This window comes from Glycine max, chromosome 14 (genome assembly GCF_000004515.6).
Source record: "Glycine max cultivar Williams 82 chromosome 14, Glycine_max_v4.0, whole genome shotgun sequence".
Lineage (NCBI taxonomy): Eukaryota > Viridiplantae > Streptophyta > Magnoliopsida > Fabales > Fabaceae > Glycine > Glycine max.
Window position 1 is genome coordinate 1,354,092 of NC_038250.2, and position 72,089 is coordinate 1,426,180.

Consider the following 72,089-nt stretch of genomic DNA (forward strand, 5'->3'; position numbering starts at 1 on the left):
TTGAATGACTCATTTTGATTCCGAGTCATAATAAAGAGTTGTCTAATTCGTTCTATCATCACAAAATATCAATTTAGTTTGATCTAGCTAGTGTCATAAAAAATTAAGTCTTATTAGATTTTTTTATAGTTAAAATGGATTGATTCGTCCATTCCATGCAATTGAGAACAATCTCAAGAGACTCCTTCCAAACATTAAAATTTGTACATGTAATTTTAGGATTTGATTAATTTGAGTAGTGAAATTAAGAGTAGTAACAACAACTAAAAAAATAATAATAAACATAAAATGCACATTTAATCTTTAATTATGATAAATTCAAAAACCTAAATAAAATATTTAGCACACAATTAATTTCCAATCTTTGAATTTAAAACACTAACTGGAAGTGATATTTTTAATCCATAAATATTGATAATTAGTATATTATGTTAGTGATAATTTGAAATCATGAAACTATTACCTCCTTATTACTCTAATCCCTATGCCCCTCCTGGGAACCATGGGATCATCTTATACAAGTAGTACTCTTAACACACTTCAAACATGTATTGTAATTTGAACATTCTATTGTTTACATAAAAAAAATTAATCGATCTTAATAATTATCACACATTTACTATTGCATGTATCAAATTATCTAATCAAATTACATCTATTTAAATTACAAGTTTACTTTGATATATATATATATATATATATATATATATATATATATATATATATATATATATATATATCATCACTTAACTTACATTAACTTACATGACCGCCTAACAGTCTTTGGATGAGAGAAATATTGTTTTTAACATCAACCCTCAAATCTTTACGTACATACATGTTGATTACAAAATATAATTTCAATCTTATATATCAATAATGTCCTAATGAGCCGTATAATCAAGAAAACAAATAACGTTGATTACAATCACAAATCTGTCATATTCTAATTCGTAAATACTTTGATGCACCGTATATTAGCTTCAATAAAAAAAAAAAAAAAAAAAAAACGTTAAACGTGTACTGCATGTTTTGAAAATTATCGACGATTGTGCGATCAACCATTGTCTGAATCATAAATATCCCTGAAAACTTTCATTTCTCAACGACAACGATGCCTAATAGTAATATATAAATTTCTCGCTACGCCATTTTCAACGATGCATGGCTATCATTTACCTTTCATAGACAAATTAGTAATCTACGTACTACCATTTAACCTTTAGATAGTGAATTCCAATTAGGCATAAAGCCTTCACTGCTCCTTATAACATATATATAGCCTATGTTAGCCGGCCAATACTCCATAGCTATGGTGAATATTATGAACATAAATGCAATACTAAGATGAAGAAGACGGTTATGGAAGAAAAATATCAAAATAAAATTGTGGGTTTCATTTATTTATTTAAAATATTAGTGCTTTTTTTTTATTTTACAGGTTGAAATTATTTGTTTTTATTTTATTAATTGTATGTTTATAATTGGTTGTGTGTAAGGGTATGAGATGTAATTGGGTTTGTGTCCAAGAATACATGAGGTGAATATGATCAATTTAACATTAAAAAATCCTACCTTTTATAATTATTTCCGGTGGATGAAAAAGAAGACGGGAGAATAAATGAAACAAAAACTACGGCAAGTTAACCTTTACAAAAATAAAGGCAATGAATATATTCCCTTGGTTACTAATTAATTATAATTATAAGACTATTCCAACTAAATCATATTTATTAGGAAAAGTAATTAATTATAATAATTTGTATCATCATTTTAATTTTTTTATCTTTTATCTATTTAATTGTTTTTTATTAATGTTTTGAGAGAAAATAATTGAATAAAAAGTATGTAAGAAAAAATAATTAATATATCTTGAAATTAGAAAAGAATTTTATGAAAATAGACAAATAAATTTATGAAAAATATTTTACAAGTAGGAACGAAAGGAGTAATCTTCCAGAATCTGGGATAAGGTGGTCAGAAAAGAGAATTTTGCATAAACAATTTACCTCTTTGGTAGTTATTTAATTTATTTTCGGTTTTATATATTTAATATCTATTGGTGCTGATAGAAATTAGGGTGAAGGGTTGTATGAGCTTAGTCTCGGTATGCAAATTGCAAAGTACTAGAGATATTTGATTTATACATGAAAAATGTTCTTTTAATAAATAACTTGAAAAGCATTTACTATATAACATGAATAGCTCCTTAAAACAAATATTTCGTTAAGATCAATATTTTAAAATACTCCATACATTAACATTCTCCGAGTAATTATCCGAATTATTAAATAGAATTGTGTTAAATATTGAATTTATTTTTCATATAATAATTTTTCAAAGAAAATCAAATATAATGGGATGATATATATATCACTGCTGCTGAATTAACATTGAAGTCGGTGTCATAGATAAACCAGTGAAATATATTTATTTATCATAAACAGAAAAAGAAAAACACAATATGTAGGACGCAATGACGCATGCAGGCCATGTTTGGCTTATTTAGTTATTTATGGATCCCGAGGTAAGGGAAGTTGTATGCATACGTCTTCAATGCTGACGTTCACACCTGAGTAGAAGCAGGGGGAGCACGGTAACCTGAAATAAAAAGTATTTATTATAGAAGTCATATATATATATATAGGAGAAGATAAAAAGATGAAAAATATTTTTCTTGAATTCCTTAACTAACACCCTAATCACACTAGCATTTTTGAAGAAAAGAGAGACCTCCGCAGGTGGTTCCGGGAGGAACATCTTTTCCACACTGCCTGAGGGTATAGACAACTTTTCCCCCGCTGAAGTATGACTGAAAATTGTTAGCAAGTCGGCACATGCAGGGCACATCAACATTTCTCAGAGCGTTGCAGCATTCTGTAGATGGCGGAATAGTTGGCCCTCCGGGTTTATAGTACTCCTCGCATTCCTCTTGAATAGTACCCAAATTACCATTGCATACTTGACCCGAGATGCGTGGCACTGCTACAATGCCAGCAACCACCAACATTATTGTAAACCCTAATTTAATTCCCTGCATCCTCACCCTCCCTCTAACCACTTCAATGTATGCTTACAATTGTGGAGTTGATGGGATCACACACTCATTTATAGAAGAAACAAAAGGCAGTTATTAACTTGTGATTAATTCAATATTTGACTTTCTCTTAACCCAAAGCTGAATGGATACGTTTCCTCACCTTTTTAATTTGTCACCTAATTTCACACAGGAAAAAAGCTAATTAATGTGATATTTAAAATCTAATGGGAAAAAGATTATCATACATTTATCGCATTTTTACACCCGATTTTCATCTAATGCGCCTATCTTGTTTGTGTGGGTGTGTGAATTTGTAAAATGATCATTACATTATAAAAAGAAAAACAATATCGTACATATAAAATTTATCTAATAAACCAACTAATCAAAAATCAACATTGCATTTATATTATATTTAAAATAATTATTATAACCTTTTCATAAAATATACCTATATTATAATTATTATAACGTGATAAAATAACGGTATAAATATCCCTTATCATTATAGGTAAATATATTGTTTACTCATAAAATATACCTATATTATATTTTAGGCTAAATTGGAATAAAGGTACCCCAGAATCCAAATTCTTCTATCTTCTTATGTTATCAATGTATAGGAGTCAAATATATATATTTTCTTCTCAGGACATTTTATTTTTTTTCACCAATTCTTGTTTATCTACTTTTATCGATCGATGTGGGATGAGAAAAAACGTTCATATTCAGCTACAAAGTTTATTTTATATCCTGAGGGAAGTTCTACTTTTCTTTATTATTGAGAAATTTGGGTATGAGTTTATATATCTTTGATGATCCAATATTGAATTTAGAATCACTAACTAATCAATCATATGCCTTGGTGCAGGAAATAATATTTTACATCGGATTTCTTATTGTTTTTGCTGTCCAATTACCAATTATTTTGATTTGGTATAATTTAAATCTATAATTTTAGTTTTTTTATTTTTAAATTAAGATATTCAATTTTTTATTTATTAGAATAAGTAATTTTGATTCTTGTGACAAGTTTATCATTAATTAATCATAACTTATGACCTTTTATTTTCAATATAGGGTATTAAATTATTAACTCATTTGCTTTGTTTAGTTAATTTTATAAATACTATTTTTTATATATCACTAGTCAAGAGTTGTTAATTTTTCGAATTATCAAAATTTATAAATTAAAAAATATTTAACATAGAAATATTTTTAATTTTATTTTACATCATTTTATATTAATTTATTTTGAACAGTTTAAATAATTTTAATTTAATTTTACCAAATTATAATTAAAAGTCATAAATTAATATATAAATTATTTTTGTAAATTTATTTTAATACAGGTATTTTTACTCCAATTATAAAAATTAATATAATTACATCAATTAATATGTACATTTATTTTAATATGTAAATTACTTTTATTCTAATTATAAATTATTAAAATTTTAGTATTTAATTATTTTAGGAAACTTACATGTTAATATTTTAATTTTAACTACAAAAAATTATTCAGGAAATAATTTTTTTAATACCAATTATATAAATAAATAAAATTACATAAATTAATAATTAAATTATTTTATCTAATTTATAAAAATTATTAAATTTCTTTTTATATATAAGTAATACAAATTTTTATTTTAACTGTAAAAGTAATAAATTTTTAATTTTAATTTTTATTTGAAATTTACACAATTTGTATAAATTACATAAAATAAATTTTTAAATAATCTATATATTAGTTTGTGTAATTCTTAAAAAAATATAATAAAATAAGAACAAATTTTTATATATAATAATTTTAAATTTATGTTAAAATAAAATTTTATTATAAATATAAATACATATGAAATTAAATTCTGAATGTATTTAAATATGAAATATTTTAATTTATTTTAAAAAATTATAATTAAAAAAATAACAATTCTTGACTAATGATACATGTAAAATAATATTTATAAAATTAACTAAAAAAAATAAGTGATTTAAAGGTTTGTTGTTTGATATTTAAATGAGCGCCAAAAGATAGAAAGATCAAAATGATGAATTTTAACTACTTTTATTTTATTAAACTCGCATTTTAATTAAGACACCCATATTTGCATTTAAATTCCTTGCATGGGCACGGCATTTGGATTAAAGTTCTTTAATTGAGCTTACGGGTTCAAAATATTTCTATATTATTTTATAATTTATATAAAAAATGCTAGTTGACGTCTATTTAAAGATTTATCAAAATATATATAAACAATCATGAATGTTGATATATATTCAAATAATTATATATTTACATATATATATATATATATATATATATATATATATATATATATATATATATATATATATATATATATATATATATTATAATTTTACTTCATTTAAATGTGTGTATGCAAGAAATATAATATTAGTTTTATGAATATAGTTAGCTCAAGAATCTACTCATTATTGTCCTTGGATATACAAACTAATTAATTGTATAACAAACAAAAGTAAAGAGTTTATCCTCCTTCACAGGCTAGTTGGTGTATTTGGGGCCATCCTTCTTCATATGCCAACCTTTTTAATGATGTAGTAAATATATAAATTCATTATCTTACTCTTTTATATTTTTTTCGAATAAAAAAACCTTTCAAAATATCTTCAATTGTCTTACTTCTTTTATTTTTTGAATGACCTAGCTAGTATGATTTAGAGTGTCTTAAGAAAGAATGACATGATTTGATTATAATATTAAGAAAAAAAATGACATGACTTGATATAGCATCATGAAAAATAAAATTTTATTTGAATTTTTCATAGTTAGAATGAGTCGATTTGTTTAATTTCATGTAATTGAGAACAATCTCAATTTATTCCTTCCAAACTTTATAGTTTGTACATAATTTTCACAAGTAACCTTACATACACATTAACACAAGAATCTACCCATTATTGTCCTTGGGTATACAAACTAATTAAGTTCATAACAAGCAAAAGCAAAAGAATTTAACCTTCTTCACACCCAAGTTGGTGTACTTGGGGCAACCCTTCTTCACATGTTAATCTGTTGACAGGTACACAATTAAATTTTTCATCTTGCTCTTTTATATTTTTTTTGAACAAGAACACCCTTTCACAATATCCTTAAGTGTCTTGTTTCTTTTATTTTTTGAATGACCTGATTTAATTTAAAATGTCCTAAGAAAGAATAACTTAATTTTATATAGTGTCATGAAAAATAAAGTTCTATTTGAAATTTTTATTGTCAGAATGGGTCATTTTGTCTAATTCCATGAGATTGAGAGCAACTCAACTAATTCCTTCCAAACTTTATGACTTGTACATGTAATGTTGGAATTTGAGTCTCGCTTCTTTTATTTTGTGAATGACTCATTTTGATTTAGAGTCATAATAAAAAGTAGTCTAATTTGTTCTATCATCACAAAATATTAACTTAGTTTGATCTAGCTAGCCTCATAAAAAATAAAGTCTTATTAGATTTTTTTTAGTTAAAATGGATTTGATTCGTTCAATTTCATGTAATTGAAAACAATCTCAAAAGACTCCTTCCAAACATTAAAATTTGTACATGTAATTTTAGGATTTTATTAATTTGAATAGTAAAATTAAGAGTAGTAACAACAACTAAAAAGAGAATAGTAAATATAGAATGCACATTTAATCTTTAATTATGATAAATTCAAAAAGCCAAATAAGATACTTAAGGCACAATTAATTTCCAATCTTTGAATTTAAAGTACTAACACTGCAAGTGATATTTTTAATCGATAAATATTAATAATTAATATATTATGTTAGGGGATGATTTGAAATCATGAAACTAGGACCTCCTTATTACTCTAATCCCTATGTCCCTCCTCCCAGCCATGGGATCATCTTATACAAATAATACTCTTAACATAGTTATAGTGATAAATCTTGTCAAATATTTATTTTAATTTGAACATTCTATTGTTTACATAAAAAACTTAATCCTAATAATTATCACATATTTACTATTGCATGCATCAAATTATCTAATCAAATTACATCTATTTTTGAACTAATTATAATTTGTATGAATAATAATTTTAAGTCAAATTTACATAAATTTAATCAAATTAACACGCGTTAAAAGTTTACTTTTATATATATATATATATTCAATTATTCGAAAAAAATACTAAATACCTTAAACTATGAGGTCTTAATACACACAAGTTTATCGTTTATATATGTGCAAACCCAAAAAAAATTATGTATATATCATCACTTAACTTACGGAAATGAATCTCGAACCCCATACCAAAATTTCAAAATAGTCCAACGGTTAACAAGTCCGGCATCATAGTTTTATCGAGACAGCCATGAGTTTCTTCGGGAAAGGAAAAGTTACAATGCGAATGGTATTTCTCTATACTCCGACATGTTTTCGTAATTCCCAACGGTGAGAATGTTCGGAAATGATTTCTGAACTTGGTTATCAAATTTCATGACTATCCAACGGTGAATAAATATGAAATCGTCGTTCTTCTAAGACAAGTTTGATGGTATGCGGGAAAAAGAAATGATTTTGGGAAGAGGATAGGAAAAATCGAATTTGAGAGGAAGAAGAGACGTAGAAGCTATCGTCAGTATGACCTAACATGTCGCTATTTATAGCTAGGGTACTCACAACCTATCATTTACTTTATTTATTTATTTTTATTATTTTATAAAAATAAACTCTATTTTATTCTCTATAAAGTGAATAAATAAAATACATTTTTTATTTTCTCTCAAACCATTATTTTAATCAATAAAATTATTTTTACTTATTTATTTAATTATAAAAACCTCATCATTTTTCTAAAATTCTATTTATTTATATTTTTTACTAAAAAATATTTTTAATTTATTTACGAAAAATGAAATATTACAATTCCAGCCCCTTAAAAGAAGTTTCGTCCCTGAAACTTTGCCAAAAGACCGATGAGAGAGAGATTACACATCTAGTTCTCAATACCAAGTATTGGTTTTTATCACAAGACTCATATGTTCTTAGCAACTAAATCCGGCAATCCTCGTTTACTCATTGACAGTATTTCATAAGTTGTGTTTTTGTATGAGAGTGATATCTCAACAACAATAGAATGTGAATGATATACTATTTGGAGTAGGGTAATATCGTAGGAGACATTGATGACAATTTGAAACAAACAGACATACACAAGAAAACATGATTGACTACATGGTCAACTCTTTTTCAAACATGAGACGGTTCAAGAAAAAAAAAATGAGTTTCATGATTCTCACACTCTATCAATCCTGATCCACAAATGACTATCGAGAATACATGATTTTCCTACCCTCGGGTCTAAGCCTCTTCCTTCAACGCAATCTTTCTCACTTTGGTATATTTGACTCATAACGCTCACTTAATTAGGTTCAAGAATTAAGGTTCCTTACTTAATACTAACTAGGGGCTAATTGAATAAGCAAAACAGATCACTTCTCACTTTTGTAAACTTGTTCAAGCTTAAGGTTTAGTGGTTTACTCCTTATAGGAATTTCATCAAAAAGCTTAAACTTACTCGAGTCATCTATAACAAGAGTTAATGTTAATTCAATAAATCCTAAAATAACTTTGATTCGACTACTAGTAAAGGGTGTCTCATCTTATAATCTTAAGTTTCTCCTCATCTCAAAATAATTTTTTATCCAAAAAGGATTTAAAGTCATCTCTTACCTAGACGTAGCATATTCTAAGAATCATCATCATCTAACTAAAATACATAACAAAACTCTTAACACGAAACGTGTTATGATTATTAAATATTCGAATTGTTGTAAAACTACTGACAAGTATATGATTTTTTTAACACATTAAAAAACAAAAACAAATTAATAACATTCGCATAGTAATTTTGATGTTGTTTTTTTTCTTTGTTAAGGGTATCCTCTTGTTGCTAAGACATTTATTTAATTACTTCATTACTACCTTAATTTACATTGTTTTGTGCACCAGTTTTTACTTCCACCTTAATAATGGATATTAAAAAAAATATAGAGGTATTATATATTTATTAATTACTGTAGATTTTGAGTATAAGTAATTAAGTTGATAACATAAGTGTTATTTCAGGGTTCCATAATCTTATCATTCTAAGAATTATACCAAAATATAATTATAACTTGTAAGTAATTGGTAAAGTTATGATGATAACTTGCTAAAAATATATAAAATAAAATGAATTATTTAAGGAGATTCAAAAAATATTTTAAGAATATTTCCTTGCATATTATAAATATTTTAAGTTAATGGTTAATATTTAATTTTTTTTCTTTGATAACCCGGATAGTGAATTTTAAGAGCTCTTATGGTAAATTAAAAATAGGGAAATCAATTTAGTAAAATAAGATAAATGAGAGTTTTTTTTTTACGATCAAGCCTTAATATTATAAAAAAGATAAATATATCGGTGTAATTAAAACAAAAAAATAGATATTTTAATGATTTAAGCCAAATCAAAGGATTTTAAAATTAATTATTTTGATCCTCTAATCTTAAAAATTTAATGATTATAATATAATGAGAGTGGAATGTTAGCAACAAGACTGTATAAGAGAGACTTATTTTATACCCCCCACCACTGCAATCTGGAACCAAGTGCCTTTTGATTAAAACTCCCTACCACAAAATGAATTCTTTAGCATTGTGTTCCCTTTGCCTGTTTCTCATTGCTCAGTCTCCTTGGTTAACAAATGCTACAGTGTTTGGTGATGGTTCCGACCTAATTGGAATGCACGAATATTCTAAGAGCAGATCCTACAGTCCTGGGTGCAAAAAATCTTCTTCAACTTTCGGAGGCAATCTTGAACTTGGCCGTGAATAAGACAGAAAAAGCTGAAGATTTTCTAAAGGGATTGGCGAACACAACAGATGTTCCGGCCATTGCAAATTGTGCACTTTATTATGAAAATGCGGTTGAACGCTTTATGAGTTCTTTGCAAGTGTTGAAACACCAAGATCTTGAAGTGGCTAACTATTTGGCCGCCATTGCTGGTGATGAACCATCGTCATGTGAGACAGAATTGAGTGCTGCACATATTGTTAACCATGCAATTTCTGCTGTTAACCACCAAACAAGTTTGCTTAGCTATATTGCATTCGTAGCCACAGGGAAACTGTCTTAGTGCTCTAGCATCTTCTTTGCGGGAGAGTGATTAATAAAAATTAAATTCCAAGTTTTCTGCTATTTGTTTAATTACCATTATCTTTTCTTGTTTCGTCGTGCTTTTTATAATACTCAATTTTATCTGCTTAATAAGAAATAAATATAAAAAATGAAATAAAAGGATGAATACGTAAGAAAGGTTTAAATAGTCATAATGAGTTTATGATCATCATATATTTTGATGAAAATATTCATAAATAAAATATTTCATTTCAATTTTATGATTTAAAAAAATCACATGTTTTTGTCTTATTTACCTTTTATCAATTATATTATTTGTAACACAACACCAAAGAATAATGGAGTTGGTGTTGTTCCTAATATGCCTTCAGTTTCTGCTGAGATGCCACCAAGCACCAACATTGCTAACACTGAGCTCCCTCTAACTCCCATCGTCACACTTAATTAATTTCAACTTCTTTCTAATAATCCAAAATCAACTTTGCTCACAAATAGGATTCAGGACGGATTATTATGCTAATAACCCTACAATTGACATCACGTATTTATAGAAACAAAAGGAAGCCAATTTTTTAATAAAAAAAATAACTTGTGGCGTTAACCATCCAACTGCAAGTGAATTTCCTCATAGTTATTAAAATGTGATTAATTAAATAGATGACTTTCTTTATAACTTTACCTGAACCCATACGTTTCAATTTGGCATTCTTTTTCCTCCCTTCCTTTCTCACCTTTTCGGCGGCCAATTTTATGAAGAAAAAAGGGTAACGTGATAAAATAATGGTATAAATATCCCTTATATCATTATAGGTAAATATCTTGTTTACTCATAACATATACCTATATTTTATTTTAGGCTAAATTGGAATAAAGGTACGTGCCCCATAATCCGAATTCTTCTATCTCCTGATGTTAACAATGTATATATAGCAGTCAAGTACAAATATTTTCTTCTCAAGACATTTAACTTTTTTTTCATCACATGAGAATTAAAATTAATTTTTGTTTATCTACTTTTATCGATATGGGATGAGAAAAAAACGTTCGTATCCAGCTACAAAGTTTATTTTATATCCTGGGGGAAGTTCTATTTTTCTTTATTACTGACAAATTTGGATGAGTTTATATATCTTTGATGAACCAATATTGAATTTAGAATCATTAACTAATCAATCATATGCTTTGATGCTCAAAATAATATTCTATATGGGATTTCTTATTGCTTTTGCGGTTCAATCACCAATTATTTTGATTTGGTATAATTCTAAATTCATAATTTTGGCTTTTATTTTATTTTTAAATCAAGTCATTGAATTTTATATTTATTAGAATAAGTAATTTTGATCCTTCTTGCCAAGTTGATCATTAATTAATCATAACTTATGACCTTTTATTTTCAATATAAGGTATTAATCCATTAAGGCATATTTATTTTGTGTAGTTAATTTTATAAATACTATTTTTTATATATCATTAGTCAAGATTTATTAATTTTTAATATTTTGAATTATCAAAATTTATAAATTAAAAAATATTTAATATAGAAATATTTGATATAAGAACAGTGCTATACCGTACGAAAAACAAAAACACTAAATGCACGAATCAGTTAATTTAACTCCGATTTAGGTATTATAATTTGTAGTCACGTATATTTGTGTGGACTCGTACAATGAAATTCTCGGAACATTTAGTATTTTCCATGGGATATTATTGCCTCAGCAAACATCATTTGATGAAAGAAATGGAAAGTAACTATTATTGGCACTGTAGCAACAACGCGAATAACCAGTGGTTTTTTAAACTCTACCCAAAGCAAAGAAAAACAAGAATAAAATGAATTAAGACTAAAAAAAATAAAGTCACGTGAATGTTGTAAATAGACATGGAAAAATGAAAGCAGCGTCACTAATAAGAGAAATAATTTTAAACAAGCAGTATAACTACTTAATGAAAGTGATATTTAACATAGCTAGAGGTGTCAGCTAATATGTAGGGAACTGATGGTCCACATTGTGGGCCCAAGATTCTAAGCCACCAACAATATCCTTGGCAGAAGTGAAACCCATTTTGTGAAGATACTGAACAGCCCTTTGAGAATCATTTCCCCTTCTACATACTACATACAATTGTGCACTTGACCCAGAAACTGCACCACTTTCCTCTTCCTCTTTCTTCAAAGCTGATGATACTTCAGGCAGCCTAGCCTCTAATGTTGAGAGTGGAATGTTCAGAGACTTTGGTAGAGATGCAATCTTGAAATGGTGTGCTGGTCTAACATCAACCAGCACATGAGGTCCCTTCTTAATAATTACTTCACTGTACTCCTTGCTGCTGATTCTTGATTCTCTGGGAAGTAGATTTAACTTCAAAGGAGGCTGCATATGAATGCAATGGAATGCATTAATGACATGGTAAATCTCAAAATATTATATACTGGGAGACAATTTAGTAGTCTTTTATCTCCAGCAATCTCATCCAATACAAAGTGCAAATGAAAAATATACCCAACTAATCCTTAAACAATTTCATCTAAATACAAAGGAGGTGAAAGGCAAGAAAAAAAGAAATCATACCACACGCAAGGGAGTCTGAGTGAACTTCTCATAATCAAATTCTCGGAATTGCTGTTGGGTAAATGTTGCATTTTCTCCACAAGCTTCACACTGCATAGACCTTCCTCTAATTTTGACCTGTGCAATAAAAAAAGTATAATCAGTAACTAATAAATAAGATCTTGCTATGGTATCATGCTCAAAAAACCATCATATAATTTTTTTACTTTGAGACAGCATAATTACAAATATGATTTGGAACTGTATATATTACAAGTCTCCGTTTAATTTGGGATAGCCAGTTTGTTAAGCAATTTGATATTAGAATTATAAAGAAAATGATTGGTCTGCATGACAATTATTATTAGTAACAGAAAAATTGGTGTGAATATGAGAATCACTCAATAGTAATGTCAATCAATTCCTCTAAGGAGTATCCTTAAGTAGGAAAACCTTTATCCTAATAGTTCCAATCCCACTAGGATACAAAACCCTAACTTGTCATCCAGATAGTTTATTGAAATAAAATCCTAATTTATAAGAAATCCTAAACATTCAAACAATTATGTGATGCCCCACTTGTAAAATCCTAATAGACATTTTGGAGTTCTTAACATACAATACGAATCCGTCCAGACAATGCATCCAAGAGAAGCATCCTTCCTGAGAGTGGCTCACCAACAGAAGCTGCAATCTTAATAGCCTCAAGAGCTTGGAGACAGCCAATTATACCAGGAACTGAAAATGATCAGAGCCAATGTCAGAAAAACAGAAAACTAGCAATAGCAGAACAAAAAAACACAAAGGTACTAGTGAGAAGTAATGCAAGTTGAACAATAAATATTCATAATAACTGACACGAATGATAAAATGTCCAGCATCCAGTAATCACAGTTTAGCTAAACGAATTATAAATGAAACAACTTAAAACATTCCAAACAAATTGAATTTTTAGCCAATATGTCTTACTAAAGAGTACACTCTCCAGTAAACTAAGAATTTCTTATAGTTTACAAAAACCTCCTTTTGAGTAAAACTTGGTTGCTTAAAACATAGATACTTCCACGTTTGTAGAGACAGTTTTGAAAAAGGAATCAAACAATCAGACTCATTTTTTGTTGTCACTAATAGTTATAGTACATATTACTAAAAGTCCATGACTGAACTTCACAATGAAAACAGGAGAGCAGAAGAATTTAGTCTTATGGTTCACATTGTTCATGCTTATGTAAATGTCTCGCAGACTAGCAATGAGAAGTAAAACTGATGCAGTTCACAAAGACAGTAGTAATTTTACCTACTCCTAGAACTCCACCCTCAGCACAACTTTGGCATGCTGTTCTAGGTGGTGGAGTTGGAAAGAGGCATCGATAGCAAGGACCACCATTGTAATTGTAGACAGTAAGCTGCAGTAAAAGTTTCCATAGTTAATCCTCAAATTATGTGATATAATCAAGCACACAGGAGTACTTGTCGCTCTATGAAGCATTATTCAACTTAAATGCTGGGAAAAAAAATAATTAGACATATACCTGCCCTTCCAATCCCAGTGCAGCACCTGATACAAGAGGCTGCATCACAGGAAAACAGTTAATGTAAAAAATTGCATTAGTAACTTAAGTTTTCCCATAAATCATACTATGTACATAAGTATAAAAAATAAGATAAATATAAGAACCAAAAACGAAATTGTTTAACTGAATGAAATAGAAATCCATATAATTGTAACTTTTCAAATTTATAAAAAACTGATGTCTACAGGGAGCAATTGCACCAAGATTTTGGAGATAACTCATATGGCACATACACACTGAAATATTTTATAGGCATCATGCACATAGGAGCACGCATAACTTCCTTTTTGTTGAATTAATGTAGATATCTTATGCATTGATGAACCAAAACATAAAAAATAATGCTGACTTAGAAAGTGTATTCATGGAGGAACCAAAAAATTAAAGCAACAAGTGAAAAGGCCCATGTAACATTAATTCAAATGGTCACAATCTGTTCATACATCAAAACATTAAGATTTACCTTTCCTAGAACCACACAGCAATCACTGATCAAGTATCGGGTAGGAGCATTATCTGTTGCATCTACTATTATATCATATCTACCAAATTCACATAATTATAAAAAAAATGGTCAGTGGTAATATAAAAAATGAAATGAAAAAGGTTAAGTATAGAAGAAAGAGGCCTCAAGCAAAAAGAAAAATCAATCTTATAATAGAAATTATACTTGCTGAGAATTTCCAAAGCGTTGGAAGTCTGCAAAGCTTCTTCATGTTCCACAACTTGAATAGTGGAGTTGATCCTAATATTCAAAATATCTTAGTTCCAAGAAAAATGATGATACTAATATTACAATAACAAACATTTGAAAAAGAAAATTTCTCATGGGATTTTATTTGCAGTTTGTCAACAAAAATTGATGTGATGAATAGTTGGTGAAAGAGTAACCTACGAGCAACAAGCAGCAGCGGCAGATTTCACTTTTGGCTTACCAACATATGCTTCGGTGTGGATAACCTGAAATAAAGCACCAACTTGTCCAAATTAATAAAAATAGTGAAGTTAATTCAAAAAATCTGTAAACGAACACAAACACAGAAGCAAGACGCATATTAACACTTTGTACTCGCAAAAGTGCAAACGCCCAAAGGCTGATGCCAGACACAAACACAACAATACACAATGTATGTGTTGCACCTGCTATGCCAAAAGAGGGTGGGAAGGTAAAACAGATAATACAATACCTGCCTATGCATATTATTCAGCTCAACCACGTCATGGTCAATAACACCCAAGCGCCCTGAGTATAGTTTTTAAAATGTAAGTTTCAAGAAGCATATAGACAGAGGTCCTGTTTGGGAGAGAAGAAAATAAGAAAGTAAAATAAATTAAGTTTCCCTCATAAGTTAAAATCAACTTGGCACTTATCTTCTCCAAAAGCTTAAGTGCATAAGATGATTTTAACTTGTACGAGAAGGTGAATTCATTTTACTTTCTTATTTTCTTCAGTTATAAGTGTTTATGAAAAATTTATCCAAACAAAGCTTAGAAGTGTCACATGTTACCAACACCAGAAGCTGCAAAGTATAACAATGCAGGTGCACCCAAACCTCCAGCTCCCACAACTAAGATTGACGACTTCAATAGATTTGCCTGCCCTGCACTCCACAAACACAAGAAGGTGGGAAAATTTAAGACAAAAAAAAAAACAAGACAAACATGCAGATAAGGGCTATTTGTCTGATGTCTATTTTTCGCAGTGAAAACAATACATGGCAAAATAGCAATTGTTAAGGTTGTTACTATAAAGCAGTTGCAACATGGAACTAACTGTAGTTAATGCTCAAACACAAACGTGCAATGAATATGAATCTTCCTTCATTCTTAATTCAAACTTAATTAGGTTTATGTAGCACGAATGATAATTAAATGTAGGAGAGAAGAACACCTTGAACACCAAAGGAAGGGAGCACAAGGTGGCGACTGTATCTGTGAATCATGTCCTGGGTCAATCCGTTGGTGGGGTACGATGAAGAAGAAGAAGCATTGGGAGGTGCGGCGTCGTTTTGGAGATTAATCTCTCTGAGTTGAGCTTCAAGCGCAGAGATTTTGTGCTCAATTTTGGTCTTTTCGTCCTTCAGCGAATCCAGTTCCCGAAGAATCTCCGACGCCGACATGGCAACGCAACGAACAAACTATCTATCCTATGTTGAGTGTTGACTATGTTCCTGCGCAAAAGCCCAACACCAATCTAAACCAGGGTTTTCCACTTTCTAGTCCAACATTACTGTTTCTCTTGCAACAAAACAAATGTGCTTCGAATTGATATGGGAAAAAAAACTAGTATGAATTACTATGTGATATTGATATGGTTATTAAAAAGTACAGTGGTTTTTACTTAATTAACATTTCATTCAAAAAAAACTTAATTGTTATGTTAGAGTGTTATAAAAAAATCATTTTTGTATGCTCTAAAAGGATTAATAAAGGCGTGAATTGATTAGATTTTTTATTTTGATATTAACATTTCTTTTACTTTTATAACTAGTCTTTGAATTTAAAAAATTCCATTGAATATATAAACTATAATTTTTTTTAATAAAGATGCTTAACAAAAGATAAGTTTGAAAACTTACACTTACAACGTATTAGATGGGATATCTTATTTTACGCTATTCAAATATTCAATTAATATGTTAAATTTTACTTATTGAAGAATATTAGTAAAATATTTCTTTTTAAGTCTAACATATAAACTTTATTACTGGTTAGAGTTTATTAAAAATTATAAAATCAAGAAAAAAAGAAACATTAAATAACAAGTGAAATCTATAAAAAATTGTGATTTTCAATCAACCATAAAGAATATAGTCAAAAGAGCTTCTTGAACTTAAATATACTTAAGTAATAAAGGTTGAAATTAAATATTAACATTAATTATTAAAGTGAAATTATAATTTAATTAATTTTGTGATAAGTGTAATTCAGTTTATTCGTTGATGGAGATTTTTCTTTTGGTACAAGGAATTAATAAGTGAGATAGACCAGATAGATTAATTGGATTAGCATTATGTCATTAACAAAGGGCAATACATGGATATCTGGATTGAGTTTGAGGCCAGGTGCAATCTTGTCCTTATTATTTTTTGTTTTTATTTAAACAGACATGAGAGTCCATTAGGTGTAAACTTCTTTAGAAGTAATTCTGGAAGAAGAAAATAAGAAGAAAAAAATGAAATGAATTTCTCCATTAGGTAAAATGAATTTTTTATTAGCTAATTTGTAGATGTCATCTCATCTTTTAGAGAAATTATATTGGTGAGCTTCTAAAAATTAGTTTATGGAGAACTTATTTTTGTTTATGGAAAAGTTCATCTTATTTTTTCTTCTTTTTATTTTTTTCTTTTAGAAATGATTCTAAAGAAACTTATCCAAACAGGCTATTAACTAGTTATTAGTCTCTATCAAACAACCAAACATTTCCTGAAGATAGATAGAAGGAAGAACCATGGTCGGTGGTCAATTCTACACTCTTCTCCATGCCACTTCAAGATCCTCACTGGTAAAGTCTAGCAGTAGTAGGCCATTCTTCAACAACACCATTAAGGTATCCCTTTTATTTTCATTTCCTTTTTAAATCTCAGTCATGTTCTTTTCTTTTTCTTTCACTCGTGTTGCAAATTATTCTACTTCAATTTGCTTCTCTGCTCTAGAGTTACTAATCTACATTATCTACTAGCTACTAGAAAATTAAATTAGATAAACAAAACGTCGAATTTTAATCATTTTCAGTTTCATTTTGCCTTTGGTTGGAAACAAGTTTTAATTAACTTTTTTATGTGTTTGAGAAGGTAGAATTCATGTATTTGATGGAAGGTTTTCATTTTTCTGCATAAGGCGGTTGTTGAAAGTGGAAATCTACACTTGAGAAATGGATTAAAGTTGGAAAAGTATTTTTGTGAATTCCAATATATATTTGCGAATTTCAATACATAGAATGAAAAAGGTAGAATTTGTTAATTTAAGTGTAAAAGCATATTTGAACCCTCTAATAAAATCCTCACTAGCACTCAAAGGGGTTTGCTAAAAATTAAAACCTAATGATTCTATTATGTGTTGACAACATGTTGTAGTGACCAGAAAGTAATGTATTATTGTTTGGTTATTGAATGTATCATAGTTATGGGCAAGCGAGTAGCCATTTGATGGAAGAGAGGGCACTTTCCATGGCTAAAGAGTTGTAGAGGAAAAGGCCAAGGAAACCAAGGAAGACAAGTCATATGATGGTGCATAAGAGGCTACTAAGGTTCAATCTGTCAAGGAGTGAGAGCAACTTCACTTAATGCCAATTGGTTTTAAGATGAAATCTAACATGATATCATAGTTGCACTCCAAGGAGTGAGACAGCTGATGTGAGACTTGGGTATTTTCCAACACACCCTCTCACGCACAACACTTCTTGGACTTGGTGCGTGAACAACAAAGGGTGGTCGCAGCGGAAGCTAAGGTGAGGTCCCAGGAACAGAGTTTGGCTCCGATACCATGTTAGAATTAATAATGTGAGAGACCTAACTCAACACCAAAAGCAAGCTCAAGGGGTGAGGGTTGTCCCTCACTTATATATTCTAATGTGGGATTACTTTTAGCCGATGTGAGACTTGGATTATTTTCAAAGAAATACCACCCAAGTCCCACATGACTGTCTCACTCCTTGGAATGTAGTTTATATACCTGTTGGGTAACTTCACTTAATGCCAATTGATTTTAAGACGAAATTTAACATGGTATCATAGCCAGACTCTGTTCCTGGGATCACACTTCCGCTAGCCTTTGCTTTGTGGTGACAAACACCAACCATTTGTTGTTCACGCCCGAGCCCAAGAAGTGCTTGGCGTGAGAGGGTGTGTTGGAAATAATCCAAGTTCCACATAGGCTAAAAGTAATTTCACATTAAAATATATAAGTGAAAGGCAACTCTCACCCCTTGAGCTAGCTTTTGTTGTTCACTCCTTAAAATACAGTTTATATATCTATTGGACAACTTCACGTCTTTGTTTTAGCAGGTTGATTGGTTGATTGAGTATGTTGAAATTTTGAAATCCAATGTAGTTAATTGGTTTGTTGGTTGTTTCTACTCAAAAGATTTACCATCTCTATTTTTATTTTATTTGACACTTCAAAAAAAAAATTTTTTTGTCACATAAAAGTTTAAAGATAAAATTAAGGAAGTGTTTACGATGTCCCCATTAATTTGAGGGGAGGGGTTTTGACACTGTTAACTTTTTTAACCAATTAAATTACATGTTATTTTCTCATTAATTATATATTTTTTAAATTAGTCTTTTGATTATTATTCTTTTTAATTTTAAAAAATTGTAACTTTTTAAATTAAGAAATATGATTAAAGATAATTTTAGAAGTCTGAATCTTAGAATCTTTTTAGTTGCCTTCAATATTTTTTATAAAAAAAAATTTGGAACTTTGAATTTAGGGTTTTGATAATTATTATTATTTAAGTATAGATTTTATAAAAAAAAATGTCAAAAGTAACTAAAAAAATTTAGTGTTCAGATTTCAGACTTCTAAACTTATTTTTAATTATATTGTCTAATTTAAAAAAGCTACAACTTTATAATTTTAAAAAATAATAACCAAAGAGTAATTTTAAAAAAATTAATGAAAAGATAACATGTAATTTAATTGATTAAAAAATTAATAATATTAATTCCGTAATTATTGGGGTCATCATAGAAACTCTCTAATATTAAATACAAATTTTTTAAGTATACGTTATTAAAAGAGAGACGAAAATAATTGTATATGAAATGTAAAAGTGAAAAAAAAAATAAAAAAAGTAAAAGATATACTAAAAAGATTTACAGATAATTTTAGTATATATGATAAGATTATTTATTTTTTAATTTGTGTATGGATTCTGATAAACGTACTCTCCATTTTGATGTGTATGAGTGAAGGGAAAAGAAAAATAAGAAGAAAATATGATAAAAAAAGATGTAGAAGAAAAAGTGAGGGCAGGAATATAATTATTATTTGTGTATTAGAACCTTAAATAATAGGGGAAAACAAGGAGTATTAATTTTTAAATAGGTATGTTAAAAAAGAAGAAAACCATTAACAAGTATCTTCAAATGTTGTCAGTTTTTCATTTGGTGTCAAAAAGAAGTAAATTTTGTGATCATTTAAACACTTCTTGTTCCCTTTACGGTGCTATTGGTGAGGAAAGATGTGTCCTTATAGTGAAATAGCTGTAGGGTTCCTCCATTGAGACTATATTTTTGTCCCAACTCCTTTTCGTGGTTGGGAGGTATCGTCCACTTTGAAATTGATTGGAATGAGAGATAACTCAACCTACTTTAGTACTTGTCTGGCAATTATGCATTATTTTTGCATTTAGATGTATATCTAGGTATTCGCATTTTTTTAATAAAAAAACATTGTATCAAATTTCAATTCGTGTTAATACTAAGATAATACCAGGAATGTAGATAGCTTAATTCTGATCTTATCCTGAAAAAAGTATAAGCTTATCATATTTAATAGGTATACTTTAATTGATTGAGTTTATTAAAGATAATTTGAATGTATAAAATTACCATTTAATCTAATATGAATATGATCTTGTCCTGATAAACCTATTAATTCTGATTTTATCTTATCAGCTATCTTTTTATCAATTTAAACCTTATAAAGACATACATAAATAATAATGATAATATGTTTATTGTATTTTATAAATGTTTTCTTCAACTTACATAACTTTGTTTTAGTCAATTATCATTTTATTGATTTTTCATCATTGATATTAATATTATAAATGTCATAACTTTTTATTATTTTTTCAAATAAATACATAATAAAATATATATTCAAATTAAATAAAATACATAATCTGGATAAATTTGTATGTAAATGTTCGTCTTCATATACCGTCCTGATATATGGATAATATCTTCTTTGCTTGTGAATATTTTTTAGAGTACCCACAAAGATTCTGATAGACTTTATCATTCCTATCCAAAAACCTAGTTAGTAATATACATACCGTGAAATTTTTATTAAATATTTTTTTTATTAAGTAGTAATTTTTTTTAAAACTCTTTTTTTATCATCCCTTTCATTTATCCAAATAAGTAAAGAAATATTTCTCCACTTTCCTTTTTTTATTTCTATTACTTCCATTTTCTATTTATTTTCCCCTTACTTTACTCTCACATTCAAATAAATTGTTAAAAGCTAAATATTAATGATTAATAATGATAATAAAATCTTTTTAAGTATTGGATGAACATTCTGAGCTTTTTGGCGACCTCCTGCCATGACCGTTCCCCTTGATTCTGCTTATGGCACCACGAAAATTAAAGTAGTGGGCCAAAAGTCAGTCCTGTCTACTCAAATTCAAAGAGATAATGAAAACAATATCCATTTTGAATGGAAAAAAAGACCTGCACAGAGATTCATACATGCCAGGTGGGTTAAAACATTTACTGTAGGTTTGATTTTTAATTGAAACTAGTCTGTAATTCGTACAGGGGTCGTTCGTAATTTATTTAACATGTATGTTTATTTGTTTTATAAAATAGGAATAAAATGAAATCAAGTATACAAATTAAAAGAGCCTTCCCTTTTATGTATACAAATTCATGAAGTTACATATGTCTTATCTGTTTAACTTTTACTCATCACTTTATTAATTAATTCATTGAAAGTAAATGCAACTATATTTGTGTGATTATTTGCACGTGAAATTCAAACAACTACCTTTAATGATGTTTTCATCTTTCTGATAAATATCTTAATTTGTCTTATTTAATATGATCTCCAGAAGATCAAATCGTTTGAAAATATCTTACTAACACTGTCATCTCTATATTGACAATGGTAATCAGCTACCATTAATTGTTGCGTTTATTATATCTATTGTTATTAATCAAGCCATTTCAGCAATTACCACAATCGTTTACGTCACTTTCATATCTTTTTATTCACGCCACGGTTTGTTTTCACAGTTTTTTTTTTCTTTTTCTTTGATAGCAAATATTGGAATATTGATTTCTAGTGCGCTAAGCAATGCCATATGTGTCGAATATTTTATATATTCTTTGCGTCAGACGAAAAATATTTATGAATCTCTTTCTAAAAGTAGTGGTACTTAACACTATTTTTTATCCAAAAAAATGTAGCCATAAGTTGATATATTCCACAGTTAGAAATCTTCACTACGTAAGCAACCTTTGAAGAGACTAGTATTGAAAGATTTCCAAAATTATATATATATTATTAACTCAAGAACTAGTATCACGGTATTTCCTAACTTACTAGGTGAGATTAATCCTATTTACGATGCTTAATTATGAGATTTTAATTAGTCGATGAAATATATTTATTTTCAGAAATCACAAAATTAAACGCCATCCCAAAATATTTATATATAATTATTACCTTTATATCATTATAAGAAGTGCTTGTTTAAGACAATTTGTGAAAAATAATCACCCATTTTTCAAAATTTTCCATAAACCCTAATAATATAATCGAACCATACGCATACACTCAATTTATTCAGAACAGGTAAATAAAAACGACAGCAGAGAAGGACAAAAGCGTTCTTGCCTTTTGTTTTTGGAGGAAGGTGGAGATCGAATAATAATTTGACAAATTGCATGATTTATAATCGTTTTTTTTCTTTTTTGCAGCACTTTATAATAAGACCAAAATTTCTTTTAACGTGTGTGGGCAGAGATATTAATGCATAGGGAAAGAAGAGAGAGAATGGGTTTATTATCCCGTGAGAAAAGCTTGGAGTCATCCTAAAAGAAAACACCTAAAGCTATTAACATGTTTTTGACACTTTTTGCTATGTAGCGCTATATAAGCTAGTTATCCTCTGCCATTAAGATTCCTTCCTCAACATAGCCCTTACCCCACTATGCTGCAAATGCCACCACCACCACCGTACCTCTTTTATTTCATCAGTTTTACACGTTCCCATGCAGAAGAATGTTTCATTTCACTGTTTTCTCCCCTTGCCCTATGACCCCACAAGCTAAATATTAATGATAATAAAATCTTTTCAAGTATTGGATGAACATTCTGAGCTTTGGCGACCTCCTGCCATGACCGTTCCCCTTGATTCTGCTTATGGCACCACGAAAATTAAAGTAGTGGGCCAAAACTCAGTCCTGTCTACTCAAGTTCTAAGTGGTAATGAAAACAATATCCATTTAGAATGGAAAAAAAACACATGCACAGAGATTCATACATGCCAGGTGGGTTAAAACATTTACTGTAGGTTTGATTTTTAGTTGAAATTACTGTACCCTATGATGCAATATAATCCAATGGATAAAAGTAAAAGTAAAAACAAGAGCCCTGATTTCTTTGCAAAAATATCTTTACCTCAAACATATTTTTCCGCCTGATATTAAAAGATGTACTTAAACTGTGAGAGAAAGAAAGAAGGGTTTACACTTTTACTGAAGAGTTACCTACTTGGCCTTATTCCTATCTTCCTAGAATGTGAGATAAAAGACGCGTTTCTGCGTCAGCATTGATTGTAATAAATATGAGCATGTGGATGTGATTGATGCAATCTAGCAAAAACCCCTATCCTTCGTAGAATGTGAGAAAAAAGACAATATATAATGAAATAAAATTATAACTTGACTCCTTGTGTTGTGTACAAGACAATATATGGGGCCACAAGCTCGCAAGAGAGTTTGGTACCTGCAAGAGTTAATTAGGAGAAAAGAAAATCCTATGTTATTTAGAAAAAAATTAGAGCTCATGCAATTTAACAAATATAAGTGCCTACCATTACATGTTTTGGCATGAATAAGATGTCATAACATGAGTAAACAAGAATGATATGCGGTTGATTCTCCTTGTTATCTGTAAAGAGTAAGAAGAATTCATTCAACATTTCCGCGTTCTATAGTCATGTCAGAAAACTGGTGAAGAATCTGTGTCCTGAAATCCCCAACACATAGCCACAAACCTAACTATATGCTCAAGATAATGGCTGTGTGTTAATGAAAGTTCCAATATAGATTGGGTTATTATTCAGTGGCATAGAACTAAAGAATGAGCATTTTGTTTCGCAGATTAAGGGCCCTGTCGTACGATGGTTAAATCAATTAACAAATTGTTTCGTCTCGCACGTACACGGTACACATTTATTTGAATGAGTGTTATTTCTTTGTAATGAGATTTTCAACAATGATAAGGACAAAGGTGTCAATGTGCAGGTCCTCGTGAGGTGCAGGTGAGTTTGACTCGCTCTAACTCGTCGCTGACTCGGTCATTAAGGTTTGTTTTAATGTTTCACTGCTCCGAAACTGAAAATGAAAAAAAAATAAATTGGTGTCGTATTTGCAGGCCGTTGAGTGAAGATGAAACGAGGCTGCACACGCCGGTTGTGATTTCGTGTAACGAAGATAGAAGAGAGGTTTTAGCTGTTCAGAATATCGCCAACAAACAGATCGATAGAACCTTCGCATTTGACAAGGTTTTATCCAGCTTCAGATACCTGAAAAGAGAAGAGCGAGATGGCGTCGGTGGTGAAGAACGAACTCAAATCCGTCAGAGAAAAGGGTTTCGGCGCTTTCCTCAGAGAGCTCAAGGATGGAGGCTACCTGTTTGTCCCTTTTCTTTCCTTCGCTCTTAAATTTCCCCCAACTAATGCATTCAATATTTTGCGAATCTTTTTGGTTTTTCACTTCGAATTCTTATTGTTTAGTTCAATCTTCCTGTTATTCTACCTTTCTTATAATTTGAAATGAAACTCAGATTTGATTTAATAGCTCTTTGTTCATAAAATGTTGCGATTGTCAAAGGATTTTTGCTGTGCATTATTCGGAGAAATGTTCGGGGAGATTATTGAGGGTTTCTTCATTCCATGAATAAAGTATATTTATATATTGATACTCGATAGGGTTGTGCATTTGTGCTGTGCTGATATCTTTTACATTATTGTTTGAATTTTCAGGAGATGCCTTCCGGATGGAAATCTCTTGTAAGTTAATTGCTTTGCTTGATCTTTTCATTTTTTTTCCCTCAATTTATATATATCCTTCTTTAAAAGCCAAATTTTTGCTGTGCTGATATATCCTTCTTTAAAGTCACTTTCAAAAAGACACTTTCATTGTCCCTCTCCTCACCTTTTCCCCATACATGAAGAAAAATGAACGGTTAATTCATTGAGCATGAAAGTTGACAGGTGAAATCCCAAACCCCTTCTCACTATACCCTTTTTCTTTTATTCTCCAAATATTACACAAGGAGTTACTACCAAATTATTATTTTCAGTACTGAGAGTTGGAGGGTCTATTTTCTGTCCATAAATACCTGTCTCATACGCCATCCCACTTCCATATTTTGCAACATTTTCTCCTCACTTGTTGCATAACACCAAAGAACTACAAATAGTTCTCATTGCATAGGTATAACCTACTTAGCTAGCTAGACACACACCCCTTGTTTGCTTAAGAAGGCTTATGAATTGTCTGTTCTGTGTGATGCTGAGGTTGCTCTTGTTGTCTTCTCAAGCCGTGGACGCCTCTGAGTATGCCAACAACAAGTTCAAATATTCTTTTACTACTAATTCAACACCGTACTTTTTCTCTCCTTCAATCTCATTTCATATCTTATGAACCATTTAAATAACACAAACCATATCTAGAAACAACAAGGGTTTTATATATGGGGTTGTTAAGACCTTTTTTCTTATTATGATTATTTTTGTTTGTTATGTGGTATCATATATGACTGAAAGGCATAGTTAGCAGATAATAATATGAGATTAAGAGTTTAATTTTTTAATTTATATGTATGAAAAAATGTCTATTAAAAGAGGTTAATTATTTAAACAAGCATTAATACTTTGAAAATTAGTTGTTTTTTTTTAACTTTTGACCGATGAATACTCTAGGCTCCCCATGTATATATCATTCTTTCTAACTCTTGTACTTAATTGTTTCTCTATCACGCGTCTTCCCAGTGATTTGTTTAGAAGGGTGCAGATCTGTGTAAGGGATAGAAATTATAGACGTTAAGGTGAAACAATATGAAGTATGTAGCAGATGAAGAGAAAGCTTTAGTTAGGGTTACAAAGATTTGCAGGTGAGAAATCTTAGCTTCCTGGTGTATCTGCTATTGTTAAGCTTTACCAATCCCTCTCTCTTGAGTTTCTCTCTCCACTTGTCATCCTTCAAATCTTAAAAGGGTCTTCTGGCCTGCTGCACAAAGCTGTCATGCACTCAATGAGCCGCGCTGCTTCCATCTTGACTCCTCCTTAATACCACTTATTTGTCAATGTATAGTGACACAACACAAACATCTCATCCAATTGGGAGTTAGGGTTTCAGACTTTTCACTATTCAGTATTTAGTTACACCTCGATCACTTCAATTCGTTTTTCCATATGTACACAAAGTTGGAGGAAGACCACTTCAATTCTAATGAGAGATAGATCACGGGGAAATGCGCAGAAACTGCAAACTAAAAAAATAACCCTTTCAGACTTTTATTCACATAGTAAACTTGTATATATTTTTTTATGACATTAATCATCTTATCTTATACTCTTTATATCTTTTAATTGTATACTATTTTTATTAGATAACAAAAATGTAATTTGTACTAATATAGTTTCTCTTTTTAAAAAATATTTTTATCTCCGTACTATGAGGTTACACGAAGAAGCAATCAAATCGGATATTAGGGCTCCTGATTCAAAATGGGTACAGTTTTCTTTAAGGTTGCAACAGAATTTTCACAGGATTAATTGTTTATAATTAATTAAGGGCATTTTTAGTCTATAATGCTTCAATATTTTTTAAAATTCTTACTAAAGTATTCGTTATAAACTGGTTTTGAGCATAAAGTAAATAAATTTAAACTAATAAGTATATCGAGGGTTATGGATGTCCCAATTTGTTTCCCATTTTCGTAAATTTTGTCCTTTACATAATGGAGGAAAGTCTAATATGGTTAGGGCGTTTCCCAGCACATATGGGTATTATCTGGTGATTTTACTTTAAATAACTTGAATTTCTTATGGGTACGTAAAACAAAAAAACAAAAAACAGATGAATGTAAGATGAAAAGGCAAAACGTGTAAAAGCAAACGTGTAAGAATTTGATTTTGTGCATAAAACTAACAAATTATGAAGTGTAGAGAAACAACTTTTAGGAGAAATAAATATTTTTAGAAGTGTAGAGAAACAATTTTTATGAGAAACTATAAACTCATTTTCTCATCCTCATCTCCTATATTTCTTAAGAAAATACATCATAGTGTTTAGATATTATTATTCTCGCTTCTGATGTCTTTACCCTAAGTAGCTAAAAGTAACTTGATGATAGCAGATTCTAAGAATGGCTAAAGGCAAATTAGTTCTCTTTCCCATATGTTTTTATTGCTTTCATCTTTGTGGAATAAAGCTTCTCATTCCTGACGTCAATTCTTTACCTATTCTCTCCATTATATATGTGTTTTGGACACTTCAATTAAAGAGAAACTTTAACTTACACCGGCCCACTGATGCAACATCGACCTCTTCCTGCAACATCTTTACTATTCTTTTGTTGTATTGTTTTGCAGTGTTAGAGGAACTATCGATAGGTACAAGAAAGCATGTGCTGCCTCCACAAATGCAGAATCTGTCTCTGAAGCTAATACACAGGTAAATTTAGTAAGCTAAAAAAATCAAAGAAATGATAGAAAATGCTCTTGTTTGGTTAATTTGGTCCAGAATGAATGTTGTTTTAAAATTACGGCATATTTTTCTTAATAGAATAACAGCGTGAAGGTTAATTATTTCAAGCTACACAACACAGAATATTCATGTCTTTTAACTTCTCCTTCGCTTAATTAAGAGAAAACCTAATTGTGGTGTTTTCGATCTCAGGGACGTGAGGTTGAACTATCTTGGAAACTGAGGACGAAGTGAATGCGATAGAGGTACAACAAACAGAGTTGGAGGAGAATAGGATGTTGCAGGTTTGTATTGGAATCTCAATCCCAATTTCAAACTCGTTATGAGGTTTTAACTGAGCTTTTGTTTTGCTGAGTGCTTTACAACAACTCGTTCATTCCCCAATCTCTGCTTCATAAGTTGCTAAATCTTAGCCAATAGATCAATGTTGTTTGTATCCCTATTCAGGATTATCCTGATAAACTAATATGGATTCACTCTGATTCTTGGAACCTCTCCCTCAAGGTTGTTTTCTGTTTCTTGAATTCTTAAGGTGCGATTCTTAATTAGACCAAGATGATCTGAAATGATGTGGTTCCCCCCTCCAAACCTTTCTAATTTGGCGGATTTTCCACCACAAGATGCCAACTGATGATGTCATTCGAAAAAGGGGTTGCACTATTGTTTCCTGTTGTAGCCTTTGTCACTCAGTAGCTGAAACTTCGGATCACCTATTCTTTGGTTGTGTTTTTGTTAAATCTCTTTGGCTATGGTTCTCTTTGTTTCAAAAAAACGTGCAGTCCCCATCTATTCTTGAAGCTTTGTTGGCTTTTGATCAGAATTAGAGCTCTCAACTAACTCATGTTTATATTGCGGTTGTTGTTTATATTATTTCTACTATATGGCTTTCCAGGAAGAAACTCAGGTTTGACAACGCCATGGTTACTCTTCAATCAGCCAAGTGCTTGATTTTGGCCTCGGTTCAACTCATTGGTAATCTTAGCAAAGGTACTATGAGGTCTTTCATAGCTGATTTAAGCATTCTAAAGGCTTTTAATGTTACGGTGCACCCTCTTAAAGCTTTTTCCATCCTTCTAGTTGATTGGATTCCCCCGCCTTGTTCTTGGGTTAAATGTAACACCATGATGCTGCTAAAGGCCACCCTGATCCCACGGCCTGTGGTGATATTTTTTGGGACTCCAATGTGACTGTTATGGGTTGTTTTTCTCTTAATCTTAGTGTTTCAATTGTTTTACATGCAGAGTTAAATGGTGCTATGTTGGCCATAGAAACTGTTTTTCAAAGGGGTTGGAATCGTCTTTGGCTGGAAAACGACTCGTTGCTGGTCATCCAAGCATTTAGAAATCCTGATTTAGTTCCTTGGAAGCTCACAAAACGATGATTAAACTATCTAGATATCACTCATAGGATTATTTTTAGATATTGTCACATATATAGGAAAGACAACTCTGTGCAAATAAATTAGCTTCTTTTAGATATTGTAACGTATATAGGAAATCCCAATTAGAAATGAGAATAGACAGTTCCACTTACCTGGTTTTTTTTTCCTGCCAAGATCTATAGGGAAATTTTGATGGACTGAAATACTAGTATACTAGTGTACACACCCACTAACAGTTTGAAGGGAATTTTTCTTCATTATTCAAGAAAATGCTTGTCTATGCTTGACAAAAAAATTACAATTTGAAATACTTTTGGTGGTTAAATTAAAAATCTGACCCCTACATTTGATGCTACTTTTCATTTTTGTTCCTATATGGAAAAACATTTTATTTCTACATGAAAAGTCGATTACAAATTGTTTCATCATTTGCCAACGTTATAAAGCTATTAGATTTAGTCCTTGTGCTTGCTAATATTTTTTTATTTTGTCCCTACACGAAACAGATATATACTTCGATTTGATCCTTGCAAGAGAGAGAGAGATTTCATCCATACACTTGTTGTTGTTAAATCTAAGTATTTGGTAAATTTCCCATCGTGTCATTTCTTGTTTTTGTAATTCTACTGATATACTTGATCATATCATTAATCATAATATTTTATTAATTTGATTGCAGCTTGCAGCAAAGTTCCGTAACAGTGGTAAGGGAGGAGGAAGGAATGTGGGAAAAGTTATTAGATAATTTAGGAGTATTTAATTTCTATGGTTTCAATTAATCCATGACACATATTTAAATTTTTTAATCTAAAAATATTAATAACACTTAATTATATACTATTATCATGTTTTTTATTCATTTTTTAAATTATATATCATATTATATAATCTAAAAGTACCTAATAATAATTTATCCAAAATGTGGAGAGAGAAAGTGGGTATAGTATAAAGAAAACGTATTCTTTTGCCTCACCTGGCTTCGCTTGGCTGGAACTGTTTAAATTTCATTTTGATTCCTAATCATCATTTTCCCTTCTTTTTATTCTCTACACAACAATTCGAGATTCCAACCATCGATCTCAATTTTCAACCTTAACCTCTAAGAATGTCTTACGTTTATCTCTTCAAATACATCATCATCGGTGACACCGGTATTTTTTTCAAATGTACATTTTCCTTTATTTTTCTGTTTGCAAATATAGAAGATGGATAAGAGGTCTAGTAACAAATGGTAATAGTTCTGACTAGTGACTATTCAAATCCTTTTTATCTGAAGGGAGCAAAAATAATTCTTGGGGCTAAAAGACATAGCCTTGGACTTACTTTTTATGAACCCAGAGTCATCGGTGATGTCAACAGTGATATGCGCATATCAAGGTAAACCTTTTACCACGTTTTCTTGTTTTCTGGTTTGCGTCTCTCATTAGACTTTTAAAGTTTTGACCAGTAACTTTGACATGATATTTTAATTAATTTCTATACTAACTGATATTAACAACTATACAGTCTATACTTCGTAGCTTGGTTATGTTATAGTATCTTGCGTTTTAAGTTGGAAATTGATGCTGGACATTAAATTTGGTGCCCATTCACTATATTAGAGAATTTAAACTTCAAAATAAGATTAACAATCAAATTCAAAGGTTGTTTTTGAATATACCCAACTGCTCATATTGTTAGAAATCTAAGTATATATATATATATATATATATATATATATAGAGAGAGAGAGAGAGAGAGAGAGAGAGAGAGAGAGAGAGAGAGAGAGAGAGAGAGAGAGAGAGAGTGTTCTAACTTCTAATATTCTGGAATGAGAGAATACTAATTACATTGATTAACAAAAGTGAACAGTATTTATATGAGCGTAGGATGCTTGCATTGGAAACTCAGTTGTTTGATACAGCTGTCGACAAGCTTAATAGAGTTCAAATAGAATCCTAATAAGCTCTAAAGCACTTAACTAACTACTCTAACATGAATATTCTGTGTTGTGTTTCTCTTTTGGAATTTAATTTATTGTATATGTAATTAGTACAGTTTTTTTTATCAATATAACTGATGTGAGAGTTGAGAATTGAAACAAAATGGGCATAATTTGCAGTAACAGCTAAAGAGTAAACAAGTTTTGAAAAAGTGGAGACCAAACATCAGAGAGAGAGGATGTCAAGAGTTTGAATGGTAGAGTGGGGAGTTACAAATGAAGCAGCTAAAGGATAAATTTGGTAATAAAATGTCGCTCAATGTCGCGTACTCCACCACCGAATGGCTCTTTGGACTCTTCACCGGTTGCGTAGGTCAGATTCAGCGCTCAATTTTCATTACAACGATAATTTTACTTTTCAGAATTGTTTGCTTTGGATGATTGGTTTAAAATGAACTATTTCATATTGAATCTCTGCTTTTGGCGTTTTCAGGTTTGGTGCTTGATGCGGTTCACTTGACTTTTGGATGTGGTCTTCTTACATTTTTGTTATTTGTTATGGCCGCGTCTAGGAAGAAAGCCGATCAAGAGTATACTTATGGGTGAGATTTATTTACTTATTTATTGTCAGTACCTGTCAACAATGCTTCATTTCTTGGTTTCTACTTAAGTACTGTAACTGAATTTTGTTGCCTAAAGTATGTAGGACTGTAGGAGAGGGGTGCTTGGATAGTTCTTCTGGAAATAACCCTGTAATTGCTTTTGCCTTTTCTATTATAGTTATAATTGTAATAATTAGTTTTGGAGAATTTTTCTGTACAATTATGTCATGTATCAAATTGTAGAATTCATAAGGTATGAGTGAATATGTATGACAAAGTGGTGCTCTGACTACATTCTGTAGAAAGCATGATTGTTTTTCCTGCGTGAAAGGGAACTTGTTAGTTCTTTACCACCTGGTATTGCTAGATTTTATAAGCTGAAGAACCTACATTTGGCTCATGTGTTCCTTTTCTAACTTTTGTGCTTGGTGTTATTCTCTTAAGTTTTGTACCGAGGGCTAGTTCTCGATTCTCATGTAAGATTAAGGGATAAAGTTATGGACTTTTTTTTAAACTGGGAATAGATGAATTTATTGAATGAGCATGGGGCTGAACTGACATGTGGAGGAATTTTTTTTTTGAATTAATTGCTTCACTATTGTTACACTTGTATTTTAGCTTAACCTAACACACATATCCATGTGTCCATATGTAGTAGTTTGCATCTCATGTACTAAAAGATAACTTTTTGCCATGTGTCTATATGCCATTGTTTGCATGTTGTATTCAAAATATGAAAATGTCCAACAATCACTACTTAATGCTAGATGCAAACATGTCTAAACTTTGTACCTTGTGTGCGTGCATGCTTGTGTTGTGTGCACTCTAAAGGTATTTTTAGTACTACTGTTTACTGTTTGACTAATCATTTCAACCATGTCTGCAGTTTTAACTAATGATTTATTTCAGGTATAAAAGGCTAGAAGTCTTGTCTGCATTTACAAATGCCGTAAGTATTCCTCATTTCCTTTACTACTACTGTTGTTACTGTATACCATAGCCAATTGGTTGCCTGTTACTAGAATGATACTTCTATAATAAAATTAGTAACCATGTAAAAGTAAGTTGTAGAGATTATCAGTGTTACAGTTGATTACAAATCAGGTCCGATTCCATTTGAGAGGTTTTTGACAACTTGACATGTAATTTTTATCCTGAATGTAAATATCCACAAAACAAAATTTTTATATTTATGTAGAACTATTTTTCATAAAAATTTTGTAAAATGCTAAATGATATTGCATAATAAATGGTAAAAAAAAATTCTGAATTGGCATGTTTAACTATATTGAGTTGCCCAAAGATATATATATTTTACCAAGGCAATTTAGTTTGTTAAAGAAGGGATAATACATGACATTCTGGTTTGAATTTTACAATGTTGAGTCTTTAAATGACTGCTTGTATGAGGTTAAAAGAATTATGTATGACATTGTTTTGAATTAACTATGGCAAACTTAATTCAATAGTTTCTCCTGTTTGGTACATTACATCATATGCACTAACATCTTGAATTTTCTTGTTCTGCTACTTGTGTAGACAACTATTTATTTTGATTATGTCATTCTCCCTAGTAGTTGAGGCACTTCATGCATTCATACAAGATGAATCAGAGCACAAGTAAGTTTGTACACAAAATAACTGTTGTCTGTCAGTATGTTATTACTTACAAATTACAATTAAGTATTTTACATATCCAGCAACAAAGAGATAGACAGTGATTTTTATAGTAAGAATTGAAATTTGTGTCTAATTTTTGTGGATGAGCTGAGTTCCATTTGATGCTTGCAAAGGTGATTGCTATTGGTGTCTTTAGTAATATGGTGCTATCCAATTGGCAAACCTCATGAGTAGTAGAAGCAGCAGTCAAGAGGGAAAGAACCATGGCATATGCCTTCTCTCATCAGGTAGGTTAATCTTAATCATGAGTAGTAGTCACATTACCATGTTTCACCTTGGTTCTAATTAAAATCATATGAATATCTTATGAAAAATAGTGGAGGGCCTGCTCTAGCCAAGGCCTAGGTAATTATGAACTTGGCAAAGCTAGTTGGAGTTGGAGCTAGAAGGATCGTTGGATTGTTGCACTGCCCAATTCAATTATGTATGCTCTAAGCTCTTTCTAAGATCTAAACATTTACCTACAATTGAAGATGATAGATACATATTAAAAACTTTTACCTATAGTTAGGAGATGTAAGTAGAAGTTAATGACTTTTACCTACACACTATATATAGTAGGTAAAATCTATAGTAACAGACAATTAGTCGTCATTATACACCCCCTCAAAGTTGATGGAAGAAACATCCGTAGGACAAAGTCTATCATACATTTACCTACGGATTTTCTATTTATAGTGATAGTTTTTGTCTGTAGGTATATGCCATTTTTCTTGTAGTGATTCTCAAAGCCACTAAAATCCTTTATCATTAGGATACTCTAATAGTCTAATGCTTATTGTTGAATGTGGCATTTACGAGTTCAAATGTTCAAGGGGCATCTTCACCAATACTTGACAGTTTGGTAATGAGGGGTGCGATGAGTCACACACGAGATAATGTTAAAATGGATCAAACCAATTGAATATGCTCTCAACTCATAAAATTAAAAATGGATTGGACAAATTTTAAGAATGGGTTGAAAATAACAAGCAATCCAATTCAATTAGTCTATTATGGGTTGGATTGAATTGATCATAAATTATATATATATATATATATATATATATATATATATATATATATATATATATATAATTTATCCAATAAATAAATACTTAAAAAATCTAAATATATTTTTATTATCATAATAATACAATCCTATTACTAAATAGTCTTTAGTATTACTAAATAGTCTTTAGTATAAATGTTAAAAATTTATCATGAAAAAATATAAAGTAATGTAACAGAATAACAAAATAAATAATAATTTACATAATTGATAATAGTTGTGTAATGTTCACTATTTGAATCATATTCTTAAATATAAAATAAATTATTCTTAAATATAAAATAAATTATATTATGAAGAAAGAAATATCCACTATTTGAATCATATTCTTAAAAAATTAATATCATATACTAATATCATCAGAACAAATTAATAAAAATATGTTCAATATAATTTCAACAAAATAATTCATAAAAATATCCACCCTGTTGACCCATTCAGTCAGCAAGTTATGTAAATTTCACATTTAATCGCATAATGAAACTCAACCTATTTTGACGAGTTTAGGATGATTTGCCGAAATTTAACCAATTTTTTACGACATCATAGATTATATACAGGCTGAAATAGTTAGAAATCAGTCATCTATTAGCTCAATAAGATAACAGTTAAATTACTTAGTTTCTCCTTTTATATATATATATATATATATATATATATATATATATATATATATATATATAACTTTTTTCTCTCATGATATATCAATAATACACATGATTTTGTTAATATCTCTCGTGTTCATGTTCTCTCTTCACTTGGGCTCTATAGACTATATCATGCATGTTTCTCAACACATAATTCAAATCATCACATTGAAAAATCAATTATTTGTTTTATAACTTATTCTGTGTTCTAGTTACATTTTAATTCTCCTATCACTAAATTAATTACTATATATTAATGCTCCTCCACAAGGTTTCTCTAACTGCTTGACACTATTTATCAATACCAGTTTTATCAGCAGGAAGCGTCCAAATTTAAAAGACAAATCAGAGACATTCAGAATCTAAACAGGTCAATGTTCCATTCTCTTAAAAATATTATTTAGCAGACTTCTCCATCGAAATGAAACAATTCAATGTGATTTTTTGCATTCCAGGCACATCCTTGGTGAAGCTCTTAGCTCTCTTAGTCTAAAGGAATTAAAGAACCTGGAGAGTAGACTGGAGAAAGGTTTAAGCAGAGTTAGATCCAGAAAGGTATTATACTACCAGCATGAAGCATCTTAAGCTTCTAAATATATAGGCATTGTGAATTTATGTAGATATGCAATAAGTTAGTAAAAAACTAGCAACTAATTAAGATAATTTCAGTTTGTATTTTGAATAAAATGGTTTGCCTACTATTTTGAAAATTCCAAGTTAGAATATCTCTATTCCTTTGGACTAACTACGCACTCCAATTCTTTCAGCATGAAACTTTGTTTGCCGATATCGAGTTCATGCAAAAGCGGGTACTCATCATTTCCTTCGATGCTATTAGCTTCTGCTTAATTTATTTGCTTCACACACACACATATATATATATAGTATCTAAAGAAAATATATCAAAGTTTTACGATATTGAAACCAAATACATATTTTCAATTATTATGGATCTTTCCGTATTGACAGTCAAACATATCCTATTAAGGTTGATTAATTGTTTTCTTTTTAAAGATCAGTGACGAATGACGATAGGCTACACAAAGATAGAAAAAGTTATTTATTTTCCTTTCCTTTTATGATCCCAACCAACAAAAAGAACCAAGAATGAGGGTTGCAATGTTGCGAGTATACCCCAACTAACTCCAGGCTCAATCAATTCAAAGCAAATGCAAAAGTATAATATTTAAATGACTAACAGATTGTCTCGTCTCGCACGTACACGGTACACATTTATTTGAATCAGTGTTATTTCTTTGTAATGAGATTTTCAACAATTAATTAATTGTCTTACCTTAACTTGTCATGCAATTTTCACGTTAAGTGTGATTGCTGCGCTTAATAAGTATGACTCGCACTCAATGCATCATTGATGAAAAAAAATATTTCTCACTGAGTATTTGATTGAAACACACAAAATATTTATTTATTTTAATAAATTTCAATTTTTTATAACATTTATTCATGAAAATATTCAATAAAAAGTTATTTTTAAATTAATTTAATTTAAAATGGAATTAACCATAATAAAACTAAAAACAAAATTTATGTGGAAAATGCCTTGATATATTTTTGAAAATAATTTAAGTTCAAACGAAAAATATCATAATGCAAATATCTATATGAAAATAAAATTTAAAAATAATTAAAATGTAAAGTATTAATTCAAATAATTAACATTAATATAATTTTTTTTCTTTCAATTCCAATCAAAATTGAATGACATTTTTAAAAACACTTTTTTATTATTAAAACATCTTTAGATGATGTTTAAAACCTAAAAAGATAGATTAAATAAAAAAGAATTAACAACTGTATTGTTAATTAAAAAATTTCACTCAATTTTTGTTATAAAATATTAAGCTTGCAAATTATGAAAAAAAACTAAATCAAGTTTGTTTTTTTAAAAAAATAAAAAGAAAACATGATCATAATGAACGAAAATCTTACTTAGAATAACACTCCAAACAATAATATTTTTAAAAATATGCATATATATATACATATAAATATATTTAAATATTTATTGAAATATTTATTATATATATTTATTAAAATTTAATAAATATATATAGTAAATATTTATTAAATTTAGTGCATTCGTTTTCTTTTCTTGCTTGCGAAAGCTGTACAGTGTTAGTGCATTCGTTTTCTTGTTGCAGCCGTTTTCTTGGTGGGTAGTCCAATGAAGGTCTTAGCCGCTCTGTCTTGCTACTTTTCAAAAACTCATTCAACACTCCTTCCATACTAGAAACCTGGATAAACGGCACAGTTTGTTGTGAATGGGATGGAGTCACGTGCGACATCATCTCAGGCCATGTCATGGATCTTAACCTTAGCTTACTTAATCTTCAAGGTCAGTCTTATCCCAACTGCACCATCTTCAGCCTAAGCCACCTTCAACAACTTGATCTAAGCTCCAATTACTTCTTTGGTGACATTTCCTCCACAATCTCTCACTTGTCCAAATTACAGTCACTTGACCTCAGTTTCAACTCCGTGAGAATGAGACTTGATTCATACACATGGAACAAACTCATTCAAAATGCTACTAATTTAGCAGAGCTTCATTTAGGTGGTGTGGACATGTCTTTTATCGAAAATAGCTCAATGTCATTGCTAACCTATTTGTCTTCCTCTCTCATCTCTCTTATTATCTCACAGACACCAAATTAGATGGGAAGTTGCCAACTGAAAGCCTCTTACCCAATCTTATAAGACTGTATTTGAATACAAATGAAAAGCTGAGAGTTGAACTTTCAACGTCCAACTGGAATACTACTAAGGCTCTTGGATCTCTCTTATATTGCTTTCTCAGGAAACATTCCCGATTCCATTGGCCATTTGAAGTCTCGAACTATTTTTGAGTAGTTGCAATTTTGATGGAATGGTTCCCTCATCATTGTTTAATCTAACTCAACTCTCCATTTTAGATCTTAGCAACAACTCACGAACCAATTGGTGAATTCTCATCTTATTCTTTCAAATACTTGTCACTCTCCAAGAACAAATTGCAAGGTAATTTTCCAAATTTAATATTTGAACTCCAAAATCTTGTTGTTTTGAGTTTGTCATCAATTGACTTGAGTGGTCTTCTAGACTTTCATCAATTTTAAAAGTTCAAAAATCTATTTCAGGATAAACTCAATCAATTGAAGTACACCTATTAAATATGATAAGCTTATACTTATTTCAGGATAAACTATTTCCTTCTCCTATGATTTGTCATTTTCATTCTTCGTTAACTAAGCACACCTTCAACAAGTCTCGCGAGCCATTGTGGTTTCCCATTCATGAAAACATTATATCCCAAAAGCATTCCAAATAGCAACCCACATGCATGTCCCACTGGTATAGCTTTCCAGCCAAATCTCGATTCTTCATGGTGAAATGTTGAATGTGGCTGTCAATCTTCATCCTTATTGTAGGATTTTGACAAAGACAGTCCACATAGCATTGCATGCATATGAATCATTTCCAAATGTGTTAAACTGTGCACCTTTAGGTATGATACCCTCAAACTGGTTTTGTAAAAGGTAACATAACCAGAAAATTCAAATTGATCAAAGCCATAGGAATCTCTCCTTTCAACTGGTTCCACGAGTTTGGAATGATACCAGTGATTGCATTGTGCGAAAGGTTAAGCCCTTTGAGAGAATGCAATTCTCCAATGACTTTCGGAAGTTTTCCTTCAAACATGTTATTTGATAAATCAATGGTTGTGAAAATAGTTAATACCCTCTCGAGCTCCATACATTGACCTTTCATTACAACCGCTACTGAATCATTATAGAAATTTTGGTCACCCATATATTTCAAACCAGTTTGGTTGTCATTCACACTCACATGCCTTGAAAGTTCTTGATGTATGATGTTGGCAAAGGCCCACTAGAATTGTTATCTGAGGATAAAAAATTTCTCAGCCTGGGAAATGGATGCTTGGCACCGAAACTAGTGATGACACCATGAAACTTATTTGATCACAAACTGGTTTGAAATATATGGGTGATCAAGATTTCTATATTGATTCAGTAATGGTTGTAATGAAAGGTCAATACATGGAGCTCGAGAGGGTGTTAACTATTTTCACAGCATTGATTTATCAAATAATATGTTTGAAGGAGAACATCTGAAAGTCATTGGAGAATTGCATTCTCTCAAAGGGCTTAACCTTTCGCACAATGCAATCACTGGTATCATTCCACGATCCTTTGGTAATTTAAGAAATTTGGAATAGTTGGACCTCTCGTGGAATCAGTGGGTTGCTATTTGGAATACTTTTGGGATATAATGTTTTCATGAATGGGAAACCACAATGGTTGCGAGACTTGTTGAAGGTGTGCTTAATTAACAAAGAGTGAAAATGACAAATCATAGGGGAAGGAAATAACTATAAGCTTATCATATTTAATAGGTGTACTTTAATTGATTAAGTTTATCCATTTTTGAACTTTGAGAATTGATGAAAGTTCAGATGATCACTCAAGTCAATAGATGACAAACTCAAAACAGCAAGATTTTGGAGTTCAAATATTGAATTTGGAAAATTATCTTACAGTTTGTTCTTAGAGAGTGTGACAAGTATTTGAAAGAATAAGATGAGAATTCACCAATTGGTCCCATGAGCTGGTTGTTGCTAAGATCTAAAATGGAGAGTTAAGTTAGATTAAACAATGATAAGGGAACCATTCCATCAAAATTGCAAATAATCGGAAATAGTTCGTTAAGAGACTTCAAATGGCCAATGGAAGAAAGCGGAATAAGAGAGATTCGAGAGTCTTAGTGGAGTATTCCAGTTGGACTTTGGAAGTTCACCTGGAGACAGATTGGTTAGCAATGACAAAGAGTTTTCTCTGATAGAAGACATGTCCACACCACCTAAATGAAACTCTACTAAATTATTAGCATTTTGAATGAGTTTGTTCCATGTGTATGGATCAAGTCTCATTATGGAGTTGAAACTGAGATCAAGTGACTATAATTTGGACAAGTGAGAGATTGTGGAGGGAATGTCACCAAAAAAGTAATTGGAGCTTATGTCGAGTTGTTGAAGGTGGCTTACGCTGAAGATGGTGCAGTTGGGATGGAGTTGACCTTGAAGATTAAGTAAGCTAAGATCAAGATCAATGACGGGACCTGAGATGGTGTCACACGTGACTCCATCCCATTCACAACAATTTGTGTTGTTTATCTAGGTTTCTAGTATGGAAGGAGTGTTGAATGAGTTTTTGAAAAGTAGCAAGACAGAGCTGTCATGTTGGTTGCAGAAAGAGGAAGAAGAAGAAGCTAATATGAAGTATGAGAGTAGAACCCAGCAAAGAATGTGATTGATATTCATCCTTTAAACTGAAGAACAAAAATAGAGAGGATTTCATATGGATACAACCAATGCAATTCACTCAATATTAGATGTATACATGAATTATATTTGTTAGGTTATCCCATGTATTGATGTCCTTTTTCTTTAACGAATATTATCTTTTAAAAGATAGTATCTGGAAAGGAAAATTGTCAAGCAAATAGTTAGTTGATTTGTTACAGTATGTTATCGCTGTTATGTTTGGTTTGTACGTTCTGTTATTGCTGTTAAGTTTGGCTAAGCTAATTGCAGTTTGTTACGGTTAATATAGTCTAATCTCATTTGGTTAAGTTAGTTGGAGTTTGTTACTGTTAATATAGTCTATGAGTTTTATCTCTTGTTATTACAGTATATATCCCTTTTGTAATTATTCATGGTATCAATGAAATTCCTCTATTCTCTTTTATCTCATTCATGATCACAAATTCTAATAGTATCACATCTTATGATTCAATCTTGCATTTAAAAAATTTATCAAATCCAAAAAATGAAAGCAAAAAAGGATGAAGTTTTAACAGTAATCCAATCAAATTTGCACTTATATTTTAATGTATATGAGAATATTAACTACTTAACTACCTTCACAACTATTGAGTTATGTTTGTCACTTCTTCTCAAGATAATGTTTTAAAAGTAATCCAACTAAATTTGCACACAAATTTAAGGTGTTTAACTTAAAACCTTCTTCAAGTATGTCCTTATAGAAACAAATATTGAGTTGACATAATATTAGCTAAAAGATTTTGATTCGTAGCTCTAAAGTTAAAAATTTAGAAGCAAAAACTTACAACAAGGAAGGTCGGTCCTCAGATCCTATGAACTCAAGATGAAATATGAAATAAAGTTCTTTTATATTTAAGTATTTAAAAATAAACACATAATATCATAAAAAATATATATTTTATTTCACTAAAAATATAACAATTTTAATAAACCTTAAAAAATATTATATTTTTTTTATTTATTTAAGTTACTCTTATGTTATTATCTATTATTCAATTTATATTTCTAAAAAAAGTTACATATATATAAATATTATAGATGAAAATATAAAACATATTTTATCATTAAGGAGAAAAAAAACTTATATATAAAAAAAGATCAAACACTACATCGGTCAAATTTATATGACTAAAAACATTTTTTTTTTACATGATATGATTGCTACACTTATATGAGATCTCTGCAACGGAAATTTAACATAAGAACAAAATTTGACTGATTTTATGCAAAAGCAATTGGCCAATACCTCAAAGGGCCGCAGATTAGCATGATTAAAATGATTCACAGAAAAAAGACACTATGGACAGTAAAATTGTTACAAGATCTTACATACTTCAGAACAGATGGTTTTTAGATATAACAGTAATTTCACAGCTCATAGCCGACGGGAATATCCAGAACCTCCACATTTCTTGCAGAATATCAATCCTATAAAGTGGAAACACACGCATAAACAGAAAGAACCATATAAAGGCCTAAAGTAAGCTTAAGCCATTCATGAACGTGGGGGGAGAAAGAGTATTGATTTTCAGTCACACATCAACAGTAAACAAATTCTTATAGGTGGTAAATAAAAAGGAATTGAATCCAAAGTAAAAGAATGCAAAATATAAGCAATCATAATAATTTGTGTTATGCATATGAGAACAGAAAGAGATACCTGAACCCTTGTATACTTTACAGTTAATTAACCCCATTTCTTGCTTCATCTTGCCATCGTTGCAAAAAACACATTTTGTCCCACCTGCTTGTCAGCAATGTTATTAAAAAATAGTAACTTCTGTCAATAATACTAACACAAGTTTCTCCTTTACTTCATATACAATGTAAAACACAAGTCAATTTATGAAAGGCAGACTTGCAGAAATCCCATTGGTTAAAGTACAAAGAGGGTCACAAGAATAGTAAAAGCATTGAGAGGGAAAATGGCAGTAAAAAGTAGAATTCTCATTCATAACCATTCACTAAAATAGGTACTAGACTTTCTTTCTCCAGTCCAAATGACCTATTGTCATACAATATATCTCCATTTACTGGGTGATATAATTATTGAAAGGAGAAAGCATAGGTGGAAAGGGGTAAGGAGAGCAAAAACTGGGATACTAGGAAGCAAAATCTTAATCCAAAAACAATTGGTTGAGCCGTTGAAGCTTTATATTGTCATACATTATAGTCGTAGAAACCCAATAAGACCTGTCATCAAGTCAAAATTCGAAGATCATATGTTATCCACAAACTTATACAGGTGACCCTGAGTCAGCATCTTCTCATTCAAGGTTTTCTTCTTTTAGTTTCAGTAGAAAATAAGAGGGCGAGCCCTGATGCAGCGGTAAAGTTGTGCCTTGGTGACTTGTTGGTCATGAGTTCGAATCCGGAAACAGCCTCTTTGCATATGCAAGGGTAAGGCTGCGTACAACATCCCTCCCCCATACTTTCGCATAGCGAAGAGCCTCTGGACAATGGGGTACGAAGTTTTAGTTTCAGTAGAAAATAAACAAAATTCATAAAGCACTTGCTACTGATAGCTCCCCTGATGGGAATACAAATTCAGGCATGTTGTTGCTCTGGGAATATTGTTCGAAACTTGAACCAAGTGCCCCTGATGTCTGCTTGGTTGAATAGGTGGAAAATAGGAGCCTGGCAGGTGGAGATTTTAACATGAAAAACACTACGCATTTCATTGATATGACAAAAACATGAAGAGGAGGGAAATTGTTAGTATTTTCGATCCCCTCACTATCCACATGCTCAATCAAGCAGAACCCAAGTATCCACATAAATAGTGATATCCTGGCTCCTAATATTTTAAAATGTTCCTCATATTCTTGGTATAAAGCCCTAAATAATCAACATAAAGCATAGCACATCAATGTTTAAGCTCAAATGCAGAAAGATAATCACCGTTGCCAGCACAACGCTCACAAGGCACCGGATCACCCTGCAAAATCCAATCACTCATTAGCAATCACAAGCATCAACTTTGAACCACAATGTCATGTCAGAAAGTAGCATACACACTTCCGTAAGCAAAAGTGGATGCAATTATGCGTGTGAATCCTATAGCAAATTTCTGAATGAGGTAAACGGGTTGTTGCATTCACCACTAGTCCACCACCACCCCTCTCATAAAAATTGTTTTTTATTTTATCAAAACCAACAAAAAAAATCAAAGAATAATTATAAACATTCACTAAATTTCTCTTATTCCACATCATTTTTCATCCTATCTCTCTCTATCTTTCTCTATACTTTCCATCACATTACTTGTTACTTCTATCCCTTTGTGCCTCTGCTTTTGTTTATTCTTCCTATCTCTCTTGTTCCACACCAAAATGGGGTGAATGTTTGCAAATTTCCAAAAACAAAATTGAAGCAGCTGAGAGGAAGGGCACTAGGCAGAAGTAACATCAATCTTAAGACCAAGAGACACTATTTAATAAACGCGAATAATTAGCAAAATTGGACCCACACTATGACTAAAAAGAACACATTTCCGAAAGCATAGATAACTAAATACATAAATGCACGTGGGTCTTATAGTAAAACAGTAAGTGTTACATTACATCTATAACAAAGAAGGAAAAAAAAAAGATATTTTTATGAAAAGTAAGAGAAGCCCAGAAGTGAAGGAACAAAAATGAAGAACCTTAAGGCCAAGGAAGAGAGAAAGAGCAACGGCGGCCAAAACACTAACGGTGACGATAAGTGTTTGCGTGTCGAAACAGGAAGTGGTGGCGACGCCGTAAAAGAGCAAAATGGGGTCGATGATCGTCAGCAGCCTTGGGTTGTTGGTGGGTTTGCGTTGTAGTTTGGAGGGGAAAAGAGCGAGAAGGTGTGGAAGAGCATGGAGAAAGATGAACAGAGGCTTTAGAAGAAGAAGATAGAGGAAGAGGATCAAGAGTGTAGTAGAAAGGAAGAGTGGCCCAATTAAAATAAATAAATAAATAACAATAATATTATTATCAGTATGTGGAGCTAAGCTATGCCTTGCGATTTTTTCGGTCGCTACTCTTCAAATACAACACAAACCTCAGCCACTTTTTTTTCTTCTTTTGTTCAGCTTCATGCTTACATGAATAGTCATACATTTTAAATAGTGACGTGAAGCAGAAGTTGTTTCAGTTCCAGTGGCTTTAAGTATTAGCTATGTAATTATTTTCAATATAAATGATTCAATAAAATTACATATGATAAATCATATGTATGATTTAGAATCAAAAGTACATTTTTAATATAAAAAAATTTATGTTGCAAATCAATGAATTTGTTTTAACAATTATATCAACTAAAATTTTTTATTTTTTATTATAAAAAATTAAAAATTTTAAGTTGATATAATTTGTAAAATAATTATTCTAAAATTAATAAATTTATCATTCATAATAATTTTAATCGACTTGAGATCGGTTGACAGAAAGAATTATATACCACAATTCTAATATAAAACCTGCAGAAACCATCTGGAATTGCTGATCTCACTAACTATGGCCTCCTATACAGAGTAGCCTTTTCGTTATTTTCCCCTGTATTTTACAAAAGCACATAGATGTAGCAGAATATGCCAAATTCATCCCACGCAAGACGAGAACTCATAAATACCAGTTTCCTAATTATAAATCTTTACTGGCTTCTCGAAAGTGTGGCGATTCTTAAACAAAACATGTAATTTGAAATGGTGTAATAAAACAAAGTTCACTCAACCTCAAAACTAAAACCCAGTATTACAACCACAACAGCAAATTGTACTTAATAAAAATTGCTCTTGCAGGCAAAGTTACAAACCTGGTTAACAGCATATGATCTCTTAGGAACATTGACAGTATACTCCTAAAAGCAATGAGTCAATCCAATATGTTAAGTGTTGGGTGAAGTCAATTTTATCATCATGTTATTTTTTCTCCTTAATTTATGAAAATAAAGATTACTCTAGCATATTTTTATAAACGAGAGATCAAAATAAGTTAATTTAATTTCAAGTGACTAAAAGTAAACAGTATCCTATTTACATGAATTGAAAACATATACAATCATTTAAAGTGTAAAAATCATTGAAATAAATTCTACACTTGGAACAAAACTCTTTTTCATATACAAAATTAGGAACCGAAAAACATGACAAAAAAAAAATAATTATCCACTAACTATTTTAAAACTATTAATTTATAAGTTCATCCTATAACATCGATAAGCCAACATCAAATGACTGAGTGATGATCCTTATGCTTGAATACTTAAGAAGCATTTTGCCAATGAAATACCTCGAACACCAATGCTAAACACTACCTCTAGTGCTTTTTGCAAAAATCTATTGTAAACATGCTAAGCATATTACACAGGGGAAAAGAATTAGAATATAACAAGTAAAATGTATGTCTTGATTGAGGAGAAAAAAAGTGTTAACACCCACTGAATGGAAGAAGCAATGAAAAGAAGAAATGATCCAGAAGGGGGACAGGGAACATCTAGAGTATAAGTCTACTTTCCTCTCTCCAAATAATAAAAGATCTAAACAGACAGCAATGCAGAGCCAAACGTGGATGCCAACAATCTAATCTAATGTTTCTCCATTTTCCTTCCCTAAATCACCTCAATGTAAGGCATGGTCACTGAGATGTGAAGGTGCCTCCCATCATTGATGGTTATAAAGATGGCAGAAACAATGTTACTAGCAGAACCAGCAAGGTTTTTGAGCATGTTAAGCTCCACCAGGGCAGACACGTTGGTTTTCAATACCTTCTGCACCACTTCTTCTTTGATAATTGCTTCACAAACAACTGATTTCCCACGTCCCTCGATCCAATTTACTGCTGCAGGTTTCTTGTCCGAACAATAATTTCCTAAAGGATCAAGTCAGTACATAACCTTCAGTCTAAATAATATTCCCATCAAAACAATTTCAGCATGTCCTTATTATAGGCATCATATTCAAGAGAATAAGAGATGCAGGCAAGTTAAATAAATTGGTGATGAATGCAAGAGTTTGGCAGTCACAAATTTTTGTATCATGTTCATAGTTCATAGATCATAATTAAGCAAACAAATCAATCTCCGAAAATAATTCAACTTGATAATACCACACGCATAATGAACGTCTACAATAACACCATCAAATGACACAAATCTCCTGTTCAAATCAGATAATACCTATAACAACATAATACATACAACACACTAAATATAAAAATAGGCTAGCACGTCAATATGATAATACGGAAAGCTTACATTAGTGCAATACAATATTGATAAATAAATAAAAAAAGGTTAAAACATCAAAGACAATACGGAAAGAATTAAGATAATATGATTGGACCACTTTCATGGAAGAAACAATTACGTCAATGAAAAGAGACAAAGAGCCAATGTCTATTAGTAGCATACAACAAAATATACATAACAGTTATTATGCTATTCCATGTTGACGTCGTGATGAGCGCCGACGACACCAAACCATCGCATTCCAGGAGTCTTTTTATATTTTTACCCCTTTTAAATGCTAATATTTAAAACTAATTAATTCTAATTAAAATTTTATCTAACTTTTTTATTTTAAATCATAAACTATATAAAAATATGTTTTTTTTATAAAATATAATCAAAAATTGTAGTAATATTTTTTCCTCTCAATTAAACATAATACTTATCATTTCTCATTCTTTTATGGGGAGTTTCTAGCCTCTTAACTCTTAATGTAAGCAAAAATAAAAAAGTTGGCAAACACAATACTTGTTATTTCTTTTAGGGAATTTTTACCCATCTTTGACTAGGTCAAGGGTTAAATTTGACATTAAAAAAATGACAAGATAAATGAGAAAAGTAATAACAAAAAGTTGTAGAAATTATTTTGATAATAGATTTAATCAGAACTAATTTAGGCATAAAATCATTGAAGAACTTAAAATTGTGACTAAGAAATATTTCAAGAGATTGATTTGGTAATTGATTTGGTAATTGTGACTATATATAAGGATGTCACGCGAAGTCCCCATCTTCATTTCTCCAAAACAATAAATTTAATAATAAATGAAATCAATATTATTTTATTATTTATTCGTTAATAGTAGTTATCTTTTAAATAGTTATCTTAATTATAATATTTTTTTTAGGCAAATTTAAAAAAATTACAATTAAATTATTGCATGAATTTAATTTTAATTTTTTAATTTTATGTATATTTTAGTTCGACAATGATACAATAAATTATGGTATCCAAGGTAATGATTGTTATAAAATAATTATTTGATAACATTTTCTACTGTACTAAATTTAGACCTTGCAAATGAAATTTATACTCACTCTAATCATTGATGAAAAATGTTCCTCCGTCAATATTTGATTCAAATTTAATTACAAAAAATATTTATTTTAATAAAGTTTCATTTCTTATAATATTTATTCATGAAAATATTTAATGAACAATTTATTTTTGGAACTAATTTAATTTAAAATAGAATTAACCATAATAAAACTAAAAACAAAATTTACGTGGAGAATGGCTTAATATATTTTTGGAAACAATCCAAGTTCAAAGGAAAGATATATAGTGCAAATATATAAAATTAAATTTTGAAAATAATTAAAATTGAAATTAATCAAATTGTGAAGTATTAATTCAAATAATTAATATTAATATAATTTATTTTTTTCTTCAATTCCAATCAAAATTAAATATCATTTTTAATAACATTTTTCACTGTTAAAACATTTTTAGATGATGTTTGAAACTGAAAAAGACAACTTAAATAAAAAATAATTATATTGTAGTTTAAAAATTTCAATCAATTTAAGTTATTCAAAATCAAGCATGTAAATCATAAAAAAAATTAAATCAACTTTTTTAAAAAAAAAAGTAAAAAAAAATAAGACACCTTAATAATAAACAAAGATCTTACTTAAAATAACGTTCCAAGTAATAACATTTTTTTTAAACATATTTATATAAAAAAATATATATTAAAATATTTGCCAACAAACATTTTTTAAAATTTAATGAGCATTTTGTTTGGCAGATTAGGGGCCCTGTCGTACGATGGTAGAATCAATGCATTGTGAAGATACTAGAATAAGCAGATTCGAGTACTATATATTGAAGATTCAGGTCACGGCAGGTTTAATTTGCCTTGAGCCATGGCATAATGCCCAAAACAAATGAACTGGATGCCCTGTGATTGTGACAAATAAATATACTTGAATTAACGTCGTGGCACTAAATCCTGCTTGATTTTCGTTTTGGGTGGCTTTTCCATGTGCCTCATGCGAGACCATTTCCCCGCAAATTCGGTTTCAAGGAAAAGTGCTTTTGGGCCCTTCGTTGCAACCGTAATTAAAGGGGAAGAAGAAGAATGGAAAATCAGATGCCAAGCAAGCAGAGTTATGAAGAAAGAAGTGCATTTTTTAAGATTAGTCCAAGTATTACCAATGACACTTCCCTTTTTGTGTCCGTAGCTGCAACTATTACTATTAGGTTGCCAATCTATCAAACTTTAAACTTTTCTCTCAACTGTCCTTTTTGACGTTGAAACTCACTAAATTTTCACGTTTTTAAATTAGTTAATTAGTTTGTTTTCTTTGTGATAAATTAAAATTCTTAGGTTTGAATAAAGTCGTAAATACGACCAAAAATAAAAGCACATGGTATAAATTGTCCAAGTCTTTAACTACTAACCCAAAAGAACATAACCTTCTAATTTAACTACGAATGCAACTCTTTCCAATTGCTAGACTAAGTATAAATTGGTACAAATTGCTATTCCACCTAATGTGTCCAGACGCGTTTCTGCGTCAGCATTGATTGTATAGTTTGTATCTTACTATATACTAAAATACTCAAATTACAATTACAATGGCAGTGCAAAAATTAAGTAAGCACTGCTAAGAAATATTCTTTGCCCGGAATAATGGACCAAAAAAAAATCTATATAACCCCAATTAGCTAGAAGCTACCAAAGGGGTTTCATTGTAATAAACATGAGCATGTGCATGTGCATGTGATTGATGCAATCTAGCAAAAACCCCTACTAGTGCTGCAGTATTGTAGGTACAAGCCTCTGTTTGAACGTAATTTCGTCTCTCATCTTTAAATTGGTCTTTGATGTCAGGCCCACCAACGAGTGCCCCAATGAGTACATTTGGATTGGGTTCAACGCGTCCATACCAATTATCATAACCCTGAGTGCACCCAATAAAGCCCTTATTTTCCCCATATGATTCAATGGATGCGCCCCTATGGTGCACCCTCCGCGGGAATTTTGGACCGTAGCCTACCAAGTAACTCATAGCCATTGGATTCGAGCCCAAAATATAATCAACCTGTGATTTTGCAAAGGCCAACATCTCATGGGGACCCACCTCCCCTTTTTGGCAATGCAGCTTCTGATCAGTGGCTAGGAGATGATCAGAATACACCGTGAGAAGAAACGACGCCGTTGCTACGTATTGCATGTTGTTCCATTGGCGGACGTATAGTAACCCTCCTGGGGTGCGCTCCACGTTAGTAACGCTGTTGAGGTTGAGACACGCGCATAGATAGTGCTCGGCTTTTGAACGATACTGTTTGAGTATGACTTCGTGTTTCTTGTGCTTCTTTTCTTCCATAAGGAACTGTTAAACAATGTTTTTCTCTTGATTTATATTAAATGAGAAATAAAATTTATCAAAAAGAGAATATTTATAAGAAAGTAAAAGAAAGTGTAGTATGAAAGTGTCACTTCTCTCTCTATATAAAAAGAAATAAACCTTGGCCCATAATATGTAACTAAGGTCCGATAATACTAGTAGTATAGCGCTTTTTTTCTTTTCTTTTGAAAGTGAGTATAGTACTTCTAATGTACCTTTTTTGACAGTTTAAGACTTTGAAAGGTAGAAGAATAATGAAGGAGATATTACAATTTACAATAAAGGAAAAGAAAAAAGGAGAAGGGAAGTGAGTCTTCAAATTGGGAAGTGTGTGAGGGAATTACATACCATGGAAGCAATGGCTTGAAGACCAGCGTACTTAACGTCCCAGCTGAATTCAGTCATGGCCCAAGTGGTCCCACCAAAGTCATAAGCCTTGTCCAAAAAATAGGTTAAATATTCCTCCTTTTGGGTGGCCCTATATAGCCAAACTGCTGCCCAGAGCAACTCATCCATGTAGCCACTAACCGAAGCATAATACCCTTTAGCCACTCCAACACTCTCATCATACTTGCCCTTGTACTTGTCACCAAACTCAAACAACTACAAAACACAACAACCACATCCCTTTTATAATCTCTCTCACGACCAATTCAAATTAATCCTAATTAAATTAATCCATAACTACGTAACCTGTTGTGCATGATGCAAAAGTAGTTGAGAGTAATGTGGGTTTGTTCTCCTAAACAAAATGGATGCCGCTGCCAATGCTGCCGCCGTCTCGCCCGCGACATCCGAGCCGGGGTTGTTGGCGTCAACCTTATAAGCTCGCCGTGATGTCGTCATGTCCTCCGGCCGCTGCCAACAGTAATGATCAGTGTCGCCGTCACCCACCTGAACATTTTAACTCATAAGACCAAATATACACATATAACCAGTTTTATAAAGGAATTTATCGTCTTCATTTCATTAACGTAGCACACTTTTTTTTCTATTTTTTTTTTATTATTTCTGTATACTTCGCTAAATATGTTGTTGTCATTTTTGCAAGTCTGAATCCTAAACTAGTGAAATCTGTAACGTACAGTATTAAAAACATATTATTTGCGGAAAATGTTTGATAACATGTTATCTTACACCTACAAAGAGTTTGAAAAAAAATATAAACATGATAGTATTTATAACTTAATAAAAAGAAAAAAAACTAAGAAGTATTGATAGAAGGTTTAAAATATATATATATCATTACTCATTATTTACATTTACTAACACAATTTCTAATTAATATATTAAAAATAATTATTACTATATTATTTAAGGTATTATAATCTCGACTAATCTTTATGTTTTTAATTGGACGTTGGATGTCGACTAATCTTTATGTAATAATTATAAATAGTTACATTTCTTAATTTATTAAAAAAAATCATAACATATCCCATGATTAATTGAAATTATACGACCGGATTACATAATAATTTTCCTTTTGGATTATACTTTAATTTAACATATCTTATTTATAAAATTCCATGTTCATGCCCCAGCTGAGAGTGATAACAAGCGCCAGTCACGGCGAGATTGCAGGAAATTCCGGACGAATCCGTTGACTCTTCCGACATTTAAATCTATTCCTCCGGTTAGCTTGGAAGAAGTATTCATTCGTCCCATTTTCAACGGCGGCGCGTGGGATAATCAATGTTCAAAAATAAAATTTAGAAAAGAATATTCACTGGAATGGAAATTAATACCTCAAGCCAAAGAACATTTGGTTGAGTGTGTGCCTTGATGAAATAATCGGTTCCCCACTTGATGGCCTCCAGAGCGTGAGCGTACTCGCCGGCAGCAGCGATTTGTTCGCCGTATTCTATAGCACCCCATGAGAGGAGTGTTATGGTGAAAGCCATTGGCAACCCAAATTTCACATTGTCCCCTGCATCATAGTACCCTCCCACCAAGTCCACCTACGTGCCCAAAAAAACAATAACCATAATATTAGAATGAATGTAAAGCTAGCACAAAAGGTAAATAACATAGTTTAAGGTTTGAAGTAATGTATGTACCCCTTGTTCTAGGCCATCAGTGAGGGCAGAATGGTGACGCCAAGTGACCCTTTGATTGTAGGGTAAGCGACCTGAACGCTGTGACTCGAAATAGAGGAGGCTCTGGGACAGGGCTTGGCCATAGTTGAAGGACTCACAAAAGGGAATAATGAAGATTGTGATGAGAGAGAGTGAAGCAATGCATAGTGTCGAACACCGTATGTTGTTCTTTTGAACGTTGCCTTTCTTCATTTCTCCCTCTCTCTCTCTCTCTCCCATTTTGTTTCTTTATATATACTGTGTCTACTCTAGTGTTGTGGGGTTACGATTTACGGTCTCGTTTTCCTAGGGTCGTGGCTAGTGCATTTTGTCTCTCGTTTGTTTTGTTTGTAAACAAATTCAAACACCTGAATAGAATAGAATGTAAAGAAAAAATATTTTTTAATCAAGCTAGGCGCGTGAGAAACATGCTAGGGGTGAATTTTCTGTGTAATTGAACGGCTTTATTATACATTTCAATTTAGAACGGTAAGTAAACTAATTATTCTTAGCCTTGCTATTGTATAGAATGGAGCCCGAGATGTTTGAAAAGGTATTTTTCAGGAATTCAATCAATTCACACTTGGATGCTAACATAATGGTATGTGCCATGTGTATTGTCTTTTAATGTCTTTGTGTATGTAAAAATCTCTGGATACTAGCATAACGGTATGTGCCTTGTGCCTTGTTTTTTAATGCCTTTGTGTACGTAAACAAATACATGGCAGGTAACTTTATTCATGTGAATACCTCATTACAAAAACAATACCAAATTCACTTTTCCAAACCCTCGGTCCGGTTGATTAATTCTTTTTCCCTTTGGTCAAACTTTCTATTTATGTTTGGCTTAATTAGACTTTTCCCATCTCAGGTATTATAGTGGTGCAATTTGATCTTCAAGGTTTTTCAATATAAAATCGCATTCTCTAACATTATAATTGTGCAATTTTAGTATTGTTGTGATGTGGATATGGTTGTTCATGATGAGTGACTTTAGTAGCATTACCTGTAAAGATTCTGACGATCAACTCAAAATGTGTATGAGAGAGTAATGAATGAGTGAAGTTATTCATGCCTAAGAAGAACTCACCTATATAGGCATATTCAACGAGAAAGACAGTTGAATCTGTTGGATTCCACATGTAAGATCACGTGACCAAATGTTAATAGAGTATCCTATTAGTTAAGTTTGGATATTACTCTTATTTAGGTAATTTCGGGTTAAGTGCAAGTAATAATAGTTTTAACTACCAAGTCTCATGTTCTTTAGGGTGATTACTTTTAGCCTGGGGTAAATAGGAAAAGTCTCTTTTTATTGAACTTCAGTTAAATATTTAACAACTTTTGTTAATATGTTGTCTTGCACAAATGATTACGTATTTTCCTAAATTATGTGGAAAAAAATGTAAACATTAATCAAATTGAAATAGAGGAAATACATTGTATATATAATCTCATACGTAACTGGAGGAATCTATAAAAAAAATAGTTTAATTAGCCAGAAATGAAAAGAAAAGAAAACAAGAAGGGAAAATATGTCGTGTTTAAGTATTTTAGATGTGAATTCTGAAAGAAAGAAAAAGTAATTTAGATGTGAAGTTTTCTTATTTCTTTAAAATTTAATTTTGAATCATAAATATTTACATTCTTGCCTAGTCATTCAAAATAGGATATTTTTTTCCCGCGGTATTTAATTATTTTTAATATACATATCGTGCTAATGATATATCGCTAAATCTTACCCTAATGCCTATTTTATACTCACTTGCTATTCAACCATTTTAATATAGTTTTGGGTAGGCTTGCTAAGTCTAGGCAATAATTATACTCAACTTGATTGAATGGTATGTAATATATTATAACCACAAAACAGGGACGGATTCAATTTAGGCCCAACTGCACCACCAGATTTTTTTCTTAATGTATGTATAGTTATAAAATGCTTTTATAATTTGAAATGTAGTTAAAAAAAACTATAATATGAATATTGTTCGTAGTTAATTATATATGTGAATATTATTCCTACAGCTGATTTTTTTTTGGATCCGTGCTGCTTCAAAAGCTATTCAACCATTTATTGTCTTTATGAGGTAAAAATAATAATAAGAACATCAATTCTTCAAATGTGAATAGTACAAATTATTTATTTGGGTAAAATGTATTTGTGAATCTTCTACATTATACCTATTATACCATGTTTTTAAAAGAAGCATGCCCCTTTTGCTTTCCACACCCCATACTCCCCTTTCTACCTCTCAGTTACCTATTATACCATGTTTTTAAAAGAAGCATGCCCCTTTTGCTTTCCAAAATTACATATACTAATTCCGTAAATGTATCTCCATAACAATGATTCATAATTATGGAGATATACTTTCAGAATGGACATATATTTTTTAATAAAATATCACTGGAGAATTAAGATGGTTTATAATAAATAAATAAAAAGATGATAAACATTTTATCTTATATTCATATTTTTTAGTTTTATTTTCATTCCATCATTAGTATTCTTTAAATCTTATCTAAAATCTTATCTTTATAATTCATTAAATCTTAATTTTGAATTATTTTTACAATATATTCATTATATAATATTGCGTTTTCATCATCATTATACAATATTTTATGTTTTCCTTCATTCTGACATTGAATTTCAAGGTACGTTTATCACTAACTTTATATGTTATACACCTTAGTTACAAAGAAAAGTTTTTTATGATGATTTCTTTTCTTTGAGTGTGTTCATTCATTTTCTATCCAAGTCTATGTCAATGATTTAATGTCATATGAAGTTAGTGATGAACATACTCTGAAATACATTGTCACATCAAGGAAAATATAAAATATTGTATAATGATGATGAAAACATAATATTATATAATCAATATATGGTAAAGATAGTTTAAAATTAGCGTTTAAAGATTAATAAATACAAGATGAAAATAAGATTTAAATAACACTAATGATAGGATGAAAATAATACAAATAAACATGGATATAAGATAAATGTTTATTATTTTTTTTAATTTTCCATCAATCATCTTAATTCTTAAGTGATATTTTAATGAAAAATATATATTTGTTATGGAAATATATCTCCAAAAGTATGAATCATAGTTTCAAAGATATATTTCTGGAATAAGTATATGTAATTTTGAAAATATATTTTTGGAAAGTAAAAGGAGTGTACTTTTTTAAGAAAAGGGGTATAATGGATAATTGAGGTAGAAAGGGAATATGGGTGTACTTAGCAAAACTGAGGTGTAAATAGTGTGCTCCCTTTTAATGGAAGACCAACTTACATTAATAATGGTGTTATTGGGACCTGCCCGTCTTCCTGATGGACCATACGTTCGAAGCCAAGCCCGCTATCCACTTTCCATTTGGATCTAAGAGTGAAACTTCTTGCACTTCCATATTTTATTTGGTAATGCAATAGGGTGCAGGAAGCAAACTCTGAATGCTATACATGTCACCTGTGGATTCTCTTATGCACTCCTTTTGACAAAGAGCCAGCAAGTGCATTGCTCTTTATTGTGTTTGAAACTGCCCTCAGTTGTACGTGTGTTTTTTATGTTGTGAAACTGAAATTATTCAATGTTAGTGTTTTTGCCTATGATAAATAAGCTAATGTGAGTATCCTTTTGACTGACGAGGAAAACTTTCTTTGACCTGTACTGAACCGTGAGAAACCAAGGAGTGACAGTCGAAAATCTATTTGCCCTTATTGGAGTTGACGTTTGAAGGGGCAGTGCTGGACGAAATTATCATAGGGCAACCTGGAGGAACAACATTTAAAAACATTGATCTAATCAACTGCTTAAGAATCTTAGAAACACTAATAAGTGCAAAGGGGTAAGTGGGACAAGATTGGCAAACCTGAGATCACAATGCAATATTAAGGGTAAAATACTTTGTTCTTACATAAGAAACAAATAATATCTTTTAATCAAGAATAACATTCCTTAATATGTCTATAATCTATAATTATATATAAAGGGAATAGGATACTTTGGTACATTCATAAGCTATTATTTTATCTCTATAATCATCTTCACAAATATCAACTCCCTATCATAATTCTAGAGGCCAGCCCAAATAACAGTTTTGTTTATTGGATCATTATCGACATTTATTTCTTACATTCTTAGTACTTGTATATTGTATCTCTCATTATGTTCTGAAAAGACTATTTCAGAATGCAATAGCCTTAACGAAATCGATTTCATAACATGAACTAAAGGAGATGCTGATAATGACCAAAAACAAAAAATCATCTGTGGACCAATAAGTCTGGCCTTTCACGAGTGCGCAATCCTTTATTGGAAGGTTATGGCTTTGTAAGTTTCCTTCAGTGACCTAAACTGATAAGATAGAGGTATTTGTTCAGTATTTAAAATTTAAATTAAATTGTATCAAATTTTTTTTAAAGATTAAATTGACTTCATCCATTGGTTCTAATACTTGAGGAACGTATTATTGGTTCTCTCCCTCAAAACACACGTTAAGTTTTTCTACTTGCGCTCTTAGAAATCTTCCGTACTACGTGTGTGAAAGAGAGTGAGATGGAAGAAAAACCAATTCATCAATTATACTCAAAAGACGTTCTTGACGCTTATGGTTTTATTTAATCGGGATATGGACAATCATGACTTTCACGATTCTCTGTTTCACGGCTTCCACATTATGATTTACATGATTATGGCTTCTTGGTCTAATTCAGGTATAAAAAATCATAATATACAAAATCCTATGTGTTTGAATGCTTTCCCATTAAGATTTACATCTATCTCTCACTCTGGCACATTGAAGATTGAATTGAATGCCAGGAATTTGGATGACCTAAAATATACACTGTATATATTATTTTAAGGGAAGATAATTAAAAGGTTCAGGATTTTAATTTTTTTGGGAGGGGGGAGGGAGGGAGGGGGATCAAAGAATGAAAATATTAAAGATTAAGATTTAATAGCAGAGTATGAGAGTGTTTTAAATATATTGATAGGTTTATGTTTAATCCTCTAGTTCAATATATTGCCATAATTTGTTCCCTGAAGTTAATTCTTTCTAAACTAACTTTTGGTTTTAGTTTGAAAAGTTTTATTTTTCTGTTTTTTCTAACCAAATATTTCACAGCCAAACATGAGTTCTATCGTTTATGTTCTTGGTGAACGAGTTACTTAGGTTTACAAATACCGCTGTATGCCTGAAGCCATGGAAAAGATAAATCCATTAATAACCTTCTCTTTTTTTTTCTGTAGGGGTCGTGGCTAGAAACAAGGATAAATATGAAACATAACGTCTACATTACGATATATGCATGTCCCACTTCCACCCAATCCATCAATTGAGTCCTAATCGCACAATAAAATGCTCCCTCCTCAAATGGTTGGACAAAAGCCTCTCCCTCCAAAATAAAAAATCTTCATCCCCACCACAGTGCCCAATCAAACCCTAGCAAGCTAAAATTGGTGTGCAAGTGACCAACCAGAAAACCGTAGAGTGAACCTCCATCATAAAGACATTAAAAATTGCCCATATAAGCTTATGTATAGTTTTAGGGATGAATTCACCTAAAATCTCCAGTTTTAATTGAAGAATTTACAGATCGTCTAAGCTTAAAGCATGAATGATTTATTAATTTATTCTTTATTTCTACTTTTGTTGAAAATGAATTTTTAGAAGGAAAAAAACTTAAGATGGCAAAAATAAACTACTAATTATTTAACTATGAAATATTAATATGACCAAGAATCAACTCTTTTTTAAAAAAAAAAATCGAAAAATTTAGGAATGATTTTATATGTATTACTTCTTGTTAATGTTACTCTCCATCACATATCGTGGTAGACTGGTAGCCTGGACAACCAAGTGTACCAGATGCAATTATATCTAATGTAACACTAGTTATTAAGAAATTGAACACTATGAAATTGAATATGAACGAGTCTTACCGACCTAAAGAGGGTACCAATCCAAATCGCCTGCCATTTTTTAGTACACCTGAGAGTATAAGTGTAGAAACGTCTTTGCTCCTTGTGTTATTATTAAGATTTTTAAAGTAAACGATACCTGTGTGAAATTGGAAAGATGCAAGTTGACAAACCAATTTTGACTTGATGAAAACAAAAGGTTCATTTATTGTGCAAAATATACAGCTAAGGATTTGTTGATAACTACCACTCGATAATATGTCTTTTAAAATTTATAAGCAGATCATTAATTAAATTAATTCAATAAAATAAAAATATATCTTTCATCTACCAAAATTTTTCTGTAACAAGTCCCTTTTACTTAATTTGGATGATAACATGACTGTGCCGACCTGAAATGGGACCTTCAAATCTTCATTTTTGTGCATGCCAACGCCCTATGTATGGCGTTGAGAGTTGAACCGAAAGAAAGAAGAAAATGCCCTCCAACTCCAACCACTTCCTATGGTTAATTCAACGATAAATAAACTCAATGGCTGCCATTATTGTTGATTTTCTTTACGGTTAATAATATTATTGAAGGATAAAATGACTGCAGAAAACAAGTACTAAAATTGTCAAATTGATGTTTTATTAATTGGCACCAAAGTATTAATTACTGATACCCTCGCCCGCAAGCATTTTTAATTAGCAAAAGGTCCCCCCTCATACATATTTGATTGCATCATTCATAATGGCAAAGCTAGTTGGCTGTTTGTGTTAGCATAGAAGAATGGGGCATTTCACCGACTAATCTACGGCCCAATAATTTTTATTGTATAAAAAGTATTAATCGCACGTCATTCTTCTTCCGTTTTTTTTTTCTTCTTCTTGCTAATTGCACGTCATTTTTCCTCTTGCCATATGTGTTTCTCAAACCTTGTCCACACGGTAATATGACAAATGAAATAAATTTAGTTATAATTAGTTAAGATGATAAAAAATGGACAAATATAAAATATTTTAACATTAATTATTTCCTAGTGTTGTTCTTTTTGTTTATAGGGATATAGGGTGTAACAATCATTTGGCAGTTTTGATTATGTAGACTAAAATAATGTTAAATGAAAACCCTTTGAAAATATGTCATTTAGGACAAACCAATGATTAAGTAAAAATAACAGAGCAACTTGAGTTTTTGGTTGTATATGTTGCTATGTTTGGATATGTATTGATGACGATAGCATCAATCTCTGTTTAGTTTGTTAAAGATTATTATTTTTAAAAATAATAATCTGACTTCTAAATGATCAGTACAATAATTTAACCATCAAATGATATTATTGTAATACTAAAATATGTAAATTTATTTATTGGGCCAAATCAAGCCGATACCAATTACACCCTACCCAGATGTCATTATTTTAGGCTGCACAAAAAAAGTCGTTATTTTGGAGTTTATTTATCAGTCACTAGCTATTTAAAGGTGCATTCTCTTGAAATTTCACTCATTTTCTTTTTCATAGGGTCACTAAATCAAATATTAATAATCCTGAAATACATATCATAATCAAAGGACAAAAATTGAATTTTGGCATGTCATTTGTCTAAAAAACTTTATCCTATCATTTAATATATTTTATTATACAATTTAATTAATTTGACAACACAAGAAATATACAAAATTAATGGTATATATAATTTTTTTACACTGATGAAAAAATCTTAATCTAATATATCTGTACTGGCTATATAAGTATACATAGATTAACAAGTTAAAAAATAAAATAAAAAATTATGGAATAATTTATTTGTTTTTGACATTATGATTTTTTTTTCTTTACTTTTAATTCTTTAACTACCCACCAAATATATAAGATAGAAATCACATTAACAATAATAACTGAGCATGATATATGTGAAAAATAAGAAAATGTATAAAAATCCTTTTTATTGCTTAGCTCAAGGAGTTAGTTATTATCCTCAAATTCAATAAGGTCAAGCCGCAAGTAAACTTTCTATAAAACTCTGGGAAAAAAGATGGACTTTCCACACGAAGGTGCAGTAGTAGTGTCGTCTTTCACGGCCTTTTGAGATTTTGACTAATATAAAATCATTATCATTTCAAATTAATCAATAGCTATACTATTCCGTGTTGTGATGGATGAAATCAGAAGAAAAACACAGATCGATTACCAACATTTTCCGTTGCCAAACGAGGAGAATGATGATTGATAGAGCCTGTTGCATTTCTCATTTGTCAAGTCTTCATCAGTACATGTCCCCTTGAATATAAATGATCTTTACAGAAGATATAAATTTTTTTTTTAAATCTTCATATCCCATAAATTTATTTCACTAATAAAAATAATTTTTTCACTTGATACATCGTTCAACAAACTTTGATTTGGAGGTGCTCTGAATCTACAGGAAGAAATGAATGTAAAGCCTGAAGTAAAATTCCATAGCAAATGATAAAATCATAAAATAGTAGTACGACTCTGTCATGATGATGATGCCTATTATTCATTTGCCAAGGGAATTGATGAATTATATATATATATATAGTCCTGAATTAATTGATTCCCACCCAATAAATTTCTTTTTACCCGGAAGAAACAAAAAGAGAGGCAAGCACATGTCATCAAATCAAGCACGGCTGGATGGCAAAGTCCAACGTTCAAATTTGAGCAAAATTATTGAAACCTTGGCCCTGTTTCCGTAAATTCATCATTGTTTCAATCGAATATGAAGCCAATAATATTACATTTTCTCGGGTATAGAACCAAACATGTCCCTAGGCAATCGCGACCTCACCCCGTTCCATTCGTGACGTGTCCCTGTCGACAACGTTGTCCCAAACGATACGCTCCACGTGTACGGTCATCAACATAGCCCACTACATGATCCAACGGACAGTTCAGCTAACATTTTCAAACCCTTTATTTCTTTACAGGAAAAAAAATAAATTGCTTTCCGCAAGTAGTAACATTTTTTCTAACCTAACATTAGCGGTTCTGAGATATTTCATTGGTGGGTGGGTCTCCAACACAGGTCAAGGGTCCCCACACGGTGTAAAGTGAAAGCTCTTTTCCCTTCAACCATGTTGCCCCACTAAGTCCCCAATCACTCACTCTATAAAATTCCACACCCTCTTCTCACAAACAAAATAACTGCAACCTTTCTGAAACAGAGCATGGCTCCTCTCACATTCTCCTTCTTCTTCATCCTTATCTCTTACATTTCTTCATCATCAGGTAAAAACATCTCCCACTTCTCTTCTTTGAGTTTGTATTTGAATTTCGTCTTACCAACATGAACTCTAGTTGTAATTAGAAAATAACACTTATGAAACTGCATGTAAATTTTGTTGCTTCATCTCATTTTGCATTTGAAAGTTGTCAACTTTCTGACGGGCTTTGCAGAAGCGGGATCAATCGGAATAAACTATGGAAGAATTGCGAACGACCTACCTACACCGGCGAAAGTGGTGGAGCTTCTTAAGAGTCAGGGGCTGAACCGTGTGAAGCTCTACGACACCGACGCCACCGTCTTAACCGCGTTTGCCAACTCAGGAATGAAGGTGGTGGTTGCCATGCCAAACGAGCTTCTCGCCAACGCCGCCGCGGAACAGTCCTTCACCGACGCGTGGGTCCAAGCCAACATCTCCAGCTACTACCCCGCCACGCAAATCGAAGCCATAGCCGTGGGAAACGAAGTGTTCGTGGACCCGAACAACACGACAAAGTTCCTCGTACCCGCCATGAAGAACGTTCACGCTTCTCTAGTCAAATACAGCCTGGACAAAAACATTAAAATCTCCTCACCCATCGCACTCTCGGCGCTCCAAAACTCGTTCCCCGCCTCATCCGGTTCCTTCAAAACCGAACTCCTCGAACCGGTTATCAAGCCCATGCTCGACTTCCTCCGCCAAACCGGTTCCTACCTAATGGTGAATGCCTATCCGTTCTTCGCTTACGCTGCAAACTCTGATAAAATCTCTTTAGACTACGCGCTGTTCAAGGAAAACCCTGGCGTGGTTGATTCGGGTAATGGTTTAAAATACACCAACTTGTTCGACGCTCAAATCGACGCCGTTTTTGCTGCCATGTCAGCAGTCAAATACGACGACGTTAAGATTGCAGTTTCGGAAACTGGTTGGCCTTCTGCTGGGGACTCTAATGAGATTGGAGCCAGCCCCGACAATGCGGCGTCGTATAACGGAAACTTGGTTAAGCGCGTCTTGAGTGGGAGTGGGACACCCTTGAAGCCCAATGAGTCACTCGACGTTTTCCTCTTCGCGCTTTTCAATGAGAACCAGAAAACGGGTCCCACATCGGAGAGGAACTACGGCTTGTTTTATCCAAGTCAGAAGAAGGTTTATGATATTCAGCTCACGGCGGAGGCGCCACCGTCCGGAGTTGGGAAGAGCCAGGTTCCGGTGAGCGGTGACGTGACGACGTCGTCTAAGGGCCAGACGTGGTGCGTGGCGAATGGCGGTTCTTCGGAGAAGAAACTGCAGAACGCTCTTAACTACGCTTGCGGAGAGGGTGGGGCTGATTGCACTCCCATTCAGCCAGGTGCCACGTGTTACGATCCTAACACTTTGGAGGCACATGCTTCCTACGCTTTCAACAGTTACTATCAGAAGATGGCACGTGCATCCGGCACGTGCTATTTTGGTGGCACTGCTTATGTCGTCACTCAGCCTCCCAGTGAGTACTTACTTATATTTTTTATTTTTATAATTATATATCTTTTATTATTTTACTTTATAATTTCTCTACAAACTATATCCTATCTTTTTAATTTAAATTAAGCATATGAGACACAAAAAGCTTATTTCCCCCGGGTCAAAATGAATTAAATTAAGCATGCATTAATAGTAAGTACCGACTACGTGCAATAAATGTTATGTTTTATTGATTATTTGGCCCTTATGGCCCTATCAGTTGATAAGGTTGAAATTGAGGGTTTATTATTGAATATTGATTGCTTGGCCCTATGTGGTCGACATGGAACGGTTATTTTGTCCATGTCATTGCATTAAAAGCATTATGCATGAGTTTAGATTATAAATTATTTTTTTTGTACCAATAGATGTTAATAATTTGTGTTGAAACCGTGTTTTTGAATTTGTGTTGCAGAGTATGGTAACTGCGAATTTCCCACGGGATACTGAAATGATGGAGATGGAGTGTTTTTGGTGAAACCTTAATTGATTTGGATTTATCTGGATTTCGCGGGAGTTTTTAGGAGCTTTTCCATTGGTAGCACGTGTTTAGGCTTTGAGAAATATGCGTTAGCGTTACTGTTTGTAATAAATCATTATGATGATTACTTTGTGGGGTTATTGATTTCCTTGACTCATTTATTTGTAATTATCTCTATTTTTTAATGAAGAATAATATAGAATACATTTCTTTTGAACTTGTGTTTCTACTCTACGTTTCTTTAAAGGATCCATTTCTTCTGCTCTTTTAAATTAGCATTTATAACTTCTTGTTGTGCAAGTTAATATAGCAAGCAATGCAAGCGTCTTTGGAATGTGGTTTTATTTATTTAAACGAGTACTACCTTACAAACTCTTATTAGACTACACCGTACGTAAAACGGAGGCTAATAACTAATAAGCTCCCTAAATTGTTAACATAAACAAAAAATAATGACTATAGAAACAAATTGATACGTTGTCCTTGAAAGAGCATAGGTTAATTATAAGGACATTATATATATATAAACCCCACTTGGTGCATACCCACCGGCCACCATGCGTGTGATGCCGTCTATTTCTCCATAAAAAAAAAAGGGAAAAAAAAATACTATCAAAGGACGAAAGCTTTCATCAGCCATTCTGACTCGACCATGCGAGTGATGTTGTCAATTTCGAAAAGAAAAACTATCAAAGGACACTATAATCTATAATAAATTAGTGAATATTTAATTTGACGTATTTTAGTGAAATAATTATTTTTTTCCGGGCAACTACAAACCATAGGTGTGTTATGCAGGAATTCTGGTAAGAGAGTCAGATGTGATGTCAATCATTCAACGAAATACATTAAGGGTTAATATGCAGGAATTATGGTCTCGTCTCAATTTACTAAGGGTTAATCGACAAAAAAATTTACCCTTTCTCAAGTTGTTTATGTTACACTATTGGTGTCTAGTGGTCATGAACTCAAGCCATGGTAATTATGGACGGAGTAAGTACTCAATCTAAAAGCCTTCACAACTCTTTAGTCCCAAGCCTAGAGGGCGAAAAAGGTTTGCTTATTTGTTTTTTCAATGTGAAGTTGGGTAAGTGTTCGACCTATATATAATTTAAGAGGGTCCACACCCAATAGCCTTGAGACCAAAGGGTGGTAATTTTGCAAAACGTACTCAATGACTTTGTGTTCTATCTTCAATTTGTTTAGGACAACAGTGATCTGGTTAAGGGTTATTGCTGATCTTTTTGCTTATTCTCTTCTGCTTATGTCATGTCTATCATTACATTGTATTTCCTTTCTTCTTGTTTTGTCAAATTTTTTATCTCAAGCAGTTTTATTGTCATTCTAATGAGCCGATTAGCAAGGAGCTACCCGTCAACATTTTAGAGAAATCGGCTCAAATAGGAATAAAATTAGTCCCAAAGAAATAATAATAAGGACTAAATAGGAATAAAATTAGAATTAATTTTGAGCAATAAAAATAAATGAGAGACTAAAAAAAGAAAAAGAAAACTGAAGGACTAAAAAACTGATGAAAAATTAACAGACTAAAAATTTTCAAAAAAAAGTTTTGAATGACTGAATATTAAAATATAAAAAAGCTGGCGGACTAAAGTCTTATTTAACCTTTTTTTTATTTATTCAAGTACCTCTGTTAGAGCGTGAAAGAGGAGAAAATTTTACGTACAAATGAAATATTATTTACTACCTTACGCCTTAATGGTTAGCACTTAATTTATATGATATTAAAAATAAAAAATAACCATAGATACTAAGGTCACAATTTAATAGAATAATTACATATTTCAAGAGGACCAAAATTATTTATGTGAAAGAGTCAAAGAGATAACTTGTCTCAAAGTTGAAAATCAATTATTTGGGTCTTTCAACCAACGGCCCCGGGTAAGAGTTCGTGGGCTTGTTTAGCGGTTTAGCCCAAATGATATTTTGTTAAAGCGAACCCAACATTTATTTTAGTACTTGTTCTTTTATTTTATTGTAACATATGATTAATTTGCTTTTAGTCCTTATCATTTTATTCCAAAAGAACTAATTAAAAAATATTATTTTATTTTCTACCCAAAAAATTAATAATAATACTACAATGATCAAACAATGAAACAATATATAGCAGAAATAAAAGCATATTTATACCATCTTTTGAAATACTACATTTTTTCAATGAATATTTTTCATCCACACAAATTCAGGGAATCGAACTCTTAAATCAATAGACAATCTATATTTTTTTTATTAGTAAGGCGCATATTATCTATTTAACGTGGGTATTTTCCAAAATCATTCCGAATAATCAATGAAAAATTGCATCCACGCAAACGCAGAAGACCGAAGAAGTACATTTTGTAGCCTAGTGTCCATTCATTTTTCTTTTTTGCTAAGGAACTTACGAAAGGTACAACATAAAGATACTTATTTTAGGCTAAATTATATCTTTTAAATTATAAAATATTTCAATTTTTATATTCTATCTTTATTTATAAAAAATCATAATTAGTTTTCGAATTTTTAAAATTTTTCATATAATCCTGTTTATTAGCCTTTCACTATTTTTCCTGACAAGTATTGATTTTTGTTTTAGTTTCTTTAAATATTATGACCTTTTATCTTATCTCTTATTTTTATTTTTCAGAGTCACATAAATATTTAACAGACAATATAAACGAAAAGGGGTTAAATGAGAGATTAAATACTTTTTTAAAAAAATTAAACAAAAACTTGTCAACAACGTCAATGTTTATTACCAGAGTTAAAAAAAAAATAATCTATTTTTTACTTTAAAAACGGGAGACACGTTCGTTAGGGCAGGGTTTAGTCTATTATGGCATGTGCATCCCCATATTGAAATTAGGCAGCTTCTGAGTTTCTGATATTTGGGGAGACCAGACTCCCCTAGTGTTATTTGTGTGTAGTTTTACTTTGGGTTTGGGCCCTTTGCCTTCCAAAAAATAAAAAAGGTTTAATTCCATTTCCGTCAATAATTAGTTTTTGCATCTGTTAGTAGTATTTTATAAAGCTAATTCTGCAACTTTATTAAACTAATTGAAAGTTTAGGGTAATCTAATTGATTTGATTTAAACAAGCAAGTCCAAGGTGAGAGATTGGATGAAGCAGTTGGGGTGGTGTGAGCATATGATATTATTATTAGTGGTGCGTTGAGATTTAGTTTTCAAATTTATTTTTATAAATTTAAAGGTAAAATGAAATTATTTAAGAATGAAAAATCATATAGAAAAGACAAAAGGCTGTGAGAGAGAGCAAAGGATTGGACTTAACTTGGGCATGATTCGATGAATGAATGCGTTTCCCGAGCGAGCTGCTGCAACTGGCGTGCGCGTTTCGCAAGAAAATAAAAACAAAAAAGAGCATTCATAATGCCCAACCCTAATTTCCAGAGGAGTCCCCACAACTCTCCAACATATCTATCCTTACTCTCTTTGCCTCTCCTTTTTCTACTTCTCTCTCTCCTCACATCTTACAATCTCACCTTTGCGGCAAATATGTTGATACTATATATCTATTGAATTTTTTACTATATGAATAGAACCAAGTAAGTAAATGCCTAAATGATGAACTCAACTCTTATTATAACATATATTTACTGAACATATGATGAAACGCGTATTTCATTTTATTATTGTAAAATATATTTTGATAAATAGTTAGAGAGAGAAAGAGAAATTATATGTTATTTTTGATATATCTCCGGTTGATCATGTATCTTAATCAATCAATATATTCTTCAATATTATTGTCGTTCGTTCCTTATGTAGCACTTCTCACTTTGCATGCAGTGGCAAATTTAGGACCTTAAGTTAAAAGGAGCAACCTATTTCTAAAATAATTTTTAATAATTATTACAATAAAAGGAATTGAAAATTAAGGGGTAAAATATACATATTTTAAATATTATGTATAATTTTTTAACTGATTAGAGTGTGGATCTTCCACTGTTGACAGGAGTTACATAAAGTGAAACCTTACTTTAATTTAATTCACCTACTTGAGTTGATCATATATCTATTTTTTATATATATATTCTTAATATACATTTTTTTACCGCTATTAACCTATTTTTAGTTTTGTATTTTAATTTATATCTTTATATTTGACTTATATTGACAAATATTTGTATAATATTTTTAATATTTCTTAGTTATTAAAAATGTAATAGAAGGACATGCATAGGTTTTCTTTTAAGTTTTCTTTTCCCCGATCGGGTGCATTCAGTCGTGCGAACATCATTCATACTTCCAAATTATAACAAAAATTATAATGGGTACTATATATTGACATTAATGTCGGAAAGATTATGGATATATAAGTATTGTTATTGTAAGTTTGTAACTAGATCGTGTTTTATAGGAAGGAGATATATGATGCAAGAGCATTTAAGTGTGAAAAGTGTAATCTCATTTCTAAGTAAAATGTAAGAATATATATAAGATTATTTTGTAACCAATCGATTCGATAATCCTATGAGCTCAATCTTATCACGACTTTATTGGTGCATCAAGATCCCTTGAAATTTCTTGTGTAAGTAATTAGGTTTACTTAACATCTCAGGTTGAATGTGTATAACATGTATCTTGACCAGTAATCTCATAAAATTGATCGAAATCTGATTATTAGTGAAATTGTGAAAATTGTCATCCAACCAAATAGATCAAGGAGTACAAGTCTAAAATAGTTTATTGATTAATATATATAGAGAAGTATTATATTATTTTTATAACTTGATATAAAATATAATTTTTTTATTGATTTAAATATTGAATTATATCTATATATTACTTATATTATTTGTGTCAAATTTTATTAAAATTAAACAATAAAAAAAAAGATTTATATTTTAGTATATTTTAAAATATTTATATTATATTAATTTTAATATATATAAACGAGATAATAAATATTTTTACATGTGAAACAAATTTTCAATTTAACGATAACTTTTTAGAAAATATTATTCAATTAAAAGTTATAAAATAATTTAATAATTATTAAAATTATATTAATGTAATTTGATCTCTCCTTTTATTTATTTATATATATATATATATATATATATATAATTTAGAAGAAGGGATAAAATAGTATGATAGTTTGTTTAAACTTAAAAAAGTCATTTAAAAAATATATAAGTATTTTTTTAAGAAATAAATATGTTTTATTTCTAAAAATATTTATTTAAATATAAATAATTTAGACAAGCACATAAAAAAAATGTAAAATTACTTATTTTTTTAAAAAAGAAATATTTAAAAAAATAATTTAAACAAACTAGCTCAGTATTTGAGGAGATTAAATTACTTTCTAGTTTATTTTATTAAAAAAACAGTTTGTTAAATTAGTATGGTTGGTAAAAGAGTTTATTTGAATGGTCTATATTGTTTTAGTAGTATTTCATATAGCGTTTGAGGTTATAACTTCGTAATTTATTTTTTTCTTAACTACTATCTTATCGCAGTCCATTTTTTAATGTCACTTCATATATTTATCACCTACTTAGTTTAACTAGTAGTTTTGTACAAAATTTATTCGAATATTTATTATGCTAAAACTATAATATTTATTTATATTACTTTTTACTAATTAATTTTTTTAATAATATATTTAAATTTCCTTTACCCTACGTACTGATGCATGTGATGAAAAATAGTTCGAAATTAAATTAAAGCATTTTCAACTAGCAGGCATGTTACTGTGCTTCTGAATAGTTGTATCTTTTTATCGTACCTTTGACAATTGCACCGTCTATCTGAAACGGTAGAAGCTTTAATTACTGTTTACTTAAAAAAAGAAAGCTGAAGAAGGGTAAGAAATGCTAAACGTACCAATTGTTCAGTAAAATCCAGTCTGGTGAATTTCTTACCCAGAAAAAATAACTCATTTTCTTTCATACGTAAGCAAAGGGTAAAAAATGAGCATGACAGGGGGAGAAAATGTAGTTGATGATATTTGAAACATTACTTTGTTGAGAATTTCAGTGATATTTTCTAGTGAGAATAGATGCATATATAATGAATTCACATTATTTTTCGAAACGACTTTGAGTACGATTTAATTTTCCATACATACACATTCAACATATATCTCATCTAACAAGACTATTTGTTTTCATTTTATTATTTAAAAACTATAGTATCATGCCCAATCAATTGATAGTTCCTTTTAGCTTAGTCAAATGGATATTATTGTAATTGAGAATTTTGTAGAAAGGTGATGTGGTTGCAGCAATCTGAACTGAACATGTACAGCATATTTCAGCAGTAAAGACTTGAGAGTTGCACCCTCGAAAATCAAATTATATGGTTTCGAGTTCTCACATTTCTGCTAAGTAATTCCATCATTTGGATTTTCCTCTCATAAAGTAGTATTGTTGATATCAAAATTTCTTTTGCGATGCCAATGTTTTTAAACAATTGCCAAATATTAAAGTATTGGTAAAAAAAAACTATTAAAGTATATTCACTATCGTAATAATCACTAATATATCAATTCGTTTTTTCTTTATAATGTGCTCATTATGATGCAGTAGTTGTATATCCTTATGTGTGTCCTCCCCCCTAGCTCTTTTATTTTCTTTGGTTTTAAGGCGTTGTTTGGTTCAATGTTATGTAAAACGGCAAGAAAATACGTGATTCTTGAAAATTAGGGAATCGGTTTTTCAAGTTTATGTTTCTTATATTACAATGGTGTATATGCTATTGGCTTTTTATTTGGTCAAAAGTTGCAAAAGCAAAGAAAGTAAGTAGTACGTTGAACAAAATCAACCTTGATTAGTTTCTTCAATGTACAAACTGGCGTCTAATTTATTCTTTCTTTGATGGATTTGGGATATTGGAAATGGAAACATATCTCTTATTCAACGGAAACAATCATAATGCAATCCAGATCATTTGTTCAAAACTCTAAATAATAATTTGATCCGACAAAAATAGTATTAATTCTTTAGACTACCGCATTCTATATTTAAAAAAATTATAGCTATGTAAAAGAATGACTTTGCAACGATGCAGTCTTAAAACATAACAATTTTTTAAATGTTTTGAATAATTTGAATCTGTGTTCCTTCGTATGTGTAAAAGAATGCGCAGAAATTGGTGACATTATTTTGTATTATAATAAAAATATGCAGCTTTAAAAACGAGACTTTCGCTTTATTTATTTTTAAAGTAATTAATTATTTTCAATGTTATCTTTCTTTTCTCAGTTTAGATGTATATTTTGCATGTTTTTTTTATAACTGGCTAAAAAATTTCTTTCTCAAACTATTCATTTTCTCCTTATATGTATATTTGATGTTTTTAATTTTCTTTCTTTTAATTTACCTTCTTTTATCTTTTTTTTTTTAAATTGAATTTTAATTAAATAAATTACAACAGTTAAATATAATCTTAAACTACAATTTAATTAAATACTAGTTACTCACCATTTTTTTCCTTTTGATTTTTAAGATAGACTGGAAATAGTTTAGGAGAGTGGATGGGGAAGCATTTGCATTCTTTGATCTCAGGTTCAAGCATATGCCGAAAGGGAATACAAAGGAATAAATGATACAAAGAAAATAAAAAACATCAAATAATTCAAAATAAAAAAATCATGAATATATCGAAATAATAGGATCTTATTTAAAGAACAACATTGTAGAAAATATAAATCAGGACTGTAAATTGTAACTTAAAACACATATTTGTAGAAATATAATTGACATGAGAATTTTCTAACTAAAAATATTTATATGCATATAAACTTAATTTTTATCGAATTAAATTGATTTTTAAAATTAAACCCAAAATCTAATTTAATATTTACAAATTATTAATAGAATTTGGCATAAAATCTCTTCAAAATCAAAATCAGTTGTTTTAGTGGAAGAAGATTATATTTATTTATTATGATACATATAAGATCATTAATTTGTGCATTACCATTTTGCATGTGCCCACCGAAAATAGGTATACTTCACATATGTTGTTACAACACCGATCCATTTTTTTAAAATAGTTATTAATAATTTTTCTAACAAAAATTGCAAATAAAAAGAAGAAATTTTATGGATAATTATTAGAAATTGGCGTAAAATATCTCCAAAATTAAAATCTATTTCTTTTAGACGAAGGAAATCGTATTTATTCATTAGAATTTAACTTACAGACAGGAACATCCATGTGCTTCCGACTTTGTGTCTGAAAATAAGTACAATTCACATAAGTAATTGCACCATCGCTTATATCAATAAAAAGTTAGTTCTGACCACAAATTTGAATTTACCAAAATTCCTATAAAAAATTATAAATAGAAAGGATTAATATTTGGCTAAATGTGAATGGCACTTGCGCACAGCACATCCAACTTATTCGCTCTCAGCCTAAATAATTAAAATGAACAAAAAGAAAAAATAAACTGATTTCCTTTTAGAAAATAAAATTTATGGATCATTATTAGAAATTGACCTAAGATCCCTCCAAAATCAAAATCTAGTGATTTAGTGGAAGGAAAATGTATTTAGTTATTAGGTTTTAACATATAAACATACATGAGATCATTGTTGTAATTTTTACTTTGCGTGTGCTTATTGAA

At 30.8% G+C, this 72,089-nt stretch overlaps 5 protein-coding genes and 1 pseudogene across 28 annotated transcripts; 2 read left to right on the forward strand and 4 right to left on the reverse strand.

Annotated features, from left to right (window-relative positions):
- Positions 1 to 2,408: 2,408 nt before the first annotated feature.
- Positions 2,409 to 3,071, reverse strand: LOC100814205 (uncharacterized). Its single transcript, XM_003544714.5, has 2 exons — positions 2,734 to 3,071; positions 2,409 to 2,601 (listed from the first exon to the last, which is right to left on the reverse strand). Exons 1-2 carry the CDS (start codon positions 3,038 to 3,040, stop codon positions 2,567 to 2,569), a joined length of 342 nt encoding a protein of 113 aa, XP_003544762.1. The 5' UTR covers positions 3,041 to 3,071; the 3' UTR covers positions 2,409 to 2,566.
- A 9,068-nt stretch (positions 3,072 to 12,139) lies between these two features.
- Positions 12,140 to 16,639, reverse strand: LOC100814736 (adenylyltransferase and sulfurtransferase MOCS3). The gene is made up of 11 exons (XM_003544715.4): positions 16,236 to 16,639; positions 15,853 to 15,945; positions 15,532 to 15,587; positions 15,240 to 15,304; positions 15,015 to 15,089; positions 14,808 to 14,886; positions 14,303 to 14,341; positions 14,068 to 14,176; positions 13,390 to 13,508; positions 12,792 to 12,908; positions 12,140 to 12,593 (listed from the first exon to the last, which is right to left on the reverse strand). Exons 1-11 carry the CDS (start codon positions 16,462 to 16,464, stop codon positions 12,201 to 12,203), a joined length of 1,374 nt encoding a protein of 457 aa, XP_003544763.1. The 5' UTR covers positions 16,465 to 16,639; the 3' UTR covers positions 12,140 to 12,200.
- Positions 16,640 to 23,190: 6,551 nt separating this feature from the next.
- LOC100785869 (agamous-like MADS-box protein MADS1) lies at positions 23,191 to 41,068 on the forward strand. 23 transcript variants are annotated; one of them, XR_005888413.1, is made up of 21 exons: positions 23,213 to 23,574; positions 24,409 to 24,472; positions 24,553 to 24,569; positions 24,683 to 24,941; positions 25,293 to 25,319; positions 27,909 to 27,990; positions 28,216 to 28,307; positions 28,916 to 29,010; positions 29,911 to 29,989; positions 30,084 to 30,108; positions 30,681 to 30,781; positions 31,506 to 31,698; positions 31,819 to 31,927; positions 32,837 to 32,876; positions 33,467 to 33,547; positions 33,721 to 33,834; positions 33,925 to 34,031; positions 35,614 to 35,675; positions 35,761 to 35,860; positions 36,073 to 36,114; positions 37,468 to 41,068. XR_005888413.1 is itself a non-coding variant. In XM_026125439.2 (10 exons), exons 3-10 carry the CDS (start codon positions 24,853 to 24,855, stop codon positions 37,492 to 37,494), a joined length of 516 nt encoding a protein of 171 aa, XP_025981224.2. In that variant the 5' UTR covers positions 23,959 to 24,472; positions 24,553 to 24,613; positions 24,683 to 24,852; the 3' UTR covers positions 37,495 to 41,068. The 23 variants fall into 23 exon arrangements, 1 of the variants encoding a protein (XP_025981224.2); XR_005888415.1 differs by lacking the exon at positions 23,213 to 23,574 and adding an exon at positions 26,304 to 26,425 and having other exon boundaries at positions 23,976 to 24,472; positions 24,553 to 24,613; XR_005888409.1 differs by lacking the exon at positions 23,213 to 23,574 and adding an exon at positions 32,025 to 32,077 and having other exon boundaries at positions 23,976 to 24,472; positions 24,553 to 24,613.
- A 758-nt stretch (positions 41,069 to 41,826) lies between these two features.
- LOC102667460 (uncharacterized) lies at positions 41,827 to 48,929 on the reverse strand (annotated as a pseudogene).
- Positions 48,930 to 49,304: 375 nt separating this feature from the next.
- LOC100786912 (endoglucanase 11) lies at positions 49,305 to 52,579 on the reverse strand. The gene is made up of 5 exons (XM_006596525.4): positions 52,340 to 52,579; positions 52,028 to 52,240; positions 50,973 to 51,173; positions 50,628 to 50,882; positions 49,305 to 50,264 (listed from the first exon to the last, which is right to left on the reverse strand). Exons 1-5 carry the CDS (start codon positions 52,568 to 52,570, stop codon positions 49,593 to 49,595), a joined length of 1,572 nt encoding a protein of 523 aa, XP_006596588.3. The 5' UTR covers positions 52,571 to 52,579; the 3' UTR covers positions 49,305 to 49,592.
- An 8,793-nt stretch (positions 52,580 to 61,372) lies between these two features.
- On the forward strand, positions 61,373 to 63,702 carry LOC100819716 (glucan endo-1,3-beta-glucosidase 12). Of its 2 annotated transcripts, none has more exons than XM_003544725.4 (3): positions 61,373 to 61,529; positions 61,698 to 62,987; positions 63,420 to 63,702. In XM_003544725.4, exons 1-3 carry the CDS (start codon positions 61,469 to 61,471, stop codon positions 63,452 to 63,454), a joined length of 1,386 nt encoding a protein of 461 aa, XP_003544773.1. In that variant the 5' UTR covers positions 61,373 to 61,468; the 3' UTR covers positions 63,455 to 63,702. The 2 variants fall into 2 exon arrangements, with proteins under 2 accessions (XP_003544773.1, XP_014622621.1); XM_014767135.3 differs by having other exon boundaries at positions 61,422 to 61,529; positions 61,671 to 62,987.
- The last annotated feature ends 8,387 nt before the right edge of the window (positions 63,703 to 72,089 follow it).

Coding starts and splice junctions, on each gene's coding strand:
- LOC100785869 (XM_026125439.2), top strand. CDS start 24,853: ATGGCGTCGGTGGTGAAGAACGAACTCAAATCCGTCAGAGAAAAGGGT. Junction 25,320..25,829: donor CTTCCGGATGGAAATCTCTT/GTAAGTTAATTG, acceptor TGTGATGCTGAG/GTTGCTCTTGTTGTCTTCTC. Junction 25,917..27,908: donor TTTACTACTAATTCAACACC/GTACTTTTTCTC, acceptor ATTGTTTTGCAG/TGTTAGAGGAACTATCGATA.
- LOC100786912 (XM_006596525.4), bottom strand. CDS start 52,570: ATGAAGAAAGGCAACGTTCAAAAGAACAACATACGGTGTTCGACACTA. Junction 50,883..50,972: donor TTTTGCATCATGCACAACAG/GTTACGTAGTTA, acceptor TGTGTTTTGTAG/TTGTTTGAGTTTGGTGACAA. Junction 50,265..50,627: donor TTCAAGCCATTGCTTCCATG/GTATGTAATTCC, acceptor ATTGTTTAACAG/TTCCTTATGGAAGAAAAGAA.
- LOC100814736 (XM_003544715.4), bottom strand. CDS start 16,464: ATGTCGGCGTCGGAGATTCTTCGGGAACTGGATTCGCTGAAGGACGAA. Junction 15,305..15,531: donor TGAATAATATGCATAGGCAG/GTATTGTATTAT, acceptor GCTTTATTTCAG/GTTATCCACACCGAAGCATA. Junction 12,594..12,791: donor CTCAGACTCCCTTGCGTGTG/GTATGATTTCTT, acceptor ATTCATATGCAG/CCTCCTTTGAAGTTAAATCT.
- LOC100819716 (XM_014767135.3), top strand. CDS start 61,469: ATGGCTCCTCTCACATTCTCCTTCTTCTTCATCCTTATCTCTTACATT. Junction 61,530..61,670: donor TTACATTTCTTCATCATCAG/GTAAAAACATCT, acceptor TGCATTTGAAAG/TTGTCAACTTTCTGACGGGC. Junction 62,988..63,419: donor TGTCGTCACTCAGCCTCCCA/GTGAGTACTTAC, acceptor TTTGTGTTGCAG/AGTATGGTAACTGCGAATTT.
- LOC100814205 (XM_003544714.5), bottom strand. CDS start 3,040: ATGCAGGGAATTAAATTAGGGTTTACAATAATGTTGGTGGTTGCTGGC. Junction 2,602..2,733: donor TCCCGGAACCACCTGCGGAG/GTCTCTCTTTTC, acceptor TTTTTATTTCAG/GTTACCGTGCTCCCCCTGCT.